Raw genomic sequence first — 60948 nt, 5'->3', positions numbered from 1 at the left:
AGTGATGAAAACTATGATTGGATGTGATTGGAATAATGATTGTAATAAAAATACTCATCAAAATCAGAGACAGATGTTGACTTTCAGATGTGTGTGTACAGGGTGTGTGTGTCTGTTTTAGGCCGTGTGATCAGGTAATCCTCAGGTGAAATCAGCTGTTTATTGCAGCCCTTGACGTTGGGTTTTCACTGTGGTTTGTTGAGGGTTCGGTGAAGAACTGATCAGTTCTGCTCTGCAGTGTGTGTCTGAGAATAACAAAGGGCAGAGGAGGAACGCAGACCATAATAACCAGTCTCACTGCATTCCCCTTGAGTGGCTCTTTGTTTTGATTCTTTGTTCTGCCCTGATGTCTTTTCCTGCTTCTGTGATTGTCTGTCCGCCCTGATGTGTTTCACTTGTTACACAGTTCCCTTGTGTATTTCAGTCTCTGTGTTTCCTTCATTCCTCTGAGTTTCCTCATGCTTTTACTTAGTTCCTGTTTTACTGACAACAGGAATTGTCACGTTTTATACTTATGCTACATTGTGAAGCGTGTCTGAAGTCACAATAACAGGGGCCCCATTATGGTCTATCTGCACACATATCTGCCTTCATTCAAGATATAAATATGAAACTGGTGGAAACAGTAAGTGATATTTATCCACATTACTGTGAAGCCTGAATGTTTGTGTTCAATAATAATGAAAACATCAAACAGCAGTAGAGTGTGTGTGTGTTCACACTGGGAGTCATGAGGAGGTTTCATGTCTTAATAACACTTCAGCATGTGAACTTCAGTCTGACTGAGACTCAGTCCAACCAGTCACACTGCATATTTGGATAATGAAGAAACCACACACACACACACACACACCTCTCTGGGCAAAGCCTTGGAGTTTACTTTCACTTTGACCAAACGTTGTGACGCAGATGAAGGTAATCTGAAGGTAAAATGTCAGCAGTTTTAATGTTTTACTCATCAACACTCCCTGTTGTTACGTGGGATTTATGACCATTGATTTGGGGTTCTTTTTCAGGCTTTTTGTGTGTCAGTAAAAGTGCACACACAAACACTCATGAAGCATCATAAGTTAAACAGATTTGAGGAAAAAGAAGCTTGAACTGAAGAACTAAGAGTCTTTCCTACATTGACAGGAGAGAGCTGCAGAGGGAAAGTTCATGGGAAAAACTGAGTAAGTGGAGCTCTTGATTGGTTTGATTTGTCTTCATTAAAGGGACATGATTTTCTCTAGTTTGTGGAAAATGTTGACAGTGACGTCTCTAGTTCTTCTGGTTATTTTAGTTGGAGAAACTGGTTTATTACCAGTGTTTTACAGTTGGATGGAGTTTGTTTAAATCAGGAGGAGGTTTGAAACAGTCGTCGTCTCAAACTGAAATATCAGCTTGGAAACTTTAGAGGACATTCATGACATTCATGTTTATTTATTTAACCTTCATTTAACCAGGTAAGTCAGTTGAGAACCAGTTCTCATTTCCAACGACAACCATCAAGTTATCATCATTGTAATATTGTTCAAAAGCATAAACTTCTGACCTTTGATAATTTTGTGTGTCACAAAATAAAACACAAAATACAAATACCTGGCTAAGAGGAAGAAGCATGAGGCATGTTATACAATAATTCAGAAAACACTATAAACAATAAACAATCACGATATAGTACATTCACATAAACAATTAAAAACATGAAATTCACTCTCAAAAATATATACAATATATAAAACAAGGAGATCCCACGAGCAAATTAGAAGCAGGTGCACTGATTGGAAAATACGATATTGAACCATGGTGAAATTACAGGATATGGTCATGGACTCATGGGCCTCCGTCTCAGAGCAGGAGGAGCAGCTGATATTTCTACAGAGGAAATGATGGAGATGATGATTCATGTAAAACATTTGAAGTTAAGGTTTTAGTCTGTTGGAGATACAGAATGTTCACTGAATAAAAGCTTTGTTACACTTTTTGATCCAAGCAGATAAAAACATTTTTATCAGTTTTCTGACATTAGTGTTTTTGTGGAGTTGTCGTGGAGTTGTTGTTAAACCTGACGTTACCGTGCCAAACCCAAATCCTGCTTCGCAGTACAGGCACACACACACACACACACACATATAAAAAAGTTGTTATATTATTGTAAAGGCTTTATTTAAATTGCCAGTCTTTTATTTTGAAAAGCATGTACAAGTTGTATGGAATCTAATACTTTTGTAGTGAAAAGTAACTCAGTACTTTTATTGCAGTGCTGCACTGAAACTCCAGTGTTTCCATTTTCTGCTTCTTTATACTTTGACTTCACAACTTTTCAGAGGGAAATATTTCACTGTTTTACTACATTTATTTCACAGCTACAGTAACTTTTAAGATTAAGATTCGAAATAAAAACCAAATGAGTCTCTTCTGCATGATCAGCACTTTTGACAGTTGAAGCATATTTTACTGATTACACTCGTGTACTTTTACTCAAGTGAAATTAGAAAGCAGGATTTTTAGTTTGTGTCAGATAAAACCAGTGGGTCTCAGTCTGTCTGTGTGTCAGTGAATGGAAATGCTCGTCCCTGGATCCTGTGTGAGCTGCTCTGCACTTCACTGCAGCTTCATGACCCCATCTAGTGGACTGACAGTGGAAGTACAGCAGCTGATGGCAGCTTCCTCTGCCTCACACTGCTGTCTGACTGCATTCAGCTGACACTGATATGAAAGAGGAAAGAAGAGCCAATCAGTGGAGGAGCAGCTGATATTTCTACAGGACAAATGATGGAGAGGATGATTTCAGTTGATGTGCAGATGTGTTTGTGTTTTCTCTCCAGATGAAGGTAGAAAGTGTGTGTGAGCTGATGTGGATGTGAATTCAGCATCATGAATCAGTGTGAGGACAGAGAGGAGGGAGCCCCTCCCCCTAAAAGCAGTCTGTGTGGGGACCATGAGATCCAGACCAAAGCTCAGAGGTGAGATGAGGATCTCTAACTGTCCATGACTCTTCTCCATGTCAGAGCTCAGCACTCACATCACTGCACCATCATTATTCACACTCAAAGCTCTGTGTGTGTTGTGTTGAAGGCCAGAGCGGCAGCACACACCAGACTCTGCTGGATCTGGACCTGAACATGGACCTGAGCCCAGCTGTGTGTCCATGAAGAGTGACAGGTCAAAGGGTGGTCTCATTGATTTCAAAGGACAGCCTCCCTCTGCTGCAACTGACTACATGTTTTCATCATTACCATGAGAACACTGTATGAATAATAGATATGTTGTCCCTGTCCCTGTGTCTCTGATGATCCTAATCTCTGTGTCCACCAGGATCCATCAGAAACCAGACTTCCCTGTACCTGAGCCCAGCTGTGTGTCCATAAAGAGTGACAGGTCAAAGCATCACCCCCTTGATTTCAAAGGACAGCCTCCCTCTGCTGCAAAGAAGTGAGCTGCAGCTGAGTTTAAAATGTATCAGACAGCTGTCCTGTATAACTGGTCTTCTATGAAAGATGAAGTGATTGTGTTTTGTCTCCAGGCTTCATGAATGACACAGTATATGAACATGATCAGGCTGAAACACAGGCTTTAGTGGCAAAGTTGATGTTTCTCTTTTCAAGGAAAGCACTTCTTATGTTCTTATATGTGTCATTCAGATCAGAACTAAAACTCCCTGTAACTCAGCACCTATCCAGTTCCAGTGTTTGTGTTAGTGTCCTGTAGCAGAGGTGAGACTTCTGTCAAACCCAGTGTGAGTCCTTAAAACTCATCATTTAAAAGGTGGACTTGTTGTGATGACTCTAGGTCATGAGGTACAGAACTGATTGCTTGTTTCCTCTCATTGAGAATGTCACAGCACAGTAGTGTTTGCTTTAATCAGGACAGTCACCACAGAACATAAAAGCAGCTGTTGTTTGTGTACAAAGCATAAAACACTCACAGATGCTGCAAACATAATGTGAGCTAATTCTTCATGATTCCTCCACAGAGTGGACCAGGAGAGGTCAGAGGTTCCCAGTGCTCAGTCTGCCCAGCGGCATCAAACACACCTGGACTCCATATTTATGGTCTGTACATGGACAACAACTACTTTGACATCTGTTGTGTTGACAATAATCTCCATGCTGCACTTTTTAGAGCAGTGGATTGTCAGTGTGTCCAACATGGATCTGATGTTTGGCTCCATGGTTTTACTTTGATTGTGTCATTCATATAGTTTTCTGTTCCAGCTGCTGGAGGAGAACATTGTCACTTTTGTGAAGAAGGAGCTGAAGAAGATCCAGAAGGTTGTGAGTCCAGATTACCCACAATGCTCAGAGAGTCAGAGGGAGGATGAGGAGGTGTTGGACGGTGAGGATGAAGAGCAGAGGAGGAGCAGCAGAGAGGCTTTTGTGAAGATCACAGTGAACTTCCTGAGGAGAATGAAGCAGGAGGAGCTGGCTGACTGTCTGCACAGCAGTAAGAGGATTTCTCTAAAGATTCAACATGATGGACAAATGGGACATTTACTAACATCTCAAGACATGGAGGGAAATATGTTCATATGTGTTCTTTAGGGAGATGAACATGTCATGTTTTCTTTATGAATCAGTCATTGACGTTGTTTCTTGTTTGTTCATTCAGGACATGTTGCTGCAGTTTGTCAACGTAAACTTAAATCTACTCTGAAGAAGAAGTTCCAGTGTGTGTTTGAGGGGATCTCTAAAGCAGGAAACCCAACCCTTCTGAATCAGATCTACACAGAGCTCTACATCACAGAGGGAGGGACTGGAGAGGTCAATGATGAACATGAGGTCAGACAGATTGAAACAGCATCCAGGAAACCAGCCAGACCAGAAACAAGCATCAGAAAAGAAGACATCTTTAAAGCCTCACCTGGAAGAGATGGACCAATCAGAACAGTGATGACAAAGGGAGTGGCTGGCATTGGGAAAACAGTCTTAACACAGAAGTTCACGCTGGACTGGGCTGAAGACAAAGCCAACCAGGACATACACTTCACATTTCCATTCACGTTCAGAGAGCTGAATGTACTGAAAGAGAAAAAGTTCAGCTTGGTGGAACTTGTTCATCACTTCTTTACTGAAACCAAAGAAGCAGGACTCAGGTTTGAAGAGGTCCAGGTTCTGTTCATCTTTGATGGTCTGGATGAGTGTCGACTTCCTCTGGACTTCCATAACACTGAGATCCTGACTGATGTTACAGAGTCCACCTCAGTGGATGTGCTGCTGACAAACCTCATCAGGGGGAAACTGCTTCCCTCTGCTCGCCTCTGGATAACCACACGACCTGCAGCAGTCAATCAGATCCCTCCTGAGTGTGTTGACATGGTGAGAGAGGTCAGAGGGTTCACTGACCCACAGAAGGAGGAGTACTTCAGGAAGAGGTTCAGAGAGGAGGAGCAGGCCATAAGGATCATCTCCCACATCAAGACTTCACGAAGCCTCCACATCATGTGCCACATCCCGGTCTTCTGCTGGATCACTGCTACAGTTCTGGAGGATGTGTTGGAAACCAGAGAGGGAGGAGGGCTGCCCAAGACCCTGACTGAGATGTACATCCACTTCCTGGTGGTTCAGTCCAAACTGAAGAATGTTAAGTATGATGGAGGAGCTGAGACAGATCCACACTGGAGTCCAGAGAACAGTAAGATGATTGAGTCTCTGGGAAAACTGGCTTTTGAGCAGCTGCAGAAAGGAAACCTGATCTTCTATGAATCAGACCTGACAGAGTGTGGCATCGATATCAGAGCAGCCTCAGTGTACTCAGGAGTGTTCACACAGGTCTTTAAAGAGGAGAGAGGACTGTACCAGGACAAGGTGTTCTGCTTTGTCCATCTGAGTCTTCAGGAGTTTCTGGCTGCTCTTCATGTCCATCTGACCTTCATCAAGTCTGGAGTCAATCTGCTGTCAGAAGAACCATCAACCTCCCTTTGGTCTAAACTGTTCAGATACAAACCTGATCCAACACAGCTCTATCAGAGGGCTGTGGACAAGGCCTTACAGAGTCCAAATGGACACCTGGACTTGCTCCTCCGCTTCCTCCTGGGTCTTTCACTGCAGACCAATCAGACTCTCCTACGAGGTCTGCTGACACAGACAGGAAGGGGCTCACAGACCAATCAGCAAACAGTCCAGTACATCAAGAAGAAGATTGAAGAGACTCCCTCTGCAGAGCAAAGCATCAACCTGTTCCACTGTCTGAATGAACTGAACGATTGTTCTCTAGTGGAGCAGATCCAACAGTCCCTGAGTTCAGGACATCTCTCCACAGGTGAACTGTCTCCTGCTCAATGGTCAGCTCTGGTCTTCATCTTACTGTCATCAGAAAAAGATCTGGACGTGTTTGACCTGAAGAAATACTCTGCTTCAGAGGAGGCTCTTCTGAAGCTGCTGCCAGTTGTCAAAGCCTCTAACAAAGCACTGTAAGTGTATAGATAGTTGGATTTATTCATCATTATATAAAGACTCTGCTATTTTATTCAGCAGGAGGGAAAATAAATTCCTCTCTTCTTTAATTCTTTATCATCATCTCTGAGCTCTGAGCTTCATCACATTGAATCTGAATTAAAATAATGGATCCTACATTAAAGAGTCAAGTCTCAGCTTTAATTTGAGCAGCTTGACATCAGTATAGAAAGAACTGTGTGGGAGATTCAGCCCTTTTAGTGGTTCAAAAGTAACTGGACAAATACACATGAAGTGAAACAAACTCATCAGATTTAATATTTAGTGATCTATTTGATCTCAGTGCTACATCTGACACTATTGATCTCAATATTCTATTACAAAGATTGGAACATGTCATTGGGATTAAATGAACAGGTTGGGTCGAGACAGAGGGAGAGAGAAAGAAGGATGGGAGGGGAGGAAAGAGTACATAGGACAATTCAGATTTCATGGAAACAGTAAGATTAAAAGTAATAAGAGAACAATAGCATGATTAGTAACAGCACTAATAGTAATTCAAGCAACAACAATAGAGGAACTACACTGTGTGCACAATTATTAGGCATGTTTTTTTGACCATATCATCATTTTTATGTATATGTTCCAACTCCAAGCTGTATAAACTAAACTAAATTCTTACTGGATTTAAGCATATCAGGTGATGGGTATTTGTGTAATGAGGGAGGGTGTGGCCTAAGCAGATCAACACCTTATATCAAGGTGTGCATAATTATTAGGCTGCTTCTTTTCCTCAGGCAAAATGGGCCAAAAAAGAGCTTTAACTGACTCTGAAAAGGGGAAGTCCCCTGGCAGTCTAAGCCTATAGCAACTTAACTAGTAGATGCTGTGAGCTGCAGAGGAAACTGAGAATTTGTTCCTTTGATTGTCCTTTCAACACAAATGTTATTTGACTTTTCCTTCATTGTTTCCTCTTCAGACTGAGCAGCTGTAACCTCTCAGAGAGAAGCTGTGAAGCTCTGTCCTCAGTTCTCAGCTCCCAGTCCTCTAGTCTGAGACACCTGGACCTGGATAACAATGAGCTGCAGGATTCAGGAGTGAAGCTTCTGTCTGTTGGATTGAAGAGTCCACACTGTACCCTGGAGACTCTCAGGTCAGGATCCATCAACCTGTTTAGCTGATGATTTGCTCATATCTGATTTACATCAGTGGATAAACAGTCAACTTGTGTAGGATTGTTCAAAGTAAATTTTACAAAAGTTCAGCAGAACTTTCTAGACAATTATTCATCATTTTCTCTTGTTTTTGCTTGTTGTTGATTTTTTAGTCCTACAGATGATTTTTAAGGAATTTGCCTTAAATACATTAAATCTGGACCAAAATGGACCAGAACCAAAAACAAAAACATGAACAACAAAGAAAACAAAACACACCAACAGGTGCTGACAGAGGGTTCCTGTGTGATGTTGTGTGTGTCTGCAGGCTGTCAGGATGTCTGATCACAGAGGAAGGCTGTGCTTCTCTGGCCTCAGCTCTGAGCTCCAACCCCTCCCATCTGAGAGAGCTGGACCTGAGCTACAATCATCCAGGAGACTCAGGAGTGAAGCTGCTGTCTGCTGGACTGAAGGATCCACACTGGAGACTGGACACCCTCAGGTATGGAGAGGCCTGCTGCAGCCACAGACAGTGTGTGATAGAGAAGGAAAAGCTGGAAACATTTAGTGTGTCACAGCTGATGACAGATCTCTACACAAGTGCTTTGAATTCAACAACAACACAATGAGGAGTTTTCTCTAATTCTGACTTCAGTATCTCATCATGACTCACTGTGTCATATTTAAGAGAAAATATGTGACAATCATTAAATCAGATGTGGTCAGCCTTTTTCTGGCAGGACTTTCTCAGACTGGATTTCATGCTGCATCAACACAAAGCCAGCGTGGAAACATTTGAGCTGCAGCTGCTTGAACTGCTCCTGAACCAACAGAGCCACTTTGAGCACTCAGAGTGCTTTCACCACAACAACCCCAAAGACTTTAGATACCTGTTCAGTGCTGACACACTAATAATAACATCCCAACAATAATAAGAGCATCTACACTGCTCAGAGACATTCATCTGCTAGTGTCTCAAACCAAGGAGGAAATGAAATCAGGTCTCTGATCATGTCTCTGTCTTCTAAAATATCCATGATCAATAATCAGCTGAACCTCTCTGAGATCCTGATCTTGTCAGTCTGAGATCTTTTGTTGTGTCTGACACCAAAAGTCATATCAAATGGAGAAGACAAATGATGAAATCTTTCCTCCATGTCACCTTCCTGCTCCGTATAATTCCAAGATAAGGACTCCAGGTCCTTTGTCTCTTTGCTGAATGAACAGAATAATCAAAGCATCTGTGTATGAGAGCCATGTAATGTCCATGTTTGCATGCTGAAAGAGAACGTGCTGGTCTGACCCCCCTCCTCCTTTCAGGGTGGAACCTGGTGGAGTCCGATGGTTGAGACCAGGTGTGAGGAAGTGTAAGTGTGGTTTTCATTTGATTCCTGAAAACAAAGCAGCTCACATTCAACCATCTTCAAAGTATCAATCAATGATCAGGTGATAGATCAATAACTGCAGCTGTGTTGTGTCTTCTTCTCTCCATCAGATTTCTGTGAACTCACCATCGACACAAACACAGTAAACAGAAAGATCAAACTGTCTGACAACAACAGGAAGGTGACACATGTGGAGGAGGATCAGTCATATCCTGATCATCCAGACAGATTTGACCAGTGGCCTCAGCTGCTGTGTAATAATGGTCTGACTGGTCGCTGTTACTGGGAGGTCAAGTGGAGAGGAGGAGTTGATATATCAGTGACTTACAGAGGAATCAGAAGGAAAGGAAACAGAGAAAACTCCTGGAGTCTGATCTGCTGTAATGGTTGTTACTCTGTTTTGCACAATAACAGAGAGACACCTGTCTCCTCCTTCTCTACATCATCTTCCTCTGTCTCTAACAGAGTAGCAGTGTATGTGGACTGTCCTGCTGGCTCTCTGTCCTTCTACAGAGTCTCCTCTGACTCACTGATCCACCTCTACACCTTCAACACTACATTCACTGAACCTTTGTATCCCGGGTTTGGAGTCTGGTCGTTTGGTTCCTCAGTGTCTCTGTGTAGAGTGTAGCAGAGAGAGTCTCCTCCTGTTAGAGAAACTCTCTCACTGTTGAACACAGGCCTGGACTGGTAATCGGGCATACCGGGCATTTTCCCGGTGGGCCGACAGTCCTAGGGGCCGATGTTGTTTTTTTTTTTGTTTTGTTTTGTTTTTTAACTTAGAGACCGGCCCACAATTTAGAGGGGGTGGCCCATTGGTCCATCTTTAATATAGACAGTGGACTAAACCAATCAGGATATAGTAGCTTACGAGAGTGGCCCCACCCCTTTCTCTGCACTGATCCCTGCCAGTTTCATAGTGTTGTGCGTGGAAACATGCAGAAGTGGAAGAAAGGAGGTGCAGAGATGCTGCGGGCTAAAAGATTCAATAATCTCGCTATAGACGCTGCAAAATGTGTTAAAATAACAGACATACTCTCTGGAGAGGCTGCTGTAGCCTCCACGTCCTCTGCAGCCCAGGTTGAAGGTACAGGGAGAGGAGCAGCCAGAGACTGTTGACAGGGAACCCGAGGGACGGAGTGACCAGGGAAGTGTAGCACAGGCACAGCAGGTAAGCAGGTAGTAATGTTAGGATAATACCGGGACTTTTAGGTGATGGACAGTCATGAAAATCACTCACCTTTAGGTGAAATTCGCCGTTTCGAAGCCCAAACAGGTGACTTACGTGTAGAATTACATGAGAATGGTGAGCAGTGAATAATGTTCTTATTTCCTGTCGCAGCAGTTGCCTTAAATTGTGTTTTGTTTTCGTTCCATGCAAGTTTTTTTCTACAGTATCACTGCAGTTAGTATGAGATTTTTCTGATTATTATCAAAAAATAAAAATGTAACCTAAAGATACTAAATGTTTTGGTGGTTTAGATAGTTGCACAGTTTTTCCAGGTAGTTCCAAATATTTTTATTTTTAATTTGTTTTTTTAGGTTTTCTATTTATCACTTAATAAATTGTAATAAGCTGTCCCTCTCTTCCTGTCTAGTCAAGCCAGGCTCTTGAGGTAGCAGCTGAGGAGAGAGAAGAGTGTTATAATATTTCTGAAATCTATTCCAAATATTTGAAGCTGTCATTTACTGGGGGCTCTCCTCTCTCCACTTCCAGGTGGACTGTCAGCCAACGTGCTCCTGACCTTGTGTGCAAGATGCATTTTAAATAAACCTTTGAATGTGTAGTTACTGTGAGTTTGCTGGTGGTTTTTGGGAGCTGGGATTTTCCCTTTAAATGTTGCACCATGGTTTCCCCTAGGCCAAGACGTAACAATAGTAAAATACATTGCTTTGGGGAACACATACATAAATTAGTCCATTGTGCACCGCTAATTAAGAGGGGCCGCTCTAAGCCAAAAATGCCAGGGCCGTTTTTTTGTCCCAGTCCAGCCCTGGTTGAACAGATAGTTCAGTCTGTACATGTCTGTCTCTTTCACTCACACACACCTTTTCAGATTCATGTATTAAAGCAGTTTATTTGTTAAACTCTTCTAAATGATTCCTTGTAAACTTCTTCCTCTTCCAGTCCTTTAAAGATGGAAGCTACGATTATTACAGGAGAAAAAATGTTTCTGACTTTTACTTTTTTAAGATTCTACTCACAATCTTGTCCTTTCACATTAAAAGCATCATTGTGAACATCAGTGTTTTGTCTTTCTCTGAATTTTGGGACAACTGAGCTGATTCAGTTCAAACTAAAATGCTGCCGCAGTTTATCTGAAAGATCTGAGAAAAAATAAAGATATAAACTTGTCAAACTGTTTAAAGAGTTTTTCAACTTCATCTGTCATTTTTACAGTGTATACCTGGTTTTCACCCTGTTTTTCATGTTTTACAGTGAATCCTCCGGCTGCTGATAATACTTGTGTACTTTTACTGCTGATGTTGTCATTGGTCGTTTTCATTTTCACACTGCATCACATATTTCTGACAGTCCTTTCCTTTGTGATGTTTTCCACGTTGTTGTCACACTCTGCTCCAGCCCATGGACTCAGTACTTTTCCACTGCCCTGCTTACACCACACCCACTGATCACCACACCCACTCTCAGTCACTGATCACACACCTGCTCTCACTTACTAATCACACACCTGCTCTCACTCACCAATCAGCTCACCTACCAGTATATATTCTCCAGCCTCACACTCACTCAGTGCCAGATTGTTCTCAGCGATGCAAGACTTTCCAGCGTTTACCTGCCTGTCTTCCCGGTACCGACCCTGCCTGAGTACGACCTGCCTGTTTTGCCTGACCCCCGGTAAATTACCTCTGCTTTCTGTTTTGACCACGAGCTCAGCCTGTCTCTCTCTGGACTGTTGGCCTGATTCTGCCTGCCTCCCTGTTACTGAACTTTTGCCTGCCTCGACCAAGCCCCCTGCCCAGCCCGTGAACTGTTTTGTGTGCCAGTTAATAAACCTATTAACTGATCATCAGTTCATTGCCTGTTTTGTACTGCACTTGGGTTCATACTATACCCGTCACAGTTGTCACCCTGGTTGTTGTGTTTTTAACAGTTCAGCCTAACTTCCACAATACATCTGCTGCTTTTTATTTTTTACATCATTATTTTTTGCAAGTTCATTACACTGTTTTAATATTTTACAGTGCATCCCCTATTTATCATTTTACAGTGAACCTTTTAGTTGTCACATTTTTTACAGTTTATCTGTTTGTACTGAAAACATGGATGGAATAATACATGGAACATTATTCAAACTATGACCAGTCCTCATTTTCCTGCTGATGTCATCAATACTGATATGCACATATTGATCCCAATAATCAGTGAGTCCTGTTGGACACTTGTCAGTGTGATCACTGGAGGGCAGTAAACTCTCTGATTATTTGTCCATCAGTCAGACATCAGTATTTATAGCATATAGCAGTATTTATAGAATAGAATAGAATAGAATGCCTTTTATTGTCATTATACATCTTTTACATGTACAACGAGATGAAAAGCATCTCCTTCTTCATTTTTACGGTGTATACCTGTTTTTCACCCTGTTTTTTGTGTTTTACAGTGAATCCTCTGGCTGCTGATAATACTTGTGTACTTTTACTGCTGATGTGGTCATTGGTCATTTTTATTCATTCAAAAGTAGAGGTGGTGAGGCTGCAGCCAGCCCCCCCTCCAGGTGACTGAGGGGTATTATTGTCACCCAAATGTGAGTTTTCTTTTTAGTATAGGAAAGAAAAAAAAAATTATGGCTGGAGTCACAAATAGCATTTGAGCATTGCATTTATCCACAGGCAAAGTTTTGCAGTGCTACCAGAAAGCAAAGAAAATTAACTAAAATCCACAGTTTACTGTGTATTACATCCCTCACTCTGTCCTCGAGCGCTTTGTTGGCCAGAGCATTATAAACCTTAAGCTCCTCCCAAGACCAACCAATTTACAATCAATGCATTAAATGAGATCTCTGGTCACCACATCTTCATAACCACCTGTTATAGTCACTGCTGTGGCCAAGAACACTGAGGGAGAGGGCACAGGTGTAGAAACCCCAAGACAGACGGACGAGTCAGTTAAAGTCCTCTTTATTAAACTCAAAATCACTGGATCAAGTCCAAGGCCAGGAAACAAAACTTACACAACTAAATCGTCCAAGAAGGAGAAAAACTTCAGAAGCTCAAGTCCAAAACTTAAAACTTTGAAGTCTTTACTTGGGGTGACAAATCCCAGAGGTGACAAAGACAGGAACACAGGTAACACTAAGGGCAGGACAGCAGGTGAACACAACAAGAACATGAACAACACCAGAGGCGGGTCTTCCATGTTGGCACGGGGGGGCACCCGCCCCCCCTGTAATCTGATTGGCCACCCCGCGTGCCCCCCCAATGGTCATTGGCTTGTTGGTTATGTCAATCATTGTATAAAGCTCTACGTACGACGCACGTTAAAACGGAAGTAAATGTTAAACCTGTGTGTGACGACGTTAACGACACATGAAGTCTTTTATTTTCGAAAGAACACAAAGGAAGTAGTTCCGTTGCTATGGGGTTATGAACGCGTTTAACTTCATCGGTCGGACTTTCTTGGCGCGTGATGCTTTCGGACCTGGTGTAACGAGTTAAGGTAAGAACAGAACACTGTCACAAAAATGTTTTGCCAACTTCTGTTAAATTTGCTTGAATGACTGCTTTTAAACAACACGTCTCTTACTTTAGTAAGTACTCTCCATCTGAATAAACGTTAATTCATCTCTCCACTATTTCATTAACGTTAGCATCTGACGTGTGTTTTGAATTAATAGTCAACAACGATTAGCCTATCATCATTGTTGCTACTGTTATGTTGGTACAGTACATGTTGCTTTTCATTGCGTTTATGAACACGTTTTCAATGTATACTACTACAGTATGAAACGGAGGCAGGGAGATATCTCCAATTTCTTCTGCAAGAAGACAATTAGGGAAAGTGCAGGTGAATTTTTGGACGGCCCCCCCAGATTAATTGTTGTTACCCCCTGTGCCCCCCCCAAAAAAAATTCTCTGGACCTGCCCCTGAACAACACAGGAACAGACTTGGACAAAACACTCGTGGACACTAGGACTCAGACACACTTACAAGGAGACAAGGGAAGAATGAGACTTAAATATACTGGGGCTAATTGACAACAGATGACAAAACTGAAACTGTAACAATAGGAAAATCTCACAGATACAATCAGCATAAATAAACTGAACATGTACTGAAACCTTTGGGCTGAAGTTCTTGTGTGATTAGACATCATGTCAATTTAACAAACACATCCCACTGAACTGAAACACTGACATCAACTAAAAAAGGTTTTGACTTACTGAAAACCTTGGAGGTGATCTGGACTTTCCTGTGGTTTCCTCTTGTCCTTGTAACAGCAGTAGCTCCTCCCTTCCTTGTCAATAATTGTGCAGAAATATCTGAGTGCTTCTTTCTTCCTAAATCATGAGCAAGTCCTGTCCAGTCCAACTGTTTCTGCTCCTGTTTGACTTCTGAACTTGTCTCTGGCTGTGTGTCCACTTACAGCAGCCTGTGACATCAGACTGTAGAATGTTGATACATCAAAGGCATCAAAGGACAAACTCTCTCTCTCTCTCTCTCTCTCACTCACACAAACACACACATTCTCGTCTTAATATAGTTGTGAGGATACATGTTGCCATAAGTCATTCACTTGCCCCTTAACCATCATAACTGAAAGCCTAACACTAACCAAAACATAACCCATACTAATGATATTCAATCTTCTCAAAAATACCAAATGAATTACAACAATAAGCACTCAGGACCATTCAGCTGGGTTGGTGAATTCAGCACCAAGGACAGCAGCAGCTGAACTGTACACAACTACATGTACTAACACACAGCAAATTCACAAAGTACTAAAATCTGGAGTCAGGCAAAAAAGTGTGAAAGAGTTACATTTCTGGAGTTTATTTTATAACTCTGACTACAGTTTGTGTTAAGGTGTACACCCAGGCCGAGTTGAATTTTGGACTTTATTCCCTGGTGTTCAGGATCTGGTTTTAACTCTGTCCCTGGAGTTCACGACGCATTTTATCGCGGCATGAGCAGCACAAGGAACGTCGTCACAAGGCTGGTAAGAGCATGATTTTTATCAGAAAGTACTTTAAATGCGTGATATTTTGTCATTGTTCTCACTTTATCTACTTACATAGTACCGCTAATGACTGCGAACTTGATGTTGAACGTAACCCCATTGCTTTTACTCCATTATTTAGAGCAAGTAGCTCCCGCAGCATTAGTTAGCTAACTGTCCTTAGCTGCCATTGTGGAGCTGTTAGCTTTCACTCAAACGTTAATGTCGGCCATACTGTCTGTGGCGTGTGATGTGTCTGTATGACGGTAATGACAAACTGTTTGATAAGCTTCACAAATTAATGACGACGCGCATCTTGAAGGTAATTAATACTGTTTTGGAAATAACCATCCAACAATGCAACCGCATGTTGGTGTTTTAAGAGAATAATTTCCGGCTCAACGGCACAGACGCAGCTGAAAAGTCAGTTTTGGCTAGCATGCTAACAGTTGAGCTTATAAACTGTAGCCTTGTTGTTTTGAACAGCGGTGAGAAACGTGTATTTTAACAGTGTGTAGTTGGGATAAACTTTAACTTGAACATGTTATTCTCAGACATATGACATTTTCTTCCTTTATGTCAAACCAACATGTTGATCAAAGTACAACATGGAGGGAAGAAGAAGAACATTAAACTGGAAGAGGCTTGCTTCTCAGATTTTCTCAGTGCAGGTCAGTCAGATGTTTAGTATTAAATGAATAAAGATGTAAACATGTTGTAACGTGGAGTTGTTATGGTATAGTCCAGCAGAAGTTTCTTATCCCAGAGACTACAACACTGAAAGTCACAGATCAACAGGGAGCAGAGGTGGATGAGGATGTTTCAAAGATCTGTGTTTCTTCATCTACAGTGATGATGGTAGGACATTTAAAAATTCATATTTTGCTGCACTTATATTTTGAGAGATTTGTATCTTGACACAGACCAAAATATGTGATTGTGAGAAGTGGATGATAAGAATTCCAAAGTACAGTATTTAATCAGTTCATATTAAGCTGTATGTGTTGTCTGCATTTCAGACCTCCCATCTACTGAAGCATCTATGAACCTGGCTGATCGTTCAGACCTGACAGAATATGTGACCCTCACTACTTGTGGTAAGCAGAGTTATAGGTAATGGTAATGTTTTGTCTTGAGACAGGTAATATCCAGCCAGGTATGTGATATAGTTTTAATGTGCTGGACTTTAGATTTTATTTGCCTTATACTTGTGTGTGTGTGATCTTCAGATCTAAGTGTCCTGCAGCAAAGGTGTGAAGGCTCCTCCTCTCCAAGTCTGACAGATACACTGTCAGTCTCAAGCACTTTAAGCAGAGACACAAGTGATTCTGGATGCCAGCCTTTGATGGACAGTGTCTTTGCAGAAAATTGTAATTGTTTTCCAACGTGTATACAACTAGATTTTAATCCTTATTAGACATAATTCCTAAAAAATGCAAGTAATATGTACATGTATGAGATGAATGTATTTGCTTACAACATAGATCTAAGAGTAGTTGTAAATAGTTTATAAAAACCTTCTACTACCGTCAGCAGATTCTTCATGACCCACAGCGGTCAGCTGATGTACTATTTTTTAGTAAAAATATTGGTTTATTTTAAACATTTGAAAATGTTTTTCTCTTTTTATTTAGATTTTGCAAGACTTCTCACTGATGTTTGGAGCAGAGGTTGCTTCAAGGTTCCTTGAAAAATGGAACAGCAGTTTTAAAGATAAAGTTATCAAGGAGGCAGGAACCTGAAAGAGACGTCTCTCTTAAAACAACAACTGAAAGCTGCTCTGAATGAAGGATCTGACACTGCTGATGAAGCAGGTACAGTTATCATCAGAATAGTAATGCAGTTATGTGAGTCGTCCAACAGTCGTCAGTTTATTGTGTTTTTATTGATTTATTTTACAAAAGCATCTCTGAGTCTAAATAGGCCACTTAAGTCTGCAGTTAAGATACAGTGTGAGGGCTGAACATTGCTTTGCTCTGCAGCACAGATTTATAATGACTGGGCCATTAATAGTTGTTATATGTGTATATGTTTAAGATCATAGTAAAACCATTAGAACAATGCACAGAGTAATATCATAAACACACTACTTAATATATATAATGAGTGTAAAAGTACTTGGCTTCTCTTCTGGTGCTGCTTCATATTCTCACTCCACAACCAGCTGGAAGAAAGCGTCCCACAAAGATCAGCGTCGGAGAGACAACGGATCATCTGGTAAAATTTCAGAAGGTTTGTCAAAACTTCCAAATACTGTAGATGTTGCTGAGTTTTGTAAACATATTTCTCTTGTTTCAGTCATCCCAAAGCCTTGAGGATCATCTCCTGACCACTGAAGGAACCCATCAGCCATATCTTCTTTCCACAGAAACTTCAAAGACCCAGGTTTTCACCTTTTATATTGTCTTGGACAAAAAGCTTCTGTCATGTCAGTCATGTACATCCTTTGGTGCTTTTGATGAGCTGTTCAAGTCACATTTTGTTTTCGGTGTGAAGTATGATGACGCTCTCTCCAGCCTGTACACATTTTTGCAGACAGAGTAAAAGAGCTCAGAGCAAACAAACCATAAGTAGCTTATTTAGCCAAAATGTTGAGATGTTTCCTCTGCAATTCATCCTTTGGTTCAGTGTTGCTTTTGTTCAGGAACCTCAAATGAATTCATGCCATGTATCCAGGTAAAAGTCTCTCTAGTTATTGTGGATTCAGGAGACATCTCATTAAGATACACAGCTCCATTGATAACACAAATGTGTCTAACCAGATCCCTTTCAACAACGACACAGAGACAGTAAACAATTCTCAGTCTGTAACTGATGAAATACTTCATCTCATTTCCAAAATACTGAAGCAGCTCCTTCAGGTTCTACTCACAACAAAGACGTGTGCTTCAGTTATAGCCAAGCTTTTGGGGAGTGGTGAACCAAATACTGTAGTTCTTTATACAACTGAAAATTTAGAGGAATTTATCAAGCAGGTTATCAAGCAGCTATCACTGGGAATGCCTGTCCTTAAAAACAGTTGAGTCTGGTCCAGTTAAAATGTGTTCAGTTGAAACACTGGATTTTTCTGAAGATATAACAGCATCTCTTCACCTTGATTGTGAAGCCATCGTCTGTCACACAGTGGGTGAAATGCTGTGGAGCTGAGTATCGTGTTGGACTCTTTGTGTGCACTGGTACTGATGAAAACATGAACCATTGTTCAGCAAAATAACATCAATCATTTTGCACAAAGTGTTTTTTTGATTGAGCATGAAACTTGTTTCCATGATCACTTCCATGTTTTCCAAGTGAGTGACACTACACAGAGTGAACTGATTCTAGAAAGGGAGAGATTAAGATATTTCAAATGGTTTGATGCTCAGATGTCATATGGTTGTGATTCATAATGTTATGTTGTATCAGAGAGTTGTATAATCTGATTTCTACTCTGAATTTAATGAGTTCTCTTACTGTTTTATACTTGAACTGTAAAGTGAGTAGTCGTCTACCTCAAGTTACACAATGCACCACAGAAAAATGTGTCAGTTTTTTATACATTTGCAGACATTTTATTATGCAGTAATGTGTTGTTTACAGTGTTTTGTACAACTTCACAAATGTTTTTCATTGACATTATTTGCTGCCTGTGTGCTGTTAAATTTTACAGTTTTAAGGCAGCAATTAATTCAAAGTGTCATGTGTTGAATTTTTAAATGTATTTGCACAAATAAAAGCAAACAAATCAACAGGATGGTGTTTGGTGGTCATTTTCCCATAAAACTAAATAATATGATAATGAATAAATTTGAACTCTAAAAAGTGTAAATAAAACTCATTTTGAGTGTGAGGTGTCAACACTGGAGAAGAGTTTATATTGAAATTAACTAAATAACCAAATAAATAAATAACCAGGAACAGAGTTATTTTAACTCTGCCACAGAGTCTATTCAATGGTCACACATGTTCACTCAGACTGAGTTGATTTTAACTCACACAGAGTTTATTCCAGAGGCTAAAATTAGCTGTGTGTGCAGTATTTCCAGCTTTACTCATGAACTTGTACAAAAATAAACACTTCTGTAGTGATGAAGAAAAGTGTCCATGTAACATTTAGGGCTTGACCATGGTTCCTGGCCCCTAAACAGAGGAGGAGCAGAGAAAATGTGGGCCAATAGGAGCTGTTTTAGGGTACTGAGTAAAGCTGATCATTTTGAATGTGATTTCCAGAAATGTCATCTCTATATTGTTTCCAAACCTCTTTGCACTCACCCCACCAGGGATGGCAGCTGAGATGTTCAGATAAACAGAAGTGAACCATGAAGCACGTGCTGGGTTAAACATCATCACTGGCTGACAGATGAAGTCCAGGGTAAGAAAGCTGAGAGCAGAAGAGGAACACATTCACAAAGTGTGATATTAATGAGAGTCAACAATGAAATCTGCTCTTCACCTGAGCTTCTTTCCACTAACTGTCTCTAGAAGGTGCCAAAGCTCCTGAAGTGTTGATTTGGAAATGTTTCATATTATTGATTATCTCAGGAATAATATGATGGAAACTTGAAATGATTGTGATGATTGTTTATTGTATAAGTCCATGTAAGAGCTCCTTATTTGTTATTATTTACTAGAGGAAGTCAGGCTGCTTCCTGAACGGAGACAACTATTCACAAATGTACTCAGTAGTTTCACTGTGTTAGGTAATAACTAAGATTTCATGTTTCATTCTAAACTCTAGTGCCAGCCAATGGAGACAGGCCAATACTGAGTGAATACAATACTGAATACATATGAAAAACTGCAGGATCTGTGCATGAGGATATTTTCAACTCTTTTTGGAGTTTTGTTAAACTCTATATAGCACCTTTTGGACTCTTGGGTTTTGTTATTAGTTTCCTGTTTTTGTTAAAACATGTTTCTCTTGTTTTGGTCTCTTGACTTTTGGTTTTGCTTTTCCCCTTGTATTTTGAAGCCCTAGCCCTTATGTACCTGTCCTCTGACTACTTCTTGTCTTTTTCCTGTTTCCCTCCTTTACTGATTGTCTGCCCCTCCCTAATGTGTGTCTCCTGTTGTCCTAATGTATTTAAGTCTCATTCGTCCCTTGTCTCTGAGACTGTGTTCACCAGTGTTTTGTCCAAGTCTGTTCCTGCTGTGTTCTTGCTGTGGTTGTACCTGCTTTTCTCATCCTGGAATCTGTGTTCACCTGCTGTCCTGTCCTTAGTGTTACCTGTTTCCCTGTCTTTGTCACCTCCGGGATTTGTCCTCTGTTCCCTTTGGATTCACTTTGTTCACCCCAAGTAAGGACTTCAGAGTTTGAAGTTTTGGACTTGAGCTTCTGAAGTTTTTTCTCCTTCTTGGATAATTTAGTTGTTTAAGTTTTGTTTCCTTGGCCTTGGTAATGGGGGCACACAATGCTCCAATGCTTCTGCCCTCCAGTGGTCACACTGCCAAGTGTCCAACAGGACTCACACTGATTATTAGGATCAATATCTACCAATCAGTATTGATGACATCAGCAGGAAGATGACGACTGGTCATAGTTTGAATAATGTTCCATGTATTATTCCATCCATGTTTTCAGTACAAGCAGATACACTGTAAAAATGTGACAACTAAAAGAATCACTGTAAAATGATAAATAGGAGATGCACTGTAAAAAATTCTAACATTGATTATCAGGAAATACACTGTAAAAGAATTTAATGGAGGCTGTGCACTGTGTAAAATGGCAACAAAGCTGACACAGGATATATCCAATAAAAATGATGGTCATAGATGAGCTCTGGACTAACTTACAACCAGGGGATGCTCTGTAAAATATTACAACAGTGTAATGAACTTGTAAAAAAATAATGCTCCCGGGCTCCTCCTAGAGAAGCCCCCTGCCACAGCATCTCTAGTGCATGTACATGCTTGTGTGTGTGTAAATTAATTAATAAAGTAGAAACTTAACTTTAAAGGACTGGAAGAGGAAGAAGTTTACAAGGAATCATTTAGAAGAGTTTAACAAATAAACTGCTTTAATACATGAATCTGAAAAGTTGTGTGTGAGTGAAAGAGACAGACATGTACTGACTTATCTGTTCAACAGTGAGAGAGTTTCTCTAACAGGAGGAGACTCTCTCTGCTACACTCTACACAGAGACACTGAGGAACCAGACCACCTGAACCCAACCGCAGGATACAGAGGTTCAGTGAATGTGGTGTTGAAGGTGTAGAGGTGGATCAGTGAGTTAGAGGAGACTCTGTAGAAGGACAGAGAGCCAGCAGGACAGTCCACATACACTGCTACTCTGTCAGAGACAGAGGAAGATGATGAAGAGGAAACAGGTGTCTCTCTGTTACTGTGCCAAACAGAGTAAAAACCATCAGAGCAAAACAGACTCCAGGACTGATCGTTCCTTCCAAACACACATTTTTTTCTGTCTCCTTTCCTTCTGATTCCTCTGTAACTCACTGATATATAAACCCTTCCTCTCCACTCGACCTCCCAGTAACAGCGACCAGTCAGACCATTACTACACAGCAGCTGAGGCCACGGGTCAAATCTGTCTGGATGATCAGGATATGACTGATCCTCCTTCATAGGTGTCACCTTCCTGTTGTTGTCAGACAGTTTGATCTTTCTATTTACTGTGTTTGTGTCGATGGTGAGTTCACAGAAATCTGATGGAGAGAAAAGACACAACACAGCTGCAGTTATTGATCTATCACCTGATCATTGATTGACACTTTGAAGATGGTTGAATGTGAGCTGCTTTGTTTTCAGGAATCAAATGAAAACCACACTTACACTTCCTCACACCTGGTCTCAACCATCGGACTCCACCAGGCTCCACCCTGAAAGGAGGAGGGGGGTCAGACCAGCACGTTCTCTTTCAGCATGCAAACATGGACATTACATGGCTCTCATATACAGATGGTTTGATTATTCTGTTCATTCAGCAAAGAGACAAAGGACCTGGAGTCCTTATCTTGGAATTATACGGAGCAGGGAGGTGACATGGAGGAAAGATTTCATCATTTGTCTTCTCCATTTGATATGACTTTTGGTGTCAGACACAACAAAAGATCTCAGAATGACAAGATCAGGATCTCAGAGAGGTTAAGCTGATTATTGATCATGGATATTTTAGAAGACAGAGACATGATCAGAGACCTGATTTCATTTACTCCTTGGTTTGAGACACTGGCAGATGAATGTCTCTGAGCAGTGTAGATGCTCTTATTATTGTTGGGATGTTATTATTAGTGTGTCAGCACTGAACAGGTATCTAAAGTCTTTGGGGTTGTTGTGGTGAAAGCACTCTGAGTGCTCAAAGTGGCTCTGTTGGTTCAGGAGCAGTTCAAGCAGCTGCAGCTCAAATGTTTCCACGCTGGCTTTGTGCTGATGCAGCATGAAATTCAGTCTGAGAAAGTCCTGCTCAGGTCACAGAAAACAGCTGACCACACCTGATTTAATGATTGTCACATATTTTCTCTTAAATATGACACAGTGAGTCATGATGAGATACTGAAGTCAGAATTAGAGAAAACTCCTCTTTGTGTTGTTGTTGAATTCAAAGCACTTCTGTAGAGATCTGTCATCAGCTGTGACACACTAAATGTTTCCAGCTCTTCCTCCTCTATCACACACTGTCTGTGGCTGCAGCAGGCCTCTCCATACCTGAGGGTGTCCAGTCTCCAGTGTGGAGCCTTCAGTCCAGCAGACAGTAGCTTCACTCCTGAGTCTCCTGGATGATTGTAACTCAGGTCCAGCTCTCTCAGGTGGGAGGGGTTGGAGCTCAGAGCTGAGGCCAGAGAAGCACAGCCTTCCTCAGTGATCAGACATCCTGACAGCCTGCAGACACACACAACATCACACAGGAATCCTCTGTCAACACCTGCTAGTCTGTTATGTTGTTCTTTTTTGTTCATATTTTTGTTTTTGGTTCTGTTTTTGTCCAGGTTCAATGTATTTAAGGCAAATTCCTTAAACATCATCTGTAGGATTAAAAAAATTAACAACTGAAGCAAAAACAAGAGAAAATGATGAATAATTGTCTGAGTCTAGAAAGTTCTGAACTTTAGTAAACTTTACTTTGAACAATCCTACACAACTTGGCTGTTTATCCACTGATGTAAATCAGATATGAGTAAATCACCAGCTAAGCAGGTTGATGGATCCTGACCTGAGAGTCTCCAGGGTACAGTGTGGACTCTTCAGTCCAGCAGACAGAAGCTTCACCCCTGAATCCTGCAGCTCATTGTTACTCAGGTCCAGGTGTCTCAGACTAGAGGACTGGGAGCTGAGAACTGAGGACAGAGCTTCACAGCTTCTCTCTGAGAGGTTACAGCTGCTCAGTCTGAAGAGGAAACAATGAAGAAAAAGTCAAATAACATTTGTGTTGAAAGGACAATTAAAGGAACACAACTCTCTTATAGGTTTCTACATTGATGATCATCTTTCATTGGCTCTGATTCAAATCCTTTCTGTTTTATTCTCAACAAGTTGGAGACATGACGGTTAAATATGACACAATCAGTAAGTAACAGACATGTACAGTCAAGGCCGTAAGTATTTGGACAGTTAGACATGTTTTGTTCTTCAGGCTCTCAGCACATTGACTTTACAATATAATAATGGATACTACAGTCAATGACTGCAAAAGGATTTTACACTAAATATTAAATGTGAGGAGTTTGATTCACTTCATGTGTATTTGTCCAGTTACTTTTGAACCACTAAAAAGGCTGAATCTCCCACACAGTTCTTTCTATACTGATGTCAACCTGCTCAAATTAAAGCTGAGACTTGGCTCTTTAATGTAGGATCCATTATTTTAATTCAGATTCAATGTGATGAAGCTCAGAGTCTGAAGAACAATAACTGTCCAAATACTTCAGGTCTTGACTGTAACTGTGTTAATGTTGGTACCTGATTTGATTTAGTTTGAATCCTCTGATAAAATAGTTTATTAGTTGTAAGTACAGGGCAGCTGTGTCTCAGCAGGTAGAGAGGTTTGTCCATTAATCACAGCTCTCCTCCTGTCAACATCAAATGTCCTTAGGCTAAAAGCCTCAACCTCAAACTGATGGTCAGACCAGCAGCTTGTATGGTAGCTGGCTGCCATCAGTGTGTGTGAATGGGTGAATGAGAGGCAGCATGTAAAGAGCTATGGGTCTCGTTTAAACCACTTTATAACAAAGCATAGATGAGCTTGTGTATCTCAGTCAGAGTTCATATATGTGAAACTAGATAAAACAAAATAGTCTGAAAAACTCAAAGACTGAATAAACTGTTAAACACATTAGATATGTGCCTCTCTAAAGTCAGCATTGATGGACTCAAGAAATTTCTGCAGTCATTTCACACAAACTGGAACTTGATCTGACCTGAGAGTCTCCAGGGTACAGTGTGGACTCTTCAGTCCAGCAGACAGAAGCTTCACCCCTGAATCCTGCAGCTCATTGTTACTCAGGTCCAGGTGTCTCAGACAAGAGGACTGGGAGCTGAGAACTGAGGACAGAGCTTCACAGCTTCTCTCTGAGAGGTTACAGCTGCTCAGTCTGAAGAGGAAACAATGAAGAAAAAGTCAAATAACATTTGTGTTGAAAGGACAATTAAAGGAACACAACTCTCTTATAGGTTTCTACATTGATGATCATCTTTCATTGGCTCTGATTCAAATCCTTTCTGTTTTATTCTCAACAAGTTGGAGACATGACGGTTAAATATGACACAATCAGTAAGTAACAGACATGTACAGTCAAGGCCGTAAGTATTTGGACAGTTAGACATGTTTTTTTCTTCAGGCTCTCAGCACATTGACTTTACAATATAATAATGGATACTACAGTCAATGACTGCAAAAGATTTTACACTAAATATTAAATGTGAGGAGTTTGTTTCACTTCATGTGTATTTGTCCAGTTACTTTTGAACCACTAAAAGGGCTGAATCTCCTACACAGTTCTTTCTATACTGATGTCAACCTGCTCAAATTAAAGCTGAGACTTGGCTCTTTAATGTAGGATCCATTATTTTAATTCAGATTCAAAGTGCTGAAGCTCAGAGTCTGAAGAACAATAACTGTCCAAATACTTCAGGTCTTGACTGTAACTGTGTTAATGTTGGTACCTGATTTGATTTAGTTTGAATCCTCTGATACAATAGTTTATTAGTTGTAAGTACAGGGCAGCTGTGTCTCAGCAAGTAGAGAGGTTTGTCCATTAATCACAGCTCTCCTCCTGTCAACATCAAATGTCGTCAGGCTTAAAACCTCAACCTCAAACCAGCCCTGATAGCCAGACCAGCACCTTGTATGGTAGCTGGCTGCCATCAGTGTGTGTGAATGGGTGAATGAGAGGCAGCATGTAAAGAGCTGTGGGTAAAAAGAAAACATTAGTCTGCTGACTGTGACAAATACGAGTGTGTGAGTTCTGAAGGTTTCACTGAAGTCAACAGACATTATTGAAGAAAAGTGACTGACATGAAATGAAACTGAAGGAGTAATTGTTAGTCTGAGAGAAGAAAAAGTCACAATATGGAACAACAACTATTTCAAATCTCATTCACTCATTCATTCATTCAAAATGAATGGATTCAAGTTCTGGATGAAGATAAACCAGGTTCAGTTGTGGATTAAAGATATAAGATCTACAACAGTAACAGAGTAACTGACCTCAGAGTCTCCAGTCTACAGTGTGGACTCTCCAGAAAACCACACAGCAGCTTCACTCCTGAATCCTGCAGCTTGTTGTTGTCACTCAGGTTCACGTGTCTCAGATGGGAGGGGTTGGACTTCAGAGCTGAGGCCAGAGAAGCACAGCTGATCTCTGACAAACTGCAGGAACTCAATCTGAATAAAGAATAAATCAACTATTGATGTCAACACAGATTCATAACATGCTGCTGACCTCAGTCATGTCTGGAATTAGAAGATAAAGATCAAATCAGACATGTTGGACTAAAAACTGACTTTGATTCACCAGTGAAACGAATCTAACGTTCAAATGTTCAGTCCTGATCCAAGAAAAATGTCTTGCTTGATCCTGGTCTCTATCCTGCAGATTAGCTCAGTAAATCCACAACTAAACACATATTCAACAACTATTTGATCCCAAATTACAGATGGATTTAATGGAAAACTGGAAAATTCTCAGCAGCAAGGTCACATACACACAATTTTACACTACTACTGATAATAATAATAATAATAATAATAATACATTTTATTTGTTGGTGTCTTTCCAAACAGCCAGCGACACTTTACAATACAACAAGATTTACAGTTAATGGACTGAAACATGTCAAACCAACAGTGTGGTCCTTTAAGTCTTTGCTCCTTATTTAAGGATCAAAGACTTAACAAGTCAATTCAACTCAGTGAGAAAAGACTACAATTTATACACACACACAGTAGAACTGACATTAGTCCTGACACTTCATTGAAAGTGTTTTTCAGTTGATTTGTACAAATATTAGTTCTGAGGATCTTCTGTATATTGTTGTGATGAAAATCGATTTTGAGCAACTCACACTGGACATTTTCTACACTTCATTTAGAAAACATTAGTCTGCTGACTGTGACAAATACGAGTGTGTGAGTTCTGACGGTTTCATTGAAGGTTTCATTATTCATGACAACTGACTGAAATGAAGTGAAACTGAAGGAATAATTCTTAGTCTGAGATAAGAAAAAGTCACAATATGAAACAACTATTTCAAATCTCATTCACTCATTCATTCATTCATTCAAGATGAATGGATTCAAGTTCTGGATGAAGATAAACCAGGTTCAGTTGTGGATTAAAGATCTAAGATCTACAACAGTAACAGACAGTGAACTGACCTGAGAGTCTCCAGGGTACAGTGTGGACTCTTCAGTCCAGCAGACAGAAGCTTCACCCCTGAATCCTGCGGCTCATTGTTACTCAGGTCCAGGTGTCTCAGACTAGAGTGTAATGCCAATTTATCATATAACCATATATTCTCCTATCATACACTCATATATTCTCATAAACTTGTATATTCAATTCTGTGTGAAGTACATATAACTTGACCTGAAGTGACCTAATGTGCTGAGTATGCTGTTCATTGTGCTTTGTGAGGACACCTGCTTATGTCTTGGACAAAGACTGTCTATTCTTTATCTTTGTTGCTGTCCGGTGTCTCTGAGCATAACTTACACTTTATCTCAGTTGCTCATTAATTTTATCACTTGACCTCGAGCTTGTTTTCTTTCCCTGCCATCCCTGCAATCCTGGTATGTGAGAAAGAAACATTAAAAGCCCTGGCAACATGGAGCTCGGGGTCAGACCTCTGTGGCATGGTGTTGCTGCGTGAGCTCTGTCCTTTCTGCAGAAATTGATTACTCTGTAAACCTTATTTTATAATAAAACATCAAAAGACAATAACTGTCTAAAGAATTCTATTTCACTTCTCATCAGGAGGAAAGTATTTTTCCACCACAAACTTGGCGACGAGGATGGGATTGGACGTGTGATCTGGACTCTGTTGAAAAGACAGAAAGCCGGCTGCAAAGAAAGATTCCTCCCTGTGGGTGAGAAGCTGTCCTCAGACGGAGCCCGGTCATCGCTCCAATCCCAAAGGATTTAAAGGGAAAGAATCACACACGGTGAGAAGTGTTTTGATGTTGTTTGTGAGAGGTTACAGAGTTAATCAGGGAATTAAACCGGTATATCTCGCATAAGCACTTGCAGACAGACGTGTCTTGGTTATTATTGTAGTGTTTGAGGATTTCTGGTGTATCTGCTTGAAAAAGTGGACCAGTTTATTCTGTGAATACAAGAGACAAAATAATCAGAGATAAAGGATGGGTAAAAGTCAGAGTAAGGAGAAGTCCGATGTGGAGCCAACTCCCAAAATTCTCCCACCAATAATAAAATTGATGATTGAGAAAAATCCTGAAAGCATGAATCAGTTTAAACAGTGGGTTGATTTGGGGTTTCCAGGAAATGGCAGCTTTAGCCTGAGACAATTAGACCAACTGAAGACATGTTTGGAGGCAAAAGGAAAAAAAAGTGCAGAGCAGCATGCAGCTTTGTCCAAACGTAAACGAGAGAAGCATGAACAGTTTAAAGCAGACTGGAAGGCATATAGCATGTGGAGAAAAGAGGCAGAGGAGAGGGAAAGAAGGAGAAGATTAGGAGCACAGACACAAAAAGAGGACAAAAAACCTGAACACACTAACACATTGTATCCTTCTTTGTCCGAGGTACAAAAATCACAAAATCCATTCCGGCTGGATCCCGACCTGGACTCCACCCCCCCTCCTTACGCCCCTGTCCCAGGAGACGGCATCGGAGAGGCAGCTGGGGAAGAAGGTCCTGACAGCGGCCCCACAGCCCCGCAGACAAAGCCCGGGGAAAAGCCTGAATCAACCTTTGAAAAGGAGGATTCGGTTAAACCAAAGATATCGACTCCATCTCTGCCTACACCCATAAGACAATCAGACAGGCTGAAGGGAAAAGCACTGGCGGCCCAAAAAGGAGTGGGGGCTTTTCCAATGCTGGAGGCAGCTGGAGCCTCAGGTCCAATACTGGTATTCAGACCCTGGACTGATGAAGACATTGCAGAAGCCATGGCCCATGTCTGCAGCCCAGTTGACAATTTGACTCAGTTTGAGAGACAGTTGTTGCAGTTTGTTAAAGAATACAGACCAACAATGACAGAACTGAGACGGCTGATGAGCAAAATGTTGAAACATGACTTTCATAAGATCTCTGACTTCTTCACAGATGCCAGAATGGGTCTACGATTGACCGAACCTGACTGGCAAGCTGAGAGCAATGTGCACTTCAAAACTGCAGTGACTGAACTGATCAATGCATGCAAAACAGCTTTTCCTATGAGAATGAATCTGTCAAACATTACCTCCCTGTTACAGGGATCCACTGAGTCATGCAGCGCTTTTCTGGCACGTCTCACTGCTGCTTTCGACATACACAGTGGGCTGACGAGGGGGGAGATGGGAGTAAACCCGCTTCAACCTTATGAGGTCCACCTGAAGGAACATTTTCTGGGACGTATGAAACCAGAAATAGCAGCTGGAGTAAAGAAGACCTGCATCTCGTGGAAAACAGCATGTCTACAGGACATACTGCAATATGCTGAACATGCAGAAGATCAACTGCATGAAAAAGAGCAGAAGAACAAAGGAGCTCGTCAGAAGAAACTGGAAGAAGCTCAGCTGACTATGTATCAAGCCATGACAGGGCTGACTGACAGAGGCAGGAGCGGAGGACATGGCAGAAGACGTGGACGAGGACGAGGCAGAGGTGCTCCGGGCAGCCAAAGACAACCATATGATCCAGATGTTTGTTATTTGTGTGGCCAGCGAGGACACTGGCGTAAAGACTGTCCCAAAGCCCAAAAAGGGAACGACATGCCGTCTTTTCCTCCATCAGACTGAGGGCGGGAGGCGGGGGGGCGGACGCCGGTGACGGACCAGTCAACACACACACACAACACAACATGGGGTGAGTCTCAATATTTAAATGATCATGAAAAAGTACTGTTTGCTATCAAATATATTGAAGCTAGGGTTAATGCATGCAGAGCTGATTGTCTCTCTTTCACTATGTATTGTGAGAATGAACCAGGATACAAAAAGTTACCAGAATTAATGCTGACAATAGCTGGACAATCAGTTACATTCCTGGTGGATTCAGGCGCAACGTTGTCTGTTTTGAAATCAACAGCGTTACTAAAACCTCCAAAGAAAAGTGGTAGGACGTGCAGGACTGTGGGTGCTGGGGGAATTCCCGTTACGGAGCCCTACACCATGCCATTGTCATGTACCTTAGATGATTCCACTGTTAAACATTAATTTTTGCTGTCAGATCACTGTCCAATCAATTTAATGGGCAGAGATCTTATGTGTCATTTTGGCATAATCCTAACTTCAAGTCCAGATGGCATAAAGGTCACAAAAGCGCCTCAAATCACACAAATGGTTAAATACAGCCCAGATTCTCTGTTGTATGTTTATGAGTGGTTTCTGCTGTCAGGTGTTGGTTCAGTCTCATCACAACTCACTTCATTTGCACACACACATTGCACAGAAGCAACTGATTACATGTCACCTGATTCACTACACTGCACAGCACATGTTTCAGAAGGGCCAGATGAAAGGTTTGAGAAAGTTTGGAACAGAAAGCCACTTGAAGTGGAGAAATTGAATATGACATGTATTTATTGGACAAAGAAGGCTGCTGCTGTCTCTGTATCTCTCTCTCATTCACAAAATGAACTGTTTGATGGTACGTCTCCACACGTGTCGCTGGCAAAACCTGCCCACTGGACATGGCAGGAAATGGGACCATGGCTTCACAGACAACAGACCCTCTCTGATTTCAGGCCCACGAAAGGGGATCCCAGAACACTGTACAGCGAAAGGGGTGATGTATATAAAACAAAACTTACATCTACTGCCTTTGTCGACAGAACGATTTGCTTGATTCCTAATACACACACTACACCTTGCATGCTTTCACACGACACATCAGTTGACATGGCTGAACTATCTGAGGTGCCACCCTGTTTGTGGGCGCGTCACAAATATGACGTGGGGCTTATTGAGGGAGCCACACCTCTTGTAGTTCACCCAAAATCAGATTACAGACCATGCATGAGACAATATCCATTGAAACCAGAAGCGCTAAATGGTATCAGGCCTGTTTTTGATTCACTTTTAAAGGCTGGAGTTATAGTTCCGTGCGATGACTCCCCTGTCAGAACACCAATTTTTCCAGTAAAGAAAATCCGAGACGCAGATCAACCCACTGAGTGGCGATTTGTACAAGATTTGCAAGCAGTAAATGCTGCAATACATCCGCGGGCGCCCCAAGTTTCAAATCCACATACAATTCTGTCATTAATTCCACCTAATGCCACTCATTTTTCTGTCATTGATCTCACAAATGCTTTTTTCTCCGTTCCCGTTCATCCAGACAGTCAATTCTGGTTTGCGTTTTCTTTTGATGGTAAGGGCTACACTTGGACTCGCTGTCCACAGGGATATTCAGAAAGTCCTGGAGTATTCCACAGTGCACTGCGTGACAACTTACAGAGCCTCCATTTGCCCCTAGGCTCTGTTTTGTTACAGTATGTTGATGATTTGTAGTCCATCACAGGAAGCATGTAAAACAGATACAATAGCATTGCTAAAACATCTAGCAAATAATGGCCATAAAGCTAGCTTGTCAAAACTGCAGTTTGCTCAGACTTGTGTTACATATTTGGGACATGTGATCACAGCAGAGGGCAAATCTCTCTCTCCCAAACGTATTGAAGCAGTTCAATCTGTACCAAAACCAATCACCAAAAAGCAAATGATGAGTTTCTTAGGCATGACGTCATATTGCAGACAGTGGATCCCAAACTATTCAGAGAGAGAGGCACCTCTCTCTTCCATGATTCATGGTAACCATCTTTGTGCACATGACAAACTGACTTGGACTGACCACACTGACAAAGCCTTCACTGACTTAAAGGCTTCTTTGCAGGCTGCTCCCACACTGGGACTGCCAAACCCTGACCTTCCCTTTACTCAGTTTGTTGACCAGAAGGACGGATACATGACCTCTGTTTTGACACAGGAACATGGGGGTAGACTGAGACCTGTAGCTTATTTTTCCACCAAGCTTGATGCTGTTGCTGCTGGTCTCCCTCTCTGTCTGCGTGCTGTAGCTGCAGCAGAGAAGGCTGTGGTTGCATCACGTGACATTGTGGGTTATGGAGATTTGACACTCATGGTTCCTCATGCTGTTGCTCATATTCTGCACACACAGAAAACCTCTCATCTCTCTGCACAGCGCTGGTTAAGATATCACACTACTTTGCTTGATATGCCTAACATTACTGTTAAAAGATGCAGTGTACTTAATCCAGCAACTCTCCTGCCAACTGCAGCAGATGGAGAACCACATGACTGTCTTCAGATTCTTGATGAAGTTTGTACACCCAGACCAGATCTTTCTACGCAGCCCATACCAAATGCAGACATGGAGCTGTTTGTGGATGGTTCGGCGTCTCGCAACGTGGACACAGGTGCTGCTCAAGTGGGTTTTGCAGTAGTGACACCACATGACAATTTGCTCAGTGGCAAACTGCCACCACACTTTTCAGCACAAGCTGCAGAACTTGTAGCTCTTACTGAAGCCTGTAAACTGGCTTCAGGTAAAACTGTGAATATTTACACAGACTCGCGTTATGCGTTTGGAGTGGTGCACGATTTTGGGGCCCTCTGGCGACACAGAGGATTTCTTACATCTTCTGGCAAGCCCATCTCACACCATAAACTTGTGTCTGCATTGCTAGATGCCATCCTCCTTCCAGCATCTATCTCTGTGATTAAATGTGAAGCTCACACTAACAGTTCTGACTCTATTTCTACAGGAAATGCTGCAGCAGACGCAGCAGCTGCAGCTGCAGCATTGTCTGGTTCACCTTTCACAGTTAACTGTTTGATGTTGTCTAACACTTCTGATACTTGCTCATCTGCTGATGTTTCTGTTCTGCAGTCTCTTTCCACTCCTCAAGAGCGCACCATGTGGTCAAAATCAGGTGCCACATTTAGGGACTCAGTGTGGATGGGTCCAGATAACAAACCTTGTTTGCCACGTGCTCTTTTCCACTGTTATGCTAAACTGTCCCATGGAAGAGACCACGTGGGCAAAGGGGGAATGTGTGCTGCTGTTAATTCATCATGGTACACACGTGGTTTTTCAACTTTTGCACAGGATTTTTGCAGGAAATGCCTAATTTGTGCATCCAACAATGCATCAGGGGCTATTCATGTGCCACCTGCTGGTCATCCACCACCTGACAAACCTTTTGATCATTTAATGATGGATTTCATTGAACTAACACCAAGTGAAGGGAAAAGATACTGTCTTGTAATTGTTGACATGTTCAGCAAATGGGTTGAAGTTTTCCCCTCTTCCAAACAGGATGCTGGAGCTGTGGCTAAAGCACTGCTAACTGAAATTATTCCTAGGTGGGGAATTCCTTCAGTCATCAGCAGTGACAATGGACCAGGTTTTGTCAACCAAGCCCTGAAAGAAGTGTCAGACTATCTTGGGTTTGACATACGTCATCATTGTTCATATCATCCACAGAGTGCAGGTGCTGTTGAAAGAGAAAATGGCACCATTAAAGAAAAACTTGCTAAATGTTGTGATGAAACTGGTCTTTCGTGGGTTAAAGCACTTCCACTGGTGCTTTTCCACATGCGCACGCGAATCAGAAATAAACATGGTTTGAGTCCATTTGAAATCTTGTTTGGCAGACCCCCTCAGACAGGTGTAGGTCCAGTTAGGCATCCTCCCCTTACCACAGGTGCATGTGATGATGCTATGTTGAGATACTGTGCCAACTTGTCTACAACCTTGTCAGCATTGCATTCACAGGTGAAGAGTGCCCTGCCATCTGCAGCCACAGCAGTCCTACACAACTTACAGCCTGGAGATTGGGTTCTCATTAAAGATCACAGACGCCGTCACTGGAAACAAAGGCGATTCCAGGGCCCGTTCCAGGTTCTGCTGACCACTGAGACAGCTGTAAAGGTTGCGGAGAAGGCCGCATGGGTACACGCCAGCCACTGTAAACAGGTTCCTGAACCAACAGCCGACATCTAGACACCAGAGGAGTAAAGCTGAGGAGCTGACACAAATTCACCTCTAGACCCAGAATAATGGTCTAAGAATACAATTGACTCATCTAGACGTTGAGGAAGACAACTGGGGTGTACGCCGTGCGCTGCCCCTAACCTGCAGCTGCGTTGGAACCATCTGCAATATAAGAGTGAGGGGTGAAAGAGTGCCTTCCTCCACCAGTAGCATGCCAAGCTCCAACGAAGTGACCACAAGCTCCGTGTCACCAACAAGAGCAACAATGGAGCCCAGACCATGGCATCCCTTCAGGGGGCCAGGATGGTGCGGTCTCAGAGGTTCAACAGCTTTACTTATACTTTTAGCTGTATTTGTGGTATTTGTTATTTTTTTTCACACATCATACACCACCAGCTAATGTTCATAACCTAACCAGTGTACATCCTAATGTGTCACAATTCCGAGCGCACATGCGCACTCCACGCTCTGTTGATTTATATGAAACTAATCTGTGAACATCATGGCTAAATTTCACAGCTCAACAACTGTATGGAGGTAATACATCCTGTTTTATGTGTGCAGCAGGCAGACCCAGATTGCTTATGATAGGTATTCCGTTTGAAGGAGATGATTGTGTTTCTACCAGTACTAATCTGTGTAAGCACAACTGTTTACTAGCTCGAGGAGCCTGCTCTAGAGTCTCCTCTTGGTCCTCATGTAATCTAGGATCCACCGCAGGAAGACTCCCGCCGCCCACAAGGACAGCTCCACCACCTTTAAACAACACACACATTGTCTGTTATTATCGCCCCACCGGTAACCAGTCCGTCGGAAATTGGACGGGGCCGTGTACTCAAATTGTAGTGGCACAAAAGAACATCTCTAGCGACTTTGTCCTGAATAAAAAACAACTGCAAGCCCTGGTATGGTATGAGTGGATAGGTAAGCAAATCTATCCAGTTCCTGATGTTTTCTGGGTTTGTGGAGATAATAAATTGCGTTCTGTCCTGCCTTTCAATTGGACAGGTTTGTGTGGTCATGTAATGCTGGTACAGGAAATTGTTGTCATTCCTGAACAAAGGTTCCTTGCAGCCACTGACCGTCACCGGCAGACGCGAGATGTATTTGGAATGGACCCTAACATATACATTGATGAGATTGGTGTTCCCCGTGGTGTGCCTAATGAATTTAAGGCTAAAAATTCAATAGCCGCAGGGTTTGAATCCATTTTTATCTGGGTAACGATGAACAAAAATGTCGACTGGATCAATTATATCTATTACAATCAACAGCGTTTTTTCAACTACACTAGAGACTCCTTTAAAGCCCTAGGAGAACAACTACATGCCACGTCCCTAATAGCTTGGCAAAATCGTATAGCACTGGACATGTTGCTGGCTGAAAGAGGTGGCATTTGCGTTATGTTTGGAGAATCCTGTTGTGCATTCATTCCCAACAATACGGCCTCCAATGGTAGCTTTACACGGGCACTGACCAAATTAGAAGCCCTTACAGTAGAGTTAAAAAACAATGCAGGTACTGACACATGGATGATGGACTGGTTTGACAGTAAGTTTGGTAAATGGAAGTCAATTATCGTATCTGCTATCACTGGTATACTTATTGGTGCAAGTGTGTTCAGTCTGATTGGATGTTGTATTATTCCCTGCATTAGAAGTCTCATTGTAAGGTCTATTGATAGGTCAATCACACACCAGATGGCCTCTCTGGCTGAGACCCATCTCCTGTCAGATGTTGAAAACCCCACTGATTGGATTCCTCCTTTTAATGATGATGATGATGATGATGAAGATGATGTTTAGGTTTTAAGTTTTGTATTTTCCCCAGCTTGCTATCAACTCAAGGATGTCTGTGTCCTACAAAAACAGCTAAATGCATATTTTAACATTTATCAGCTAATGATGTGTCTACTTAAACCTAAAGGAATGTAGTCACTGATGATATGATAAATTTGTATATACTTTTGTGTGGCCATTTTATGGCCAAAGGGGGAATTGTAATGCCAATTTATCATATAGCCATATATTCTCCTATCATACACTCGTATATTCTCATAAACTTGTATATTCAATTCTGTGTGAAGTACATATAACTTGACCTGAAGTGACCTAATGTGCTGAGTATGCTGTTCATTGTGCTTTGTGAGGACACCTGCTTATGTCTTGGACAAAGACTGTCTATTCTTTATCTTTGTTGCTGTCCGGTGTCTCTGAGCATAACTTACACTTTATCTCAGTTGCTCATTAATTTTATCACTTGACCTCGAGCTTGTATTCTTTGCCTGCCATCCCTGCAATCCTGGTATGTGAGAAAGAGACATTAAAAGCCCTGGCAACATGGAGCTCGGGGTCAGACCTCTGTAGCATGACATGCTGCGTGAGCTCTGTCCTTTCTGCAGAAATTGATTACTCTGTAAACCTTATTTTATAATAAAACATCAAAAGACAATTACTGTCTAAAGAATTCTATTTCACTTCTCATCAGGAGGAAAGTATTTTTCCACCACACCCAGGAGCATACAAAGCTGCAGCAGCACCTCACCTGGGCATGTCGGATCACATCTCTGTGGAGCTAATCCCAGCATATAAACCTCTGATCTGCAGGACAAGACCAACCACCAAAACAGTTCAGGTATGGACTGAGGAGGCTTCCTCAGCACTACAAGACTGTTTTGAACTCACTGACTGGGGAGTGTTCAAAGATGGCTCGGACCTGGAGACCTATACATCATCCGTCCTGGACTATGTGCAATTCTGCACTGATGCTGTTCTGCCCACAAAGTCCATCAAGGTGTTTCCAAACCAGAAACCTTGGTGGGACAGCACAGTGAGGTAGGGATGTAGCCTACAGGTCAGGTGACAGGCTGGCCTACAGAAGGGCCCGGACAGAACTGAGGAAGGGCATCCAGCAGGCCAAACACAGGTACAGACAACGCATTGAGGAGCACTTCTCCAACAACAACCCACGGGAAATGTGGAGAGGCATCAGGACCATAACAGACTACAAGAACAGCAACCAGCAGATCAGCCACGATCCCGCTCTGCCTGACACCTTAAATACGTTCTTTGCACGCTTTGACACTCCTGGCAGGAGAGAGACTGTTCATCTCCCACAGCTAGAGGAGCAGTCCCAGCCTCTCGTCCTGCAGTATCACCAGGTGAGCTCCACCCTGAAGAGGATTAACACCAACAAAGCTGCAGGACCAGATAAGGTGTCAGGTCGGGTCCTGAAGCTGTGTGCACATCAGCTAGCTGGTGTTTTTCTGGACATTTTCAACTTGTCCCTGCAGTTAGCTTCAGTTCCTGCATGCCTTAAGTCCTCCATCATTGTGCCTGTGCCGAAAAAATCTGCCGTCACCAGCCTCAACGACTACCGCCCAGTCGCTCTGACACCGGTAATCATGAAGTGCTTTGAGAGGATCGTCTTAAGTCACATCAAAGACACCATCCCTGCTACTCTGGACAGACATCAGTTCGCCTACAGAGAGAACCAATCAACAGAGGATGCGGTCTCTCTAGCACTGCATACAGCCCTCACTCACCCGGAGCACCCCAACACCTACGTCAGGATGTTGTTCGTGGATTTCAGTTCAGCTTTCAACACTGTGATCCCGGACAAGCTGACTCTGAAACTTCACAACCTGGGACTGCCTGGCCTCTTGTGCTACTGGATCAGGGACTTTCTCACCAACAGGCCTCAAGTGGTGAGAATTGGCAACACCACATCATCCACACTGATCCTGAGCACAGGCACACCGCAGGGGTGTGTGCTCAGCCCAGCCCTTTTCACCCTGTTCACACACGACTGTACCGCCATTCATTCCACCAACATAGTCGTAAAGTTTGCAGACGACACCACCGTAGTGGGTCTCATATCGGACAATGATGAGACTCACTACAGAGAGGAGATCCAGCACCTGACAGGATGGTGTGCAGACAACAACCTTGTCCTGAACACCAGCAAGACCAAGGAGGTCATTGTGGACTTTAGGAGATCCAGGAGGATGGAACACACCCCTCTCCTCATTCATGGGGAGGAGGTGGAGCGGGTGGACAACATCAAGTTCCTGGGCATCCACATCACATCTGACCTCACTTGGTCCATGCACACCTCCCACCTGGTGAAGAAGGCTCAACAAAGGCTCTTCTTCCTCAGGAAGCTCAAAAGGTCTGGACTCTCCCCTCAGATCCTGACAAACTTCTACAGAGCCACAATAGAGAGCATCCTCTGTTTGAGTGCAACAGTGTGGTACGGGAGCTGCACTGCACAAGACAGGAAGGACTTGGCCCGGGTGGTGAAAACAGCACAGGGGATCGTGGGGAGTCCTCTCCCACAACTGGACTCTATATACGACAGCCGGGTTCAAAGGAGGGCCAGTCGTATAGCTGCAGACCCCACCCACCCAGGTCACAAACTGTTTGTACCTCTCCCCTCTGGCAAGAGGTACAGGAACATCAGAACCCACACCAATAGGCTAAGACACAGCTTTTTCCCCAGAGCTGTGAAATCCATCACCCCATCTCCTCACACATCCACCCTCCACTAATCCAAAGGCTGATCACTAGACGCCTGCAAAAAGACACTCATGCTGCACTGCACTTTAGTCAGAAATAAGTCAGAAAGAGACAGTCTTTTAATCTCACATTCTGGATTCCTGGCTGTTGCAGACTTTTACATTAAAAGACATCATGAATCTCTGAGTTTCCCTTGTGTGAGTGTGTTTGAGTACAACATGTATATAATCCTAAACCTGTGGGCAGTAGTAGAAGGGAAAAGGGAAAACGTGCAGCACAGCATTAATATTCAGCTGTTACAGTGTGAAGTGCAGCAGCTTCAGAGTCCTTCTCACCTCACTATGGCAGCAGAGAAGCAGCTAAAGGAGACGCAGCAGCCACAGATTTGTTCCATGCTGCTTACACACTAATTGTTCTCACACTTGTATGAACTAATTACTTCACTTTTTTTCCTTGTAATTAATGTGACTGACTCTCAGAGACTAACAGAACATTTACCTCCAAGCAGCAGTTACTCCATCAGTATAGATCCTCATCCACATCCTGTAAGACTTTCTGCTTGTCAATAATCCAACCATCATAAATGATTGTCCCTCAGTGCTTTCACTGTAAAAACAGCCTGTGTGACACCATGAACCTCAGTGAGATCTGGACATAATGTCAAGTTGTTGCTGTTTAATGTGATAACAGGTTGTTCTGATGGTGAAAGTGGATTAAATAATATAACAGCAATAAGAGAGAGAGGACCACCTGACAGCATTAATGGACATGGACAGATATGTGCTCACACACTGCCGAGCTGCACACACTGTTAAACACTGTCACAGCTCATTAGCATCACGTTCTACCTGCAATTCAAGATCAACGAGTTGGTTCAGGATGGTGCAAAACACGAGACAACAAACAATCAGACACCAGACATGAACTGCATCATGTTAAAATCAGAGCAAAGCAGCAACAATTACAAAAAGACAGAAAGTCAAACATGTGAGAGCATGATTGAATGTGGAGGAAGAGACAGAGATGATGGTTCTACTTCAGTCCAGCTGCTGAAAACTGTTTCCACTGCAGTTCTACTGCAAGGTGGAAAAATGCAGAATATTATCTGACACTTCTAACAGACAGGAGCTGAAAACTTCACACAGAAAATACAAGTGTCTCTGAATAACAAAGAGAGGAACGAGAGGAAGAGAAAAGAAGGAGCTGAGAGAGCAATGGAGGAGAGAAACTTTAAAGTCCAACAGTGATTCATCATAGTTTGTGAAAACTACCTGATACTTGTCCTGAGAGTTCAGTCAGTGAAAGAAACCATGAAAACAAAGCTGATTCTTCATTTAACATTTATCATGAATGACTAAGGGACTTTTTTTTGATCACTTGATTATTCATCTGAGAAAAGCAGTAAGTCCTTTGAGTTACTGAGTCACTGCAGTGTGTTCAAAACAACTATACTTATAGAAATGAAGGCACTGATCACACAGTCTAAAACATAAGCTTCAGAAAAAAATGAATACATTTCATATGCTGAAGGAAATGTTAGGTTTGTGTCATGTCCGACAGTCGACAATCAACCAAATACCCAACAAATCTAAGTCATTTAGCTTTGTAGCTCTGCACACATCCTTCTTCAAACACTGTGGTTTATGACACAGCCAGTTAAGTCTGGACTTCAAACCAGTTCAAACACAGTCATGCAGCATGTAGATGCAGAATGTAAATCATTTTCTCAAACATCTGCACCAGCACTGAGGAATAAACATCAATGATAATTCATCATGATTTATGCAAAAAAAGAGTTTAATGTTTCTGTTGTTTTACTGTTTGAAAGAGGAGAAACAATGTTTGTATATTTGAAGACTAAAATCAGCTGTGAAGAACATTTTCCTTTGTTTTCTTCTTTTCAGAGGTTTTTGAAAAACAGATAAAATGAATCAGTGGATGTATCAGAATGTGGAGAGAATCTTCATCCACTACAAACTTGTGACTTTTGGAAATTTCCCAAAGCAAAACTCTGTTCATGTGAATCAAACCAGTAAATGTCTGGTTTCAGCTAATTTAACCTTTGGGCTGATGAATGAACGACTACCTGCTGCATAATCAGACTCATCACTACATTATTCACTGCACAAGCAGCTGCACACTGGTTCACACCTGAGAGAATAACGAGCAAAGAAGAAGCAGGTGGTAGAAGAAAAACTGATGAGAGGAGGAAACGGAGGAGGGTGAGAAAAAGATGAATAATTACTGAACCTGCAACATCAACAGACGCCTGTCAGTGCCAAAGAAATGATTCTTATCAAGAAAGGCAGAGATTAAAGCAACTAGCCTCATCTTCATGTTCCAGACGCTCACACAGTTTTTGAAAAGTAAAGTAAACCAGATGAAAAGAAATCATTCATGATTTGACTCAAGATGAAGAAAACATATCTCTTTACCTGGATGCATGAAATAAATGTAATAAATCAGTGAAGGTTCAGAATGGTTTCAGTAAAATATCACAGATCTTATTTAAAGCTCTGTTACTCTGTCACAGCAGACAGCAGGACAATGACAGTGAGAAGACTGAAGGAGACATGGAGCTTTGTCCTGGTTTGAAGGACAGAAGACAAAGGACACAAGAGAGCAGCTCCAGCCCTCTGACAGAAGACATGCTGGGAGGGAGGACAGCTGTCCAGCTGTGGATCAACTACTGGACACTGACGGGACACACACCATCCCTCTGGCTGTCCCATAGAACAAACTCTGACTTCATATCAGGTGAGGATGTGTCCTTCATTTAAAATGAGGACTACAGGAAAAGTATAAGCTTCATTTCTTCAGAAGCTGTTTCCAGTTATTGGAATTTTAAAATAAATAAAATCTCAGTTTGATCACAAACAAAACAGATTCTATAAATTCCCTCGACAGAAGTAAAAACCAATCTCATTTCTATTATCAGCTGATTAAATGTTCATTTTCTCCATCATGAAGGATCATCAGCTCACCATCTGCTGGGCTACAGAGCTGATCAGCTCAGCAGACGTGTTGTGATCTAATAGGATCAGACAGGTGGAGACATGAAGGATGAAAACAGCTCTGCTCCAATGAAGGAAGCAGAACTAGAAACAGGCAGAGACACCTGCTGTACTGATTTCATCAACACTAACAAAGAAACACAGAGATGGAGTGAAGTTTCATTCATGCATCTTAGTTTAATCTTTAAAGTTTATTCTGGACCATGGAAAATAAAAGCCCCAGAAAAAGCTAGTACTCCTGACATCAGGAATGAATTTTAAAATGACTCATGAGCTGATTTAAAAATCTCAAATGTTTTGATGTGCATTTAAAAATATTAATTATGAGGGAAAGCTGTGTTTTTATTCAGTGTATTGAAAACTCACCACTTCAAGCTTCTCCTTCCTCCACCTGTTTCTCTCCCTCCTTTCATCTGTCTCTATGTAGACTCACTCCTTCCTGTACTGTCTCTCTGCATCTCCTTCATTTCACCTTCAGCTTTACTTTTCATGTCAGTATCATCCACATACAGAGACGATAGAAGCAAATGGGTCATTTAGCAAAGACGAACACATCAAAGATAAAACACAAACTTTCTACATGCTCCTAAAGTCAGAAACACACTCAAACAGGCAAACACATGCACACCCTCCTACAGACTGTCCACACTGCTGCTCTCTGTGTCTGTGAGATCACTCGTCACCACTTTGTTCCTCCAAATATAACAGTGATAATATTTGTGTCTGTGAAAGGACACATATACACACACTGTTACACATTCTCCACCTGCTTTGTGGTTGAGTGAGGAGTGTGTGAAGTGTGGAGGCGAACGTCACAATGACTGACTTCTCCTCTCTGCTTGGTTCCACTCAGCTGCCTGTCACTGACTCTTCAGAGCAAAGTGTTGGAGGTTAAAAATCTATTTACTGAAGCTGGAGCTTTTAACAGGTCACATTCACATTCAAATTCGCAGGGGTCAGCACAGCAACACAGCCAGGTTGTATATGTCAGCTTTTGCAGTCTGTCCACAAAGCCACTAGTCAAGCTGTCTCTTGGGAAAGAAAGCAAAGGCCCACGTGGGACACTTTTCAAAACATTTCACTAAATGAACTAAACACTGACATGAACTACTAACATGTATGGACTTATTGAAAACCTTGGAGCTGATCTGCACTTTCCTGTGGTTTCCTCTTGTCCTTGTAACAGCAGTAGCTCCTCCCTTCCTTGTCAATAATTGTGCAGAAACATCTGAGTGCTTCTTTCTTCCTAAATCATGAGCAAGTCCTGTCCAGTCCAACTGTTTCTGCTCCTGTTTGACTTCTGAACTTGTCTCTGGCTGTGTGTCCACTTACTGCAGCCTCTGACATCAGACTGTAGAATGTTGATACATCAAAGGCATCAAAGGACAAACACACACACACACTCACACATACTGGTACTTATATCTTGGTGAGGACACTCTCTGGCATAATGCATTCCCTCACCCTAACCTCTCTCTCTTTTAGCATCTCAGACCTATGTCAGTACCTGTGCCTCTGTCAAAGAATACAAAAAAAAAAAAACACTAGACCTGTACACACATAAAGTCATGTATTCATCTGTGAATGTGTGTTTGATGAGTGCAAAGTGAAAATGCTGCATGAACCTTGTTTTTGTAAAAGCTTCTCTTGTTTCCTTTGCTTCTTACAACTGTATATTTTTCAAGCATCATCTGTCATATTGAAGAAATAGGTTCATTCAGTAGCGTTATTTCTTTTTTTATTGTCATCATGTACACTTTTCCTGTCTCAAAGACGCCAGCATCCCCACCAAATCCTAAAAATAAAGTATACCAACGAAATGACAACATCTAGCACGCATTTCTTCCGCAAAGGAAGAGCAAAGTCGGACAGGGGAGCTCACACTTGTGGCGCTCTACAAAGACGTTTGACTTTTCACCAACTCAAAAGGCTCAGCCATAAGGCCAAGCCAGCCAAAAATAACTTCAACTCATTGGTGTTCCTCTCCACGGAAGTCTTTAGTAAAAGGCGAAAGACTTGTGCGTTATGAAGAGAAACAAGAGTCAGAACAGGCCTGTCTCAGAGAGCAGCTGAGGACCCTAGTCGTCCCGGCTACCACCGTCGCGGTGCGCCTCCCTTGGCTTGCCGCGTGCTAAATCCCAGCCTCCCCACCACCTCCAGCCTGAAAAATCCAGGCCTGGCTTTTACATGGAGACTACAAAGTCTGGGAAACCATCAGGCGTCTTCAGGGAGTCCGCGACCAATCATCGTAGCTGAGGTGCACTGTGTTGTTGAGCGGGGTTCCCTGGGTGATATCAGTAAATCAACTGACTGGTTGTGCACAATTCACTTGATAAAAACTTAGCCGCATGTTCCTTCAGCCACAGTAAAAGTTTGACTCCTAACTAAACATGTGTGTCAGAACTTGATTTTCTACAAAGCAAGAGAAAGGTGCACCGTTCCCGGCGGCACTGCAATGCCAGGTCGATGCGTGGAGTGAGCGGAGCACGCTCCCTTTTCAGCTCCCTCTCCTAAAAATGGGTTTAATACGTTATCCCCATATAGAGGACATATCAGATATTAAACTGATAAGAACAGATACTACACTTGATCTTAGCCAAAAGGCCGAGAAGCGATGAGGCCCAAGCCTTTGACGTCCAAATCAAGCTCTTGGTACAACCGTCACAGTGTCGCGGTGTCCCGTTTGTAAGCCAGCTTATCAATTGCCGCCACTTAGCAACTCCGCCCATCTGTCTGCTGTGTACTTTTCCCTGCCGCTATACAAAGATGTTTGACTTTTCACCAACTCAAAAGGCTCAGCCATACGGCAAAGCCGGCCAAAAATAGCTTCAACTCATTGCTGTTCCACACCAAAGCCTAGAAATAAAACATACTAGAACAACATCTAGCACACATTTCTTCCACAAACAATTAGCAAAGTAGGACAGGAGAGCTCACACTTCATTTTGTCATGGAAAGGCCACGCCCACTTCCCCAATTCCAATGGGAACACGGGGAATTGTCATGACTAAACACGCCACTCTGTAGCGTACGCCAGAGAGCTTCTGCAGAGCAACACTGCCGCTTTGTGGACAGACTGCAAAAGCTGACATGTAACCCCAAATCAACAAAACCACTTCACAAAATGGAGAGTCTTCAACAGGTTAGCACATGGGAATTTCTGACACATTGTGTTTTCTTCTACACGCAAGCAACAGGGGAGAGCGCGAACGCAGTCCCCCACTACCAGAAATTATGCAGTCGAGATTCCCACATTTGGGGAATTCGCTGGGGTCAAGCTGTCTCTTGGGAAAGAAAGCAAAGGCCCACGTGGGACACTTTTCAAAACATTTCACTAAATGAACTAAACACTGACATGAACTACTAACATGTATGGACTTACTGAAAACCTTGGAGCTGATCTGCACTTTCCTGTGGTTTCCTCTTGTCCTTGTAACAGCAGTAGCTCCTCCCTTCCTTGTCAATAATTGTGCAGAAACATCTGAGTGCTTCTTTCTTCCTAAATCATGAGCAAGTCCTGTCCAGTCCAACTGTTTCTGCTCCTGTTTGACTTCTGAACTTGTCTCTGGCTGTGTGTCCACTTACTGCAGCCTCTGACATCAGACTGTAGAATGTTGATACATCAAGGGCATCAAAGGACAAACACACACACACACTCACACATACTGGTACTTATATCTTGGTGAGGACACTCTCTGGCATAATGCATTCCCTCGCCCTAACCTCTCTCTCTCTTAGCATCTCAGACCTATGTCAGTACCTGTGCCTATGTCAAAGAATACAAAAAAAAAAAAACACTAGACCTGTACACACATAAAGTCATGTATTCATCTGTGAATGTGTGTTTGATGAGTGCAATGTGAAAATGCTGCATGAAACTTGTTTTTGTAAAAGCTTCTCTTGTTTCCTTTGCTTCTTACAACTGTATATTTTTCAAGCATCATCTGTCATATTGAAGAAATAGGTTCATTCAGTAGCGTTATTTCTTTTTTTATTGTCATCATGTACACTTTTCCTGTCTCAAAGACGCCAGCATCCCCACCAAATCCTAAAAATAAAGTATACCAACGAAATGACAACATCTAGCACGCATTTCTTCCGCAAAGGAAGAGCAAAGTCGGACAGGGGAGCTCACACTTGTGGCGCTCTATGAAGACGTTTGACTTTTCACCAACTCAAAAGGCTCAGCCATAAGGCAAAGCCAACCAAAAACAACTTCAACTCATTGGTGTTCCTCTCCACGGAAGTCTTTAGTAAAAGGCGAAAGACTTGGTGCACCGTTCCCGGCGGCACTGCAATGCCAGGTCGATGCGTGGAGTGAGCGGAGCAAGCTCCCTTTTCAGCTCCCTCTCCTAAAAATGGGTTTAATACGTTATCCCCATATAGGGGACATATCAGATATTAAACTGATAAGAACAGATACTACACTTGATCTTAGCCAAAAGGCCGAGAAGCGATGAGGCCCAAGCCTTTGACGTCCAAATCAAGCTCTTGGTACAACCGTCACAGTGTCGCGGTGTCCCGTTTGTAAGCCAGCTTATCAATTGCCGCCACTTAGCAACTCCGCCCATCTGTCTGCTGTGTACTTTTCCCTGCCGCTATACAAAGATGTTTGACTTTTCACCAACTCAAAAGGCTCAGCCATACGGCAAAGCCGGCCAAAAATTGCTTCAACTCATTGCTTTTCCACACCAAAGCCTAGAAATAAAACATACTAGAACAACATCTAGCACACATTTCTTCCACAAACAAGCCACAAAGTGGGACAGGAGAGCTCACACTTCATTTTGTCATGGAAAGGCCACGCCCACTTCCCCAATTCCAATGGGAACACGGGGAATTGTCATGACTAAACACGCCGCTCTGTAGCGTACGCCAGAGAGCTTCTGCAGAGCAACACTGCCGCTTTGTGGACAGACTGCAAAAGCTGACATGTAACCCCAAATCAACAAAGCCACTTCACAAAATGGAGAGCCTTCAACAGGTTAGCACATGGGAATTCCTGACACATTGTGTTTTCTTCTACACACACACAACAGGGGAGAGCGCGAACGCAGTCCCCCACTACCAGAAATGATGCAGTCGAGATTCCCACATTTGGGGAATTCGCAGGGGTCAGCACAGCCGTAGTGCAATGGCTGAGCCTCACCCTGGGTGAACCACCTTGTTGATCATGGTATCTCCCCTGCCAGGTAAGTATGAGCTGCAGTTGGAAGAGAGCGGGTGGTGGTCACCAGGCACAGCACTCTGGCTGACGGTGCCCACAATGCATAATCCCACATTTCAGTGCCTTGAGCATCAGCTCCCCTTTCAGCCACTGTAAAAGTTTGACTCCTAACTAAACATGTGTGTCAGAGCTTGATTTTCTACAAAGCAAGAGAAAGGTGCACCGTTCCCGGCGGCACTGCAATGCCAGGTCGATGCGTGGAGTGAGCGGAGCAAGCTCCCTTTTCAGCTCCCTCTCCTAAAAATGGGTTTAATAAGTTGACATATAACTCTAAATCAACAAGGCCACGTCACAAGATGGAGATGAACCACACTAGTTTAGGGATGATATTTTTTTGTTTATTGTGAATCAAAACTGGAGATAAAAGGCTTATAGCACCTAGTATTCCCTGGTGGTGTCCCATCCAAGTTCTAACCAGGCCCTACTCTACTTATCTTTCGAGATCAGGCGAGATTGGGCGTGCCAAGGGTGGTATGGCCGTGAGCAACACCAACACATAAAAAGTCTCTTTATACATGCTAAAACGCCACTAACAAATCCAATGTTTAATAGAGACAATAATCATCTGGATTTCTCTACAAATCCAAGCACAAGAAGCAATCAAAAATCATCTTATCCACCTGACGAGAATTCTCTGACTATCCATCATCTGATAAAGGCTGTTACTGAGTCTGTAAGATGTAAGATGGAAATATTTAAAACAGCTACTTTTTGTGTGTGTGCCCAAACACTTTTTGGCTGAACATCGTGTTCTTGTGTGCTTAAATATCACATCAAGTTAACAAACAAATCATCTGAACAAAACATTTCACTAAATGAACTAAACGCTAACATGAACTACTAACATGTACTGACTTACTGAAAACCTTGGAGGTGATCTGGACTTTTCTGTAGTTTCCTCTTGTCCTTGTAACAGCAGTAGCTCCTCCCTTCTTTGTCAATAATTGTGCAGAAATATCTGAGTGCTTCTTTCTTCCTAAATCATGAGCAAGTCCTGTCCAGTCCAACTGTTTCTGCTCCTGTTTGACTTCTGAACTTGTCTCTGGCTGTGTGTCCACTTACTGCAGCCTGTGACATCAGACTGTAGAATGTTGATACATCAAAGGCATCAAAGGACAAACACACACACACATTGTTGTCTTAATATAGTTATGAGGACACATCATAACTGAAAGCCTAACATTAACCAAAACATAACCCATACTAATGATACTGAACCTCCTCAAAAATACCAAATGAATTACAACAATAAGCACTCAGGACCATTCAGCTGGGTTGGTGAATTCAGCACCAAGGACAGCAGCAGCTGAACTGTACACAACTACATGTACTAACACACAGCAAATTCACAAAGTACTAAAATCTGGAGTCAGGCAAAAAAGTGTGAAAGAGTTACATTTCTGGAGTTTATTTTATAACTCTGACTACAGTTTGTGTTAAGGTGTACACCCAGGCCGAGTTGAATTTTGGAGTTTATTCCCTGGTGTTCAGGATCTGGTTTTAACTCTGTCCCTGGAGTTCACGACGCATTTTATCGCGGCATAGCTAAGGAGAGGAGAATGTTAAGAGTTGGCAATGGCCGGCTGTGTTACCAAGCCGGGTCACAGCAGCAGTGCAGCCATCCCCTACTACCCTGGAACATTGTGTTCCCAGAATGCAGGTTTACTTGTGGTTCCTAAAGTCTCCAATAGAGAGAATGGGAGGCAGAGCCCTCAGATATCAGGCTCCTCTACTGTGGAACCATCTACTAGTTTGGGTCTTGGAGGCAGACGCCCTCTCCATGTTTAAGAGGAGGCTTAAAACTTTCCCTTTTGATGAACCTTATAGTCAGAGCTGAGTAAGGCTTTCCTGAATGAGCCACTAGTTATGCTGCTATAGGTCTACACTGCTGGAAGACTTCCCATGATGCACTGATTTCCTCTGTCCTCCTCTCCCTCTCCATCTGTACACATTCATATCCCATTAATGTATGTTACTAACTTGGCTTCTTCTCTCTCCCATGGTGTTGTGCTTTCTCGTCTCTGCAGTTACTTCCACCTCCAGAGCTGCAGAGTCTGGATCTGTGGCTGCAGGCAAACTACTGTTCCACATGCAAAGCACTGATGGTTGATCTCCAACATAAATGAAAAAAAGACTTGGAGGACGCCTGTTTCAACTATATAAGTCAGACTGCTGAAGCCTCATGTTTGCTTCTTTTGAACTTTTGAACCACAAATGATTTCAATTTACATAAAAGCACTGTAGTTTTCCTCTTGTCCTTGTAACAGCAGTAGCTCCTCCCTTCCTTGTCAATAACTGTGCAGAAATATCTGAGTGCTTCTTTCTTCCTAAATCATGAGCAAGTCCTGTCCAGCCCAACTGTTTCTGCTCCTGTTTGACTTCTGAACTTGTCTCTGGCTGTGTGTCCACTTACTGCAGCCTGTGACATCAGACTGTAGAATGTTGATACATCAAAGACATCAAAGGACAAACACTCTCTCTTTCTCTCTCTCTCTATCTCTCTCTCTCTCACACACACACACACACACACACACATTGTTGTCTTAATATAGTTATGAGGACACATCATAACTGAAAGCCTAACATTAACCAAAACATAACTCATACTAATGATATTCAATCTTGTCAAAAATACCAAATGAATTACAACAATAATCACTCAGGACCATTCAGCTGGGTTGGTGAATTCAGCACCAAGGACAGCAGCAGCTGAACTGTACACAACTACATATACTAACACACAGCAAATACACAAAGTACTAAAATCTGGAGTCAGGCAAAAAAGTGTGAAAGAGTTACATTTCTGGAGTTTATTGTATAACTCTGACTACAGTGTGTGTTAAGGTGTACACCCAGGCCGAGTTGAATTTTGGAGTTTATTCCCTGGTGTTCAGAATCTGGTTTTAACTCTGTCCCTGGAGTTCACGACGCATTTTAGCGCGGCATGAGCAGCACAAGGAACGTCGTCACAAGGCTGGTAAGAGCATGATTTTTATCAGAAAGTACTTTAAATGCGTGATATTTTGTCATTGTTCTCACTTTATCTACTTACATAGTACCGCTAATGACTGCGAACTTGATGTTGAACGTAACCCCATTGCTTTTACTCCATTATTTAGAGCAAGTAGCTCCCGCAGCATTAGTTAGCTAACTGTCCTTAGCTGCCATTGTAAAGCTGTTAGCTTTCACTCAAACGTTAATGTCGGCCATACTGTCTGTGGCGTGTGATGTGTCTGTATGACGGTAATGACAAACTGTTTGATAAGCTTCACAAATTAATGACGACGCGCATCTTGAAGGTAATTAATACAGTTTTGGAAATAACCATCCAACAATGCAACCGCATGTCGGTGTTTTAAGAGAATAATTTCCGGCTCAACGGCACAGACGCAGCTGAAAAGTCAGTTTTGGCTAGCATGCTAACAGTTGAGCTTATAAACTGTAGCCTTGCTGTTTTGAACAGCGGTGAGAAACGTGTATTTTAACAGTGTGTAATTGGGATAAACTTTAACTTGAACATGTTATTCTCAGACATATGACATTTTCTTCCTTTATGTCAAACCAACATGGTGATCAAAGTACAACATGGAGGGAAGAAGAAGTACATTAAACTGGAAGAGGCTTGCTTCTCAGATTTTCTCAGTGCAGGTCAGTCAGATGTTTAGTATTAAATGAATAAAGATGTAAACATGTTGTAACGTGGAGTTGTTATGGTATAGTCCAGCAGAAGTTTCTTATCCCAGAGACTACAACACTGAAAGTCACAGATCAACAGGTAGCAGAGGTGGACCTGGCTGATCGTTCAGACCTGACAGAATATGTGACCCTCACTACTTGTGGTAAGCAGAGTTATAGGTAATGGTAATGTTTTGTCTTGAGACAGGTAATATCCAGCCAGGTCTGTGATATAGTTTTAATGTGCTGGACTTTAGATTTTATTTGCCTTATACTTGTGTGTGTGTGTGATCTTCAGATCTAAGTGTCCTGCAGCAAGGGTGTGAAGGCTCCTCCTCTCCAAGTCTGACAGATACACTGTCAGTCTCAAGCACTTTAAGCAGAGACACAAGTGATTCTGGATGCCAGCCTTTGATGGACAGTGTCCTTGCAACTTGTATACAACTAGATTTTAATCATTATTTATTAGACATAATTCCTAAAAAAATAATATGTACAGGTATTAGATGAATGTATTTGCTTACAACATAGATCTAAGTGTAGTTGTAAATGTGTTTATAATGTTTTCTTTTTTAGAATGGGGAGCAAATTCTTACTTCAAAACCAGCAGAGATGACTGTGATTAAAGAGTATGAAGAGACTGGACGTTTGAAATATTCCACCACACGGTTACTGGTTAATATTATTGTTGCTCACATGCATGGAAAAGAAGGGTAAGAGGCTTCAACTTAATCCTGTATCCTTTTATAAAAACAGACAAAAATGGTAAGAGATTTTTTCCTGCTTGCAGGAGAGCTGTTAGTAAAGCAACAAAAGAGTTCCATGGCCTCGGGATTGTTTCACTTTTCCCATCTTTGAAAGACCCATACTCCAAAAATGATATGTAAGTTTAACTCCCTTGTTTGCATATAAGCAACATACAGTATTTGTTCTTGAGACAGCTTTTTTCTTTCAGGAACTTCTATGATATTCAAAGGAACAAAGGCCCTAACCCTTTCTTGAGTGGTGCATGAAGACAAATCCAGAACCACCTCTTCATCCCAGAGTAGAGTGGAGCTAAAAGCAGGTCCCACATCATCCAGAACATATGATGATCAGCCAATCAGAGATGAATGCATGGAAGCCATATCTCTCCTTCACCACACAGCTGATCCTGACTTAGTGTTTCAGAGGATGAGAGAAACCTTCTACTACTGTCAGCAGATTCTTCATGACCCACAGTGGTCAGCTGATGTATTACATGTTTCCACGTTTCTTGGATGTCATGGGACTGGTTAGTATTAAATATATGTTTTTCAAATAAAAATATTGGTTTATTTTAAACGTTTTTGCAAGACTTCTCACTGATGTTTGGAGCAGAGGTTGCTTCAAGGTTCCTTGAAAAATGGAACAGCAGTTTTAAAGATAAAGTTATCAAGGAGGCAGGAACCTGAAAGAGACGTCTCTCTTAAAACAACAACTGAAAGCTGCTCTGAATGAAGGATCTGACACTGCTGATGAAGCAGGTACAGTTATCATCAGAATAGTAATGCAGTTATGTGAGTCGTCCAACAGTCATCAGTTTATTGTGATTTTATTGATTTATTTTACAAAAGCATCTCTGAGTCTAAATAGGCCACTTAAGTCTGCAGTTAAGATTCAGTGTGAGGGCTGAACATTGCTTTGCTCTCCAGCACAGATTTATAATGACTGGGCCATTAATAGTTGTTATATGTGTATATGTTTAAGATCATAGTAAAACCATTAGAACAATGCACAGAGCAATATCATAAACACACTACTTAATATATATAATGAGTGTAAAAGTACTTTTCACTCTGTCTCCAGAGTGGGACAGCAACATGGCTTCTCTTCTGCTGCTGCTTCATCTTCTCACTCCACAACCAGCTGGAAGAAAGCGTCCCACAAAGATCAGCGTCGGAGAGGCAACGGATCATCTGGTAAAATTTCAGAAGGTTTGTCAAAACTTCCAAATACTGTAGATGTTGCTGAGTTTTAGAAACACATTTTTGTAAACATATTTCTCTTGTTTCAGTCATCCCAAAGCCTTGAGGATCATCTCCTGACCACTGAAGGAACCCATCAGTCATATCTTCTTGCCACAGAAACTTCAAAGACCCAGGTTTTCACCTTTTATATTGTCTTGGACAAAAAGCTTCTGTCATGTCAGTCATGTACATCCTTTGGTGCTTTTGATGAGCTGTTCAAGTCACATTTTGTTTTCAGTGTGAAGTATGATGACGCTCTCTCCAGCCTGTACACATTTTTGCAGACAGAGTAAAAGAGCTCAGAGCAAAGCTGTTAAACAAACCATAAGTAGCTTATTTAGCCAAAATGTTGAGATGTTTCCTCTGTAAATTCATCCTTTGGTTCAGTGTTGCTTTTGTTCAGGAACCTCAAATGAATTCATGCCATGTATCCAGGTAAAAGTCTCTCTAGTTATTGTGGATTCAGGAGACATCTCATTAAGATACACAGCTCCATTGATAACACAAGTGTGTCTAACCAGATCCCTTTCAACAACGACACAGAGACAGTAAACAATTCTCAGTCTGTAACTGATGAAATACTTCATCTCATTTCCAACATACTGAAGCAGCTCCTTCAGGTTCTACTCACAACAAAGACATGTGCTTCAGTTATAGCCAAGCTTTTGGGGAGTGGTGAACCAAATACTGTAGTTCTTTATACAACTGAAAATTTAGAGGAATCTGTCAAGCAGGTTGCATAAAATGATTTCTAATCTGAATTTAATGAGTTCTCTTACTGTTTTATACTTGAACTGTAAAGTGAGTAGTCGTCTACCTCAAGTTACACAATGCACCACAGAGAAATGTGTCAGTTTTTTATACATTTGCAGATATTTTATTATGCAGTAGGGCTGGGCGATATATCGATATAAAAGATATATCGATATATTTTTAAATGGGATATGAAATTAGGCCATATCGTATATATCGATATAGTTCAAACTTGCGCTGTGATCCTTGATCCATCCAGTGCGCATGCGTCACTACGTGTGCAGCCTGTTACGGCAGCTCCCGATTCTCTTTCACTTTTATTCTACTTTTCTTATCTTTGAGGCACTTTTCGTTATTTTTTTAATACGTTAGATTACTTTCTTTTCATCACACTGAGACATGTGGGTTGTGAGATTTTTGGGGCTTTTGTTTGCCGTTGCGTTACTTTTTTTCGGCGTAGCGACGCAACAACACCACACGGCCCGCATTGTTTACACCAGGGATCAGCTGTTAGACCTCAAGCCGGCTTTTTCACTGACAAGGCAAGAGGAGATCCCTGTTGAAATTTGGCGCAAGACACACCGGGGATGCAGAGGAAACAAAAAGAGGAAGAGGGAGGCTCTGAAACATCAAAGGAGAAGTATTAAGCCGTGTCTCCCCTCTATCATCATGGGGAACGTGAGGTCCCTCGCAAATAAGATGGACGAGCTGATGGCGCTGGCCCAGAGTCAGAGGGAGTATCGTGAGTGTAGTGTGATGTGCTTCACGGAGACATGGCTGCACCAGGATGTTCCTGATGATAACGCTACCATCAGGGGCTTCCACACGGTCCGTGCCCACAGAGACTGCGTCAGGAGCGGTAAGCGCAAAGGAGGAGGGCTTGCCGTTCTGGTGAATAATCGGTGGTGTAACCCCGCTCACATCACCGTGAAGGAGCGCATCTGTGGCCCGGATGTTGAACTGTGTGCTGTCGGAATTCGTCCATATTATCTGCCCAGTTTTCTCATGTTATCATGGTGGCAGTTTATGTTCCCCCCTCTGCAAACCCAAACACCGCGTGTGACGTCATTCACTCTACAATAGCCCGGTTACAGACTCAGCACCCGAGTGCATTCATTGCTATCTCGGGTGACTTCAAAAAATTTCCCTACGGGAATTAATAAAGTTTTTTCTGATTCTGATCTGATCTGATCCAAGCAAGCTGCTAACCCGGAGCTCTCAGCACCGCTTCCAGAGCTGAATGGGTGGCTGAGGATGCAGTGCTTGGCTATTGGTGTTTTACTTTGTGTTTTATGCTGCTATTTCGACCAGGTCTCTGTTGAAAAACTGATTGTTAAATAGAGGTTAAATAAATTAATCGTGACATGTGACATGTCATATTTGGCTTTGACTTTGACTGAACATTTGCTCTCACTTTGTGATAAAAATATCGGGATATATATCGTAAATCGATATTCAGTCTGAAGATATCGGGATATGACTTTTGGTCCATATCGCCCAGCCCTAATCCACCATATACCCAACCCTCACACATAAGAAACACACTACACACCAGCTCTGTTATTTCAAGATGGTTTATTCACTCATATGCTTTTACCAGTGCTGCTGCCATCTTGGTCCTCTCCTTCTCTGTGCCTGCGGGCTGAACCAGAGCAGCTGAAGAAGGCTGCCTTATATAGTGGTAGCAAATACCTGTGCAGCTGCTTAATTGTTGGCCATACCAGGTTCCACTGAGTGGGAGGGGGGATTTTGGTTTGGCATTAATATAATGGATGATATGATGAAGCAGATTCATGTATGTGTGAATTATTGAAATGATGATTTGTGTTTTGTTGTGGGTTTAATGTGGGACCTGATTATGAAGATGTGATGAACAGAGATCTCATTTAATGCATTGATTGTAAATTGGTTGGTCTTGGAAGGGGCTTAGGGTTTATAATGCTCCTGCCAACAAAGCACTCGAGGAGAGAGTGAGGGATGTAATACCCAGTAAATTGTGGATTTAATTTTTGTTAATTTTGCTTTGCTTTGTCTACAATGCAACACACCCCACTGATCTCTTTACATTATTCGTCCAATTCACCTAAACCATGTTTATTGACTGATCATCTGATCTGATTTGTTTTGTTTATTTGTTGTTGCTTCACAGTCTTTAGTGTTGACTGAACAGGAGTCTTCTGCCCTCCAGTGGTCACTGTCAGTAACTACAACTCTGCACACAGCACTGACAATGATATTGATGTTCACACTGACATTATTCCACATTTACTGACTTATTTTAGCTCTAATGTTCATCAGTCTGATAATGACTCTCTGTATGTGAACACACATATTATTACACTGATATAAATACTGATGTCTGACTGATGGACAAATAATCAGAGAGTTTACTGCCCTCCAGTGGTCACACTGACAAGTGCCCAACAGGACTCACACTGATTATTAGGATCAATATGTACCAATCAGTACTGATGACATCAGCAGGAAGATGAGGACTGGTCATAGTATGAATAATGTTCCATGTATTATTCCATCCATGTTTTCAGTACAAGCAGATACACTGTAAAAAATGTGACAACTAAAAGGATCACTGCAAAATGATAAATACGAGATGCACTGTAAAAAATCTAACATTGATTATCAGGAAATACACTGTAAAAGAATTTAATTGAGGCTGTGCACTGTGTAAAATGGCAACAAAGGTGACACAGGATATATCCAATAAACAATGATGGTCATAGATGAGCTCTGGACTAACTTAGAACCAGGGGATGCACTGTAAAATATATATATAAAAAAAAAAGCAGCAGATGTATTGTTAAGTGGAAGTTAGGCTGCACTGTTAAAAACAACAACCAGGGTGACAAAGTGGAAAACATCACAAGGGAAAGGACTGTCAGAAATATGTGATGCAGTGTGAAAATGAAAACGACCAATGACATCAGCAGTAAAATTACACAAGTATTATCAGCAGCCAGAGGATTCACTGTAAAACATGAAAAACAGGGTGAAAACCAGATATACACTGTAAAAATGACAAATGACATTGAAAAACTCTTTAAATATTTTTCAAATAAACTTCACAGCTTCTTGTTTTAGTCGAATTTCAGCTGCTGGTTTTCACTCATCTTTTCTCAGTATTTTTTCAAGATAACTTTTAAAATTCATAGAATCGAGGCTCAAACTCTTCAGAGTAGTCAGGAGCTTTCTAACTCTGTGAACCTCTGACAGACAGTTTGACAAGTTTCTATCTTTGTTTTCTCTCAGATCTTTCAGATGAACTGCATTTTAGTTTGAACTGAATCAGCTCAGTTTTCCCAATATTTAGAGAAACACAATGTTCACAATGATGCTTTTAATGTGAAAGGACAAGATCAGGATTAGAATCTTAACAAAGTAAAAGTCAGAAATATTTTTCTCCTGTAATAATCATAGCTTCCATCTTTAAAGGACTGGAAGAGGAAGAAGTTTACAAGGAATCATTTAGAAGAGTTTAACAAATAAACTGCTTTAATACATGAATCTGAAAAGGTGTGTGTGAGTGAAAGAGACAGACATGTACAGACTGAACTATCTGTTCAACAGTGAGAAAGTTTCTCTAACAGGAGGAGACTCTCTCTGCTACACTCTACACAGAGACACTGAGGAACCAGACGACCAGAGCCCAAACCCAGGATACAGAGGTTCAGTGAATGTGGTGTTGAAGTTGTAGAGGTGGATCAGTGAGTCAGAGGAGACTCTGTAGAAGGACAGAGAGCCAGCAGGACAATCCACGTACATTGCTACTCTGTCAGAGACAGAGGAAGATGATGAAGAGGAGGAGGAGGAGATAGATGTCATTCTGTTATTGTGCCAAACAGAGTAACCATCATCAGAGCAGCTCAGACTCCAGGACTGATCGTTCCATTCAAACACACAGTTTTCTCTGTCTCCTTTCCTTCTGATTCCTCTGTAACTCACTGATATATCAACATCTCCTGTCCACTCGACCTCCCAGTAACAGCGACCAGTCAGACCATTACTACACAGCAGCTGAGGCCACTGGTCAAATCTGTCTGGATGATCAGGATATGACTGATCCTCCTCCACATGTGTCACCTTCCTGTTGTTGTCAGACAGTTTGATCTTTCTGTTTACTGTGTTTGTGTCGATGGTGAGTTCACAGAAATCTGATGGAGAGAAGAAGACACAACACAGCTGCAGTTATTGATCTATCACCTGATCATTGATTGACACTTTGAAGATGGTTGAATGTGAGCTTCTTTGTTTTCAGGAATCAAATGAAAACCACACTTACACTTCCTCAGACCTGGTCTCAACCATCGGACTCCACCAGACTCCACCCTGAAAGGAGGAGGGGGGTCAGACCAGCACGTTCTCTTTCAGCATGCAAACATGGACATTACATGGCTCTCATTCATAGATGGTTTGATTATTCTGTTCATTCAGCAAAGAGACAAAGGACCTAGAGTCCTTATCTTGGAATTATACGGAGCAGGGAGGTGACATGGAGGAAAGATTTCATCATTTGTCTTCTCCATTTGATATCACTTTTGGTGTCACACACAACAAAAGATCTCAGAATGACAAGATCAGGATCTCAGAGAGGTTCAGCTGATTACTGATCATGGACATTTTAGAAGACAGAGACGTGATCAGAGACCTGATTTCATTTCCTCCTTGGTTTGAGACGCTGGCAGATGAATGTCTCTGAGCAGTGTAGATGGTCTTATTATTGTTGGGATGTTATTATTAGTGTGTCAGCGCTGAACAGGTATCTAAAGTCTTTGGGGTTGTTGTGGTGAAAGCACTCTGAGTGCTCAAAGTGGCTCTGTTGGTTCAGGAGCAGTTCAAGCAGCTGCAGCTCAAATGTTTCCACGTTGGCTTTGTGCTGATGCAGCATGAAATCCAGTCTGAGAAAGTCCTGCTCAGGTCACAGAAAACAGCTGACCACACCTGATTTAATGATTGTCACATATTTTCTCTTAAATATGATACAGTGAGTCATGATGAGATACTGAAATCAGAATTAGAGAAAACTCCTCTTTGTGTTGTTGTTGAATTCAAAGCACTTGTGTAGAGATCTGTCATCAGCTGTGACACACTAAATGTTTCCAGCTCTTCCTCCTCTATCACACACTGTCTGTGGCTGCAGCAGGCCTCTCCATACCTGAGGGTGTCCAGTCTCCAGTGTGGATCCTTCAGTCCAGCAGACAGCAGCTTCTCTCCTGAGTCTCCTGGATGATTGTAGCTCAGGTCCAGCTCTCTCAGATGGGAGGGGTTGCAGCTCAGAGCTGAGGCCAGAGAAGTACAGCCTTCCTCTGTGATCAGACATCCTGACAGCCTGCAGACACACAACATCACACAGGAACCCTCTGTCAACACCTGCTGGTCTGTTTTGTTGTTCTCTTTTGTTCATATTTTTGTTTTTGGTTCTGGTCCATTTTGGTCCAGGTTCAATGTATTTAAGGCAAATTCCTTAAACATCATCTGTAGAAGAGAAATGATGAATAATTGTCTGAGTCTAGAAAGTTCTGCTGAACTTTAGTAAAATTTACTTTGAACAATCCGACACAAGTTGGCTGTTTATCCACTGATATAAATCAGATATGAGTAAATCATCAGCTAAACAGGTTGATGGATCCTGACCTGAGAGTCTCCAGGGTACAGTGTGGACTCTTCAGTCCAGCAGACAGAAGCTTCAGTCCTGAATCCTGCAGCTTGTTGTTACTCAGGTCCAGGTGTCTCAGACTAGAGGACTGGGAGCTGAGAACTGAGGACAGAGCTTCACAGCTTCTCTCTGAGAGGTTACAGCTGCTCAGTCTGAAGAGGAAACAATGAAGAAAAAGTCAAATAACATTTGTGTTGAAAGGACAATCAAAGGAACAAAACTCTCAGTTTGCTCTGCAGCTCACAGCAAACTAACAGACCTGCATTTGAAAACTGGGCCAAACATCAAACACAGATTTGTTGAGTGAAGCAGAAATATCAGCTCTTTATCCACCTGCTAACCAATGAGGAATTTCTACATTGATGATCATCTTTAAAATTAAATATGATACAATCACTAATAAACAGACATGTACAGTCAAGGCCGTAAGTATTTGGACAGTTAGACATGTTATGTTCTTCAGGCTCTCAGCACATTGACTTTATAATATAATAATGGATACTACAGTCAATGACTGCAAAGGATTTTACACTAAATATTAAATCTGATGCGTTTGTTTCACTTCATGTGTATTTGTCCAGTTACTTTTGAACCACTAAAAGGGCTGATTCATAACATGCTGCTGAGCTCAGTCAAGTCTGGAATTAGAAGACAAAGATCAAATCAGACATGTTGGACTAAAAACTGACTTTGATTCACCACTGAAATGGATCAAACTTCAAATGTTCAGTCCTGATCCAGGAAAAATGTCTTGCTTGGTCCTGCTCTCTATCCTGCAGATCAGCTCAGGAAATCCACAACTAAACATATTCAACTGAACAAGTATTTGATCCCCAATTACAGATGGATTTAATGGAAAACTTTGGAAAATGGTCAGAAGCAAAGTCACATAATATATACAATTTAATACTACTACTACTACTACTACTACTAATAATAATAATAATACATTTTATTTGTTGTCTTTCCAAACACCCAGCGACACTTTACAATACAACAAGATTTGCAGTTAATGGACTGAAACATGTCAAACTAACAGTGTGCTCCTTTAAGTCTTTGCTCCTTAATACATTTAACAAGTCAATTCAATTCAATGAGAAAAGACCACAATTTACACACACACACACTGAAGAACTGACATTAGTCCTGACACTTCATTCAGCAAGTGTTTTTAAGTTGAATTGTACAAATATTAGTTGTGAGGATCTTCTGTATATTGTTGTGATAAAAATGGACTTTGAACAACTTACACTGGACATTTTCTACACTTCATTTAGAAAACATTAGTCTGCTGACTGTGACAAATACCAGTGTGTGAGTTCTGAAGGTTTCATTGAAGTCAACAGACATTATTCATGACAACTGACTGAAATGAAGTGAAACTGAAGGAATAATTCTTAGTCTGAGAGAAGAAAAAGACACAATATGGAACAACAGCTATTTCAAATCTCATTCATTCATTCAAGATGAATGGATTCAAGTTCAAGTTCTGGATGAAGATAAACCTGGTTCAGTTGTGGATTAAAGATATAAGATCCTACAATAGTAACAGACTGACCTCAGAGTCTCCAGTCTACAGTGTGGACTCTCCAGAAAACCACACAGCAGCTTCACTCCTGAATCCTGCAGCTTGTTGTTGTAGCTCAGGTCCAGGTGTCTCAGATGGGAGGGGTTGGACTTCAGAGCTGAGGCCAGAGAAGCACAGCTGATCTCTGACAAACTGCAGGAACTCAATCTGAATAAAGAATAAATCATGTGGATAAAAATCATTTCTAATCCAATCAGATATGTCCTAATCAATGAGCTTTCACTAACATGAGTAGAGGGACTTTGTCCTTCTCTTATTGTGGATCATCATAATGTCAGCCTTCTACACACATCATCCAAATGTCACCACAACATTCATACAACTATTCATGTCAACACAGATTCATAACATGCTGCTGAGCTCAGTCAAGTCTGGAATTAGAAGATAAAGATCAAATCAGACATGTTGGACTGAAAACTGACTTTGATTCACCACTGAAATGGATCAAACTTCAAATGTTCAGTCCTGATCCAGGAAAAATGTCTTGCTTGGTCCTGGTCTCTATCCTGCAGATCAGCTCAGGAAATCCACAACTAAACACATGTTCAACTGAACAACAACTATTTGATCCCAAATTACAGATGGATTTAATGGAAAACTTTGGAAAATGGTCAGAAGCAAAGTCACATAATATATACAATTTAATACTACTACTACTACTACTACTACTACTAATAATAATAATAATAATCATAATAATGATAAAACATTTTATTTGTTGGTGTCTTTCCAAACACCCAGTGACACTTTACAATACAACAAGATTTGGAGTTAATGGACTGAAACATGTCAAACCAAC

General features: G+C 41.8%; 3 protein-coding genes, 5 non-coding genes and 1 pseudogene across 8 annotated transcripts in view; 2 read left to right on the top strand and 7 right to left on the bottom strand.

Annotated features, from left to right (window-relative positions):
• Positions 1-3349: 3349 nt before the first annotated feature.
• LOC121188630 (ribonuclease inhibitor-like) lies at positions 3350-8019 on the top strand (the record flags this gene model as incomplete). Its single annotated transcript, XM_041048454.1, has 3 exons — positions 3350-3417; positions 7357-7530; positions 7860-8019. Coding segments are annotated over 3 exons (402 nt in total), but the record flags the coding sequence as incomplete, so codon positions are not given.
• A 1018-nt stretch (positions 8020-9037) lies between these two features.
• On the top strand, positions 9038-10974 carry LOC121188629 (neoverrucotoxin subunit alpha-like; the record flags this gene model as incomplete). The annotated part of the gene is made up of 2 exons (XM_041048453.1): positions 9038-9585; positions 10914-10974. A coding segment is annotated over one exon (510 nt), but the record flags the coding sequence as incomplete, so codon positions are not given.
• A 32203-nt stretch (positions 10975-43177) lies between these two features.
• LOC121189060 lies at positions 43178-43292 on the bottom strand. The gene has a single exon (XR_005894778.1). It is a non-coding gene; the product is annotated as a U5 spliceosomal RNA (small nuclear RNA).
• Positions 43293-43672: 380 nt separating this feature from the next.
• Positions 43673-43863, bottom strand: LOC121189034. Its single transcript, XR_005894766.1, has one exon. It is a non-coding gene; the product is annotated as a U2 spliceosomal RNA (small nuclear RNA).
• A 578-nt stretch (positions 43864-44441) lies between these two features.
• On the bottom strand, positions 44442-44611 carry LOC121189111. The gene has a single exon (XR_005894821.1). It is a non-coding gene; the product is annotated as a U1 spliceosomal RNA (small nuclear RNA).
• Positions 44612-45514: 903 nt separating this feature from the next.
• Positions 45515-45705, bottom strand: LOC121189029. The gene has a single exon (XR_005894762.1). It is a non-coding gene; the product is annotated as a U2 spliceosomal RNA (small nuclear RNA).
• A 578-nt stretch (positions 45706-46283) lies between these two features.
• On the bottom strand, positions 46284-46447 carry LOC121189100. Its single transcript, XR_005894811.1, has one exon. It is a non-coding gene; the product is annotated as a U1 spliceosomal RNA (small nuclear RNA).
• A 179-nt stretch (positions 46448-46626) lies between these two features.
• LOC121189045 lies at positions 46627-46778 on the bottom strand (annotated as a pseudogene).
• Positions 46779-56231: 9453 nt separating this feature from the next.
• LOC121188904 (NLR family CARD domain-containing protein 3-like) overlaps positions 56232-60948 on the bottom strand; it is a gene marked incomplete at its 5' end in the record, with an annotated part of 11164 nt that continues 6447 nt past the window's right edge. Inside the window, 4 exons of the mRNA XM_041048852.1 lie at positions 56232-56242; positions 56523-57059; positions 57188-57234; positions 58540-58713. Coding sequence (XP_040904786.1) covers positions 56232-56242; positions 56523-57059; positions 57188-57234; positions 58540-58713 — 769 coding nt within the window. The remainder of the gene's footprint in view (positions 56243-56522; positions 57060-57187; positions 57235-58539; positions 58714-60948) is intronic.

This window comes from Toxotes jaculatrix, chromosome 10 (genome assembly GCF_017976425.1).
Source record: "Toxotes jaculatrix isolate fToxJac2 chromosome 10, fToxJac2.pri, whole genome shotgun sequence".
Classification (NCBI taxonomy): Eukaryota; Metazoa; Chordata; class Actinopteri; family Toxotidae; genus Toxotes; species Toxotes jaculatrix.
The sequence above is the reverse complement of the archived record's forward strand: the minus strand, read 5'-3'. Positions and strand labels throughout refer to the sequence as shown.